At 34.8% G+C, this 72,089-nt stretch overlaps 3 protein-coding genes across 3 annotated transcripts; 1 reads left to right on the forward strand and 2 right to left on the reverse strand.

Moving 5' to 3' along the window:
* The first annotated feature begins 21,636 nt into the window (after positions 1 to 21,636).
* On the forward strand, positions 21,637 to 22,800 carry LOC113302176 (transcription factor bHLH148-like). The gene is made up of 2 exons (XM_026551029.1): positions 21,637 to 21,789; positions 21,886 to 22,800. The coding sequence occupies exon 2, from the start codon at positions 21,910 to 21,912 to the stop codon at positions 22,687 to 22,689; it is 780 nt and encodes a 259-aa protein (XP_026406814.1). The 5' UTR covers positions 21,637 to 21,789; positions 21,886 to 21,909; the 3' UTR covers positions 22,690 to 22,800.
* Positions 22,801 to 26,808: 4,008 nt separating this feature from the next.
* On the reverse strand, positions 26,809 to 29,382 carry LOC113301526 (calmodulin-binding transcription activator 6-like). The gene is made up of 7 exons (XM_026550299.1): positions 29,314 to 29,382; positions 28,887 to 29,007; positions 28,732 to 28,796; positions 28,562 to 28,633; positions 27,813 to 28,477; positions 27,320 to 27,570; positions 26,809 to 27,148 (listed from the first exon to the last, which is right to left on the reverse strand). The coding sequence occupies exons 2-5, from the start codon at positions 29,002 to 29,004 to the stop codon at positions 28,127 to 28,129; spliced, it is 606 nt and encodes a 201-aa protein (XP_026406084.1). The 5' UTR covers positions 29,005 to 29,007; positions 29,314 to 29,382; the 3' UTR covers positions 26,809 to 27,148; positions 27,320 to 27,570; positions 27,813 to 28,126.
* A 23,566-nt stretch (positions 29,383 to 52,948) lies between these two features.
* On the reverse strand, positions 52,949 to 54,204 carry LOC113301158. Its single transcript, XM_026549925.1, has 2 exons — positions 53,937 to 54,204; positions 52,949 to 53,835 (listed from the first exon to the last, which is right to left on the reverse strand). The coding sequence occupies exons 1-2, from the start codon at positions 53,994 to 53,996 to the stop codon at positions 53,218 to 53,220; spliced, it is 678 nt and encodes a 225-aa protein (XP_026405710.1). The 5' UTR covers positions 53,997 to 54,204; the 3' UTR covers positions 52,949 to 53,217.
* Between the last annotated feature and the right edge of the window lie 17,885 nt (positions 54,205 to 72,089).

Consider the following 72,089-nt stretch of genomic DNA (forward strand, 5'->3'; position numbering starts at 1 on the left):
GAAGCCATGCCAAACTAACTTTACCTTGATAGTTCGTATATCCTAATTTTGTTCTTTTTGTTATTGAGGTTTTAGTAATTTCTTTCAGGAACGAGATAGATAGAAATCGCAAAGTTGTCTTCGTCTCAGACTTTGTAATTCCTCAAGATAGATATCTGGAAAATTCTTAATTGATTAGTTCACGATTGTTCTTGACATGTAGTTAAGAATTCAGGCTTCCCATCTAACTGAGTGTAAGTGTTCCGAATTTGTGAGGTTTGATAGCTTTGTCTATTACAAATAGATTTCTATCCTTGATCTATTTGATTTAAAGGGAAATCAAATATGCTTATCTGTTAGAGGCAGATTCGTGTCAAAAGTATTCACTTAGGCTGAAGAAACTCTTAGGATGTAAAGGACACCATCTAAGAGAATCAATTGCGTAGAGCCCTGCGAGGTTCAAGAGACGTAAGGAGGACGACTAATGTTAGATTGCTTGGAGTGAATTTTGTTTCAACTATATTCCAGTATGAAGTATGTTAGTTTCTGTAACGGCTTAATATCGTTTGTTTTCAAATCTGGACGAGGTCCTAGGGTTTGTTTGCAGTTGCAGTTTCCTCGTTCTGGTGTCTAATTTGTTTTCCTTTTCCACATTTTATTGTTTATCTTTATAATAGGAATAATACGAGTAGTACGTATTCAATTCTAGTAGATAATTCCATATTAATTTTAACCGATTACGAGACTTGTTCTTGTAGAATTCGTATCTTGATAGATAGATAACAAGTTTTAAACTTAACAGAATTCCGATTTAATTATTTGGATACGATTAGATTGATTTTGGATATTGATTTTTTAGATAGTGTAAGTACTCTTATTAACAATCAGGTTCATCGACTCCTGAGTCTAGACTTTCTGATTGAGAAGAGATAAAGATATAAACTCTACATACATATTGTCAAGGATCATTAAGTTGGTCTACTTGCAATTGTATTAGGTTTTGTCCATACAGTTTATCGAACAAAAAAGTTGGTGGTGTACTTGGTATCCTATCCTTTTCAAAGGGCCCTTAAGTCGTCACATGTTGCGATTATTATCATTCTTGATCTTTGTGAAGTCACATCATAACTTACTTTTCCTTCCATCACAGACTAAATGATTATTTCAACATTCACTGTCATTTTAGATACAGTCCAGTTGGCAATATGAAGGGTCATTATTAAAATTCTAAAGAAAGCACATTATTTCAACTCCAACGATCACAAATGTTGTAGAGCAATCCATTTGGCGACTTGAAGCGTCAGTACTAAAATTCCAAAGAGAACACATTGTTTCAAAAAAAAAAAAAAAATCACAAACATTTGGTAACTTAAATCACGTATAACTTTTCATGTACCCCATTGTAAATTCCCTTATTTGTTACGAGTTTGGGTGTATTTATCATAAGAATATGTTATAAGTTATAGACGTTTTCTAATAATGAGATGTAGTTATCTAGTTCAGTGTATGTTATGTGATGATGCCATGTATCAACTATTTTTGTTTCAAATTAATCATTTGGAAATTTCCTAAGGAACGGTGCATACTATGTATGGTTATTGGGAAAATTTTAAATTAATTACGTGAGAAAATTAATTGTTTGGCGATAGGTAAACATACTTGTATGTTTTACCAAAGTCAGTCTGAATTCCGCAGACTGTAGAGGTTCGCAAAATCTTCACATATGAGTTCGACAGTAGGTAGGTTTGCAAATCCATATCATCTTACTTCCGCGAATTGCCAAAATTTTCAAGCCGTTGCGTCCTGACCTTCGTGAACTGTCTTAGGCTTGCAAACCTTTTGCCCTGACTTCGCGAACTTTCGGAGGTTTGCAAACCTGTCAAGTTACAGTATTATTAGAAGTCACGAACTACTCTACATATTTATGTTCGATTTTGCTACAATTATCATAAACACTTCTGAGACAATTTTTTTTCATAAAATCATCATGTGCTTGTGGATCATTGATTAGTATTGAGTTTTATTGAACAGAACTCCGTGCTTGTAAGTTCAAAGGCTACTCGGCCGCTATGAACATTATTGTGCACGGTTATAGAACCATGGACCATAGTGCATATTCTTCGGTGTAATTTCAAGGAAGACATCTCACATGCTTACATGAATTCCTAATAAGAATTTCATTTATATTGAGAAAGTGTTTGCTTGAATTCCAAGCAAACCTAACTTGAGTTCAAAGCTACCAGGAGCCTTAAAAATCTATAAATAGAGAGACTCCAACAATAATATTTCCTAATCGTTGGAACTCCAGTGTCCTAGTTGCTAAGATAGAGTCGTCCTCTATAACTTAGGTTTCCTCTGAGAAACATAATTAGGTTACGACTATGAAGACTTTACTTAGAGATTTTGCTAAGTATTATGAGCCATTTGTTGTGACTAAAATAATTGAAACCTTAGCCGATAAGTTTTAGTTACCATCTGAAACACGTACTCATTTCTGTGTTTCATGTTCTTCTCAGCTCAAGAACCATATAGGTTTTAATTCCTTCTCCTACACTTTCATTGGTTGATCATGAAGGTCAGATTATTGTGCCACCTAATGCAATTATAATCAGGAGAAATAAAGAAATGACCACTCAGTCCCACAACTCCTAATTCGTTGGTGTTACTAAAGTCTAGATAATACCACATGAGAGGATGTTTCTAACATTTTGGCTCGTTATCCAAATTTTTATCCTTGAGGACAAGGATCTTTTCAGAGGGTAGAAATGTCATATGCCTATTCTTTGTACCCTCAACCATTGTGAGTTTGAGTATGTTTATTGTAGTAAATGGGTTATTAGTTATAGCTGTAGGCTAATAACTAGATGCAATTATCTAGTTTGGTATGTGTTGTCCATGATTCCATGTGACGGCTCTTGAGTGAGTGAAAATAGGATTTTAGGTGAGATATTTAACTGTAAGAATACTCCTTATTTTGAAGATAGTTGATAAAATTTGAGGTTGTGTCCCATTAAAACCAGAATTTACGCTTTTCTTTATCTTCAAGTTGGGTGATTGATTGTATTGGTTCAGTACATATCTTATCCATATTCCTCAAAACATATGGATACCAAATTTATTTGTAACATTATGAATACACATACTAAGAGCTTCTCCAAGGAAATGCACGTGAAGATAAATGTCTAAATCCACGTAAGATATACATTCATTTTCTCTAAAATTCTTCTCCAACCCTAACTTCTTTGATAAACGTATAGATGATGTGGCTTAATTTTGAGTTGACATCCTCAAGATAAATGTTTAAAACTAGACATTCACCTTGAAGATGCCAGCATTTACTTAATTAAATTAACATTAATATATTTGATAACTATTTTTAGGTCTAATCAAAACTAATTATTATTGAAATAAAACCTATATTAATTAAAAGAATATGCCAAATACAATACCGTTGGAGATCGATTTTTTTTTTGTCACTAATTTTTAGGAAAATGAGAAGAGGATATATTTTTTGTGTTTCCACATAAGAAACACATAAAATGATCGTTGGAGAAGCTCTAAACACCGAAACTACCAAAATCTGTCGTTTTACATTTCCAAAATCCGAGAAATATAGATGCCAACAAAGAATGACATAAAGCGATGAAAAAGCAAGTATTTCAGTCTCTCGTAGGTTATTATGGGAAATATTAAGTTGTTTATTTAATTACAACTGATTCATATGGCTAACTAAAATTTAGCAACATGTTCATTTAAAGGAATTGGATGTTGGGTAACCCATTCCTAGGAAATGCACCCAATTCCTTGAACTGAATGACGCAAATGAACTCTATGTTATTAAGAATTTTAATTCCTAGGAATCCAGTTCCCTTCAAAATAATAGATTCCCGTTGCATTGCGTCCAATAGTGCAATGTAATTGGATTCCGGGATAAAAACAAAGGTAATTGAATTACCTCAATAGAACATGAATTTTTAGGATTTGAAACGAATTCCTTGGAATCTAACAATTGGATTACCCCGTAATTGGATTCTTAGGTGTCCAATTCTCCCAACCGAACGAGGTGTACCAGATGAGTCTTCAGAGGATTAAAAAAATACTATCAAGGTCATTGATAATGAATATATATATATATATATATATATATACCCACTACCCTCTTTTGTAAAATTTTGCGCATAATTCTTTTTCTTTTGTAATACTGGGTATTGAACTCCTTACCATTACTATGTGACTATACCCTAATTGCTGATATCTCCTCATATATCATGTATATATCACATTTATATAGTATTTTCTATGCGATGTTGTATTTTAAAGTCGTATTCATATAATCCAATTTTGAGCACCGGGTTAGTATTTCGAAAACGGATTATACGCATACATATGTCATTCTGAATTACTCCTAAATTACTTGTTAGAGCATTGCTCGGTCGAACTGACAAGTGTTGCTATCTCAAGCTCGTTGTCAAATTTAGTTTCCAAAACTATATCTTGTTTCTAGTCTACAATTAGTTAAGTCTCGGATTAGCATAGAAGTGTAGTTGAGAAACGGGCATCGCGACAGTCATCGTTGCGTTTGAAGGCGAAGATCAACCGAATCTTTTGGAGAACTTCTTCAACAAAAGGTAAGTGAATACTGAACCACCTATTTGTGAAGTTGTATTCATCTTTTTATATATGAGACGATGTCGCATAACTAATTAGAGTATCATGCATATACACGAATTTTGAGTCCAGTTTATCATAGTAATTAGTTCTCGAAATATAATGACTAAGCTTAATGAGCAATTATTCATACTTGATGAATTTCGGTTAAGGACAATTTATTGTTCGCAATCAAAATCATGATACAAGTTTTATTATTCGAAATCCTGGAACACTGATATGTGCCATTGATGTTATTCAGGAATGTTTCGAATCGATATAAAGAGAAATACAGAACTATTGTAGATTCAGATATAAGACAGTGTTATCAGTTTTACAAACTGGGAAACTGTTACAAGTCTGAAGCCATATCACATGTACTCGTACACGTAGAACAGTAGCTATATGTCGACAAGCAGATTTTTGGTATGCATATCCTTATGCACATCTTGTAAAAATATTTTAACTCGTGAACCGGATCGGTGAGCATACCTGTATGCAAACCGAAAAGGAATTACGGTCACGGAACCGGTTTGGTATCCATACCGGTACATGTACCAGAAACGTTCTGTGTTCCAGAAATCGATTTGTGTATCCATACCGGTACACATACCAAAATAATTTTGTGGACTCCGGAACCGGTTATAATCTTAAGGTACACATACCGGTATGCATACCCAAATAGTTCTGTGAACTCCAGAACTTGGTTGTGCTTAATAGTATCCAAACCGGTACATGTACTGCGACTGACCTGACTCACGAACGGCTACGGTATTTTTACTTTGTATAACTACTAATCATGTCGATTATTTTCAAATGCTATAAAGTTATTTCTACAAAATAATTAGCATTTGATCGAATCTCTAAAAACACTATAGACTTGTGTGATCACATGCTTGTGACTCCTGGTTAAAGTCTTAAGTGTTTATAAAAATGAATAATAAGCTTATACGTTCAGATCGGCTAGTTTCGGCTAACCACCTTGAACATAATATTTATACACGGTTCGGTTAAGGTTTCACCTAACTAGAGTGTATATCTTGTTTATGTAAATCAGGTTTAAGGATTTATCTAACGGTGGATATTGATTGCTTGGTTCCAAAGCTGTCTTAGCTTAAACCTAAAGTAACCTATGCTTTGAATGTCTATAAAAGGGGAACTTCAAGAAATTAGGATCTTTGAATCTCGACACTACTTTCTTTGGTGTGTTCTAGTTGTATCTAAAGTCATCCTCTTCCTAAAACCCTTTTAGGGTTTATAGACTACAAAGACTTCATTGGGATTGGTGAATCCATGTACAACTATTGTTTATCTTGATAGCTCGAGTATCCTGATCTTGTTCGATTGTTGAGCTGCTCACTTGAACAAGATAGATAGAAATCATCAAAGTTCTCTTCGTTTCGGAATTTGTTGATTCCACAAGTTTTATACTTTAATAATCTAGGCTGTACTTTGGGTTGCATAAGTCTGGATTTTGAGGTTAGCTAGACTTTGTCTATTGCTATTAATTTCCATCACCTTGATCAAACCTTTTGATCATAAAGGAAATCACATATAGGCCTATTTGTGGGACGCAGATTGGTTTAAAGTCTTCAATTGAGTTGAAGTAACTCTTAATTGGTGTGACGTTAGCTAAGGGAATCAATTGCGTGGAGTCCTGCTGGGATTCAAGAGGCGTAAGGAACACGACTGTAACTGAATTTATGAGAGGGTTTAATTTAACCTCAACTAAATTTCAGTGCGAAGTTAACTGGTAGTTGTTAGAGCATTTCTCGGTCGAACTCGCATGCGTTTCTATCTCAAGCATGTTTGTCAATGTTAGTGATCAAAACTATAAGTCTTGATTTCTAGTCTATTATAGCCAAATCTCGGACTAGGATAGAAAGTATAGTTGAGCTCAATTACTTCATGGCGATCCATCATACAAGTAGAATAACTACTCAAGGAACCGGATGAACTTCTCGACAAAAAGGTATGTGAAGACTTGAACTTATCTGTCACTCAAAAGTCTATCTACTCTATCTCATACTCTTTGATACAAGAAGTCGTATTCTATATATATAGACTTGGATTATACACATTTGGTATTTCGAGCCGAGTATACCTCTCCTATCTATATCTCGAAATATGAGTTGGTAAGATTTTCGCTTCGATCAAGTTTATCTTTACCATGTGACGAAAGTCATGATATGTTTCAATCATCTTGAAAATTTATTTGACGAGAAATGGTGTAACAACTATATAATGTCCTCTAAGAATGTTTCAATGATTGAAATGAGAGTTTAGATTACATAACCAATGGTAGACATAAGCATTGTTGTGGAAACACATTTATGTATAAGTCCTATTCCTTGAGTCAAAGTTTGCGAACTTTGTTGATCAAGAGAACCGGAAGAATGGCGTGAGCCAAGTCCACGAACTGCCGAAGTTCTCAAACCCGAGAATTTCTGTTGGAGTTGAAAAACTATGTGCGTGAAGCTAAGTCCGCGAACCCAGTCCGCGAAACGGCGAAGTTATCACTCCCGAGAATTTCTGCTGGAGTTTGTAAACTCTGCCCGATAACTTAAGTCCGCGAACCTAGTCTGCGAACTTGAGAAGGTTATATATCTGAAGATGATTTCTAAACTTCAACTTAAAAAGACTAAGGAATGCAATTTGCAAACCGTGGCTATAAAAGTTCATGAACCGATTCAAGTGAATCAAATCATCTTTGCTTCAATTGTGTCTTGTGTAGTACATGAGATTTCCTTGCAATTGAACAACTCTCTAACTAGTTCATCTTGAAGTCATTTGAACTAGTTATGGTGAAGAAGAACATGGTTGATATGAAATACTCATATGTCTAACCTTTTGGTTAATTATTGTTGAACCAACAAGTGCATACGTTTGGGTACGGTTAACAAACCTAGAAGCGTGCATTGTCAAGTGTGTGTAACAAGCTAAGTTTCCGAGCTAACGGTTGAGAAATATTAGCTTGAATCTAAATCAAGTTTTCATCTAACGGTGAATATTGAATGCTTTGTTACTAATCTAACATTGATTGCAAACCCTGATTTGAAAGACTATATAAAGGAGACATCTAGTATTGTGCAAAACTAATCCCCACACCTCACGTGTGATACTAGTTTGCATACTAGAGTCGTTCTCTTTTAACCTTTGGTTTTCTTCTTCTAAAACCAGGTTAACGACTTAAAGACTTTATTGGGATTGTGAAGCCAGACCGATACTACTTTTATCGTAGTTGTGTGATCTGATATTGCATATTCTATCGTACGAGTACAATCAGATTGATTGGATTGAGATTGATATCTCCGATAGGCAAGATATAAAAAGTAATCACAAACATCTTCGTCTCTTTGTTTGTGATTCCGCAACATCTTGTTTCGCTACCATACGGTTAAGATTGTTATGAGGTGATTGATAACTCTAGACTGTTCTTCGGGACTATAAGACCGGATTATCAATTGGTTCATGTTCACCTTGATTATTATCAAAAGACGGAATAAAACCTTTAGGTTTATCTGTGGGAGACAGATTGATCCTTTGATAGACTTGTCTGTGTGAGTCAGATTTGTTTATTGTCAAAGCCTGCGATTTTGGGTAGTAGCTCTTAGTTGTGGGTGAGATCAGCTAAGGGAATCAAGTGCGCAGTATCCTGCTGGGATCAGAGGCGTAGGAGCATAACTGTACCTTGGATCAGTGGGAGATTGATTGGGGTTCAACTACAGTCCAGTCCGAAGTTAGCTTGGAGTAGGCTAGTGTCTGTAGCGGCTTAATAGAGTGTGTGTTCAATCTGGACTAGGTCCCGGGGTTTTTCTTCATTTGCGGTTTCCTCGTTAACAAAATTTCTGGTGTCTGTGTTATTTCAACTTCCGCATTATATTGTTTTATCTTTATAATTGAAATAATACAGGTTATGCGTTAGATCATCAATTAGAGTAATCCAACCTTTGGTTGTTGATTGTCATTGATTGATCCTTGGATATTGGTCTTTGGTACCATCCAAGTTATTCCTTGCATTTGATTAGAACTTGCAATTCCTGCTTGAGTAAATCAAATCAAGAAGAGAGATATAAACTCGTTGATATACTTTTAATTGATTGAGTCTTGTTGATTCTCTTAAAAGTATATTCGAGTTACTCCATACAGATTGCTAAACGAAATATTGGGTGGTGTTGTTAGACCCCCGCTTTTTCAGTAGTATGCTAGTTTCTGTAGCGGCTTAATACAGTTTGGTGTTCAATCTGGACTAGGTCCCGGAGTTTTTCTGCATTTGCGGTTTCCTCGTTAACAAAACTTATGGTATCTATGTTATTTCCTTTTCCCTATTATATTTTTTTATCTTTATAATTGAAATATCACAGGTCATGTGTTAATCAATCATAATAGATATTGAAAAAGCGGGGGTCTAACAACCACAACCAATATTTCGTTAGGCAATCTGTATGGACTAACTCCAATATAATTCCAAGAGAACCAACTAGACAGTCAGACTCAATCAAGGAAAATATATCCAAGATTATGTCTTTATTTCTCAATGTAATCAGCAAATCAAATAGACCGTGAGCCTGATTATTATGATAAACAACTTGAACGCTACCAAAGACTAATGTTCAAATGTCAGTCAATTTAATTGAACAACCAAAGGTTGGATTTACCAATTGATTGAATTACACACAACCTTTGATATTTCATTTATATAAACAAATATAATGCAGAAAATAAATAACACAGAAACCAGAAGTTTTGTTAACGAGGCAAATACAGAAAGACCCCGCGATCTAGTCCAGTTTTGAACATCACACTATATTAAGCCGCTATAGACTCTAGCCTACTATAAGTTAAATTCGAATTGGAATGTAGTTGAGCCCTAACCAATCTCACACTGATTAAGGTACAGTCGCGTTCCTTACGTCTCTGATTCCCAGCAGGACTCTACGCACTTGATTCCCTTAGCTGATCTCACCCACAACTAAGAGTTGCTACGAACCAAAGTCGAAGACTTGATAAACAAATATGTCTCCCACAGAAAAGTCTATTCTGATAGATAAATCTGTCTCCCACAGAAATATCTATGAAGTTTTTGTTCTATATTTTGATTAATCAAGGTGAACAGGAACCAACTGATAGTCCGGTCTTATATTCTTGAAGAACAGCCTAGAAATATCAAACACCTCACAATAACTTAACTATATGGTAGTAGAACAAGTTATTGTGGAATCACAAAGAATGATACGAAGAGCTTTGTGATTACGTTATATATATTACCTATCGGAGGTAAATCTCGAGCAAATCTTAGAGAAGATAATACTCAATACGATAGAACAAGTAAAATCAGAATACGCAACTACAGAGGAAATAGTTGGGTCTGGCTTCAAAATCCCAATGAAGTCTTCAAGTCGTTAACCTATAACGGTTTTAGGAAAAAACCATGTTAAAGGAGAATAGATTCTAGTCGCAACTAGTATCACATAAAAGGTGTGGGGATTAGGTTTCCCAGTTGGTAGAGTTCTTCCTTATATAGTCTTCAAATCAGGGTTTGATAACTTTGGAACAAAGAAATCAATATTCGTCGTTAGATGAAAACATGATTTAAGATTCAATCTAATATATTTCCACCGTTATATGGTCTTAGCTTGTTACACACAAATGAAATATACCTTCATTTAGATATGGGTAACCGTACCTAAACGTGTATATTGAGTTGGCTCAATAGCAGTTAACCAAAGTTATTCATATGAACACTTTTGTCTTAAACATGTTCATCTTAACACTTCTAGATCAAATGGTCATCAAATGAATAATTATGTTACTCATAGAGTTGTTCAATTGTTTAGAAGTATACAAGACACAATTGAATCAAAATCAGATTGATTCAAAAGAATCAGTTCATGAAAATTTTAGCCACGGTTTGCAAAGATTGCATTCCTTAATATTTAAAATACATCTGTTCATGAGTATGAAATCATACTTTTCTGTTTTTAGAACTTGAATCATTTAAGTTAGCAAACAGGTATGCAAACTTAAGTTCCAGACATTATCCTTAAACCAACAATTTGCAAACAGGTACGTAAACTTTCTCTCCGGACCGAACTCAGTTGAAACAGTAACTTGGTTCCCGGACTTCGACAGTTAAATCAGTTTGCGAACGGGTATGCAAACTTAAGTACCCTGACTTAATTAGTTGAATCAGTTTGCGAATGGGTATGCAAACTTAACTTCCGGTCGTGAATTCTATCAAAACAGTTCGCACACTTAGTACACAAATCTTAATGTATCCAGACATGGGTTAATCGTTCTAAACTCCCATTTCAATCATTGAAACATTCTTAGAAGACGACAATAGTTGTCTCACACAAACTATTAGCTTATAAGAAATTTTCAAGTGATTGAATGATCAATACGAAACATTCCGCGTCTACATCAAATGACTGTCTCGCACAAATCATGTAAGATGTTACAAGGAGATTTTCACATGATCATCTTTTGACTTTCGTCAAGAATAATGATGAACGTGGTTAAAGCAAAAATATTTCCAACACATATTTCGAGAAATATATAAGCGAGTTAAACTCAGATCGAAATATCATATGTGTATAATATAAAGTCTATATATCTATACGACTTAGTCTCAATAGAAGATAGAATAGAATATACTTCTGAGTGATAGATGAGTTCAAGTCTCCACATACCTTTTGTTGATGAAGTTCCTCCAAGCTCCCCTCAGTAGATATTCGTCTTCAATCGATGAACGCCGTGAAGTCCAAAGCTCAACTACATATTCTATCATAATCCGAGACATAGCTATAAGTAGACTAGAAATCAAGATATATAGTGTTGACAACTAAACTTGACAAACAAGATTGAGATAGCAACGATTGCGAGTTCGACCTAGCATTGATCTAACAGATATATCCAACCTTTTATGTTGGATACGACTTGATTGATTATTTGGGAAATTGATCTTTGGAATTACCCAAGTACCATCACCCGGAAATCAGGTTCACGGACCTGTGTCTGTAAACGTTCTGATTTGAGAGATAAATATATAACTCTAAATATTCTTTATCTATTGATATTCATTAAGTTGAACTCTCGAAATTATATTTGAGTTTGTCCATAAAGATTGCCTAAGAAAGAAAATGTTGGTGGTGTATTTTGGTACCCCCGCGTTTTCAATTGGTACCAGAGCAGGCAAACACGTCTGTGCTTAAAGAAATATGACTATATGGACAAGAGTGCAATATCGATAAACATACCTCCAATATTTGATATCACAAATTACTTATGGTGGAAAATTGCTATGCGTTCCTTTTTACTAGCCCGTGAATTTGAGACATGGAAACTTGTAGTTATTAGACACAATATGCCGACAGTTGTTGTAGACGGAACTACTGTTGCGAAGCCACTAGGACGATATAGTAAAACCGAGATAAGTGCTGCAAAGCATAATTCTTACGGTTTAAACACTATTATCCACGCCATAAGCCCAGATCTTTAGCACCATGTGACTTCGTGCACTAAGTCTAAAGATGCTTGTGATATCTTCGAAACCGTATTCGAAGGAGATACCTCAGAGAAATAAGCTAGGCTTTAAAACCTAAATTTTGACTGGAAAAATATTCGTATGGCTGATGAAGATTCGTTTGATGGGTTTAATCAAAAAGTGTCTGAAATTGTTAATGCATGTTTTATATTAGGGAAAACATTCCTCGAAAGGACATTGTGATGAAAATTCTCCGATCTTTACCAGCAAGATACGAGTCTAAGTAACATGCCATCATGCAAGGAAATAACCTTGAAACTCTTTCCAGGAATACTCTTGTTGGAAAGTTGAATATCTTTGATCATGAATTGCAATCCAAAGCCAGAAAGAATATTGCGTTCAAGGCACTGAAAAACACTAAAACTCTTAAAAGTGAAAGTGTTGACAACTCTGTGGACAATTTTATTGAGTCTAGTTTTTTAGATGAAGATCTTGATAACTCAGTTTCATTGATCACAAGAAAGTTTAGAGAACTTCTTAGGAAGAGAAATAAACGGTTCACTAGAGAAAATCCTCCAACGTAAGCTAAGACACATAATCTTATTTCTGTTAAAAACAGAGACTCTAACGATACTGACAATGAGGATATGCCACAGTGCTTCAAGTGTAAAGGGTTCGGTCACTTTTCCAATGAGTGTCCAAATCGAAGAAAATACACTGGCAACAAGAGTTTGGCTGCAACGCCTGATGAAACTTCTGATCATTATGATTCCTAAGAGGATGAAGGCTCAAGTGTAGAACTCTTGGGAGAAATTGTCAATTTTGAAGAATGTAGCAATACTCATATTAATCTTGATAATTTAATTGATAACTATTCATCAAAATCATTGGAGGATGTTATGTATTTTTTGTATACTAATGGAAATTCTCTTAATGTTTCATGTATCATATGCTTAACTGCTAACATTGCCCCTGAATCAATCTCCAAAATACATGTCCTTATTGTACCATTGAGGGTCACAGACTCACACAATGTTTCAAGTAAAAACATAAACTAAGGTATGTATGTCAAGAAATTGCAACGGAGGGCAAGTCGTTTGGAAAATGTGCTTAAACTTGTTCAAAATTCCAATCCCGAGGCATGCAAAGTTAACTCTTCTTCTTATAAAAGACCGATTGATTCAAACGTTAAGGTAAAATCTCAAATAAAGAAAAGATTCCGGGTTAAATGTCTCGTAAAGAAGGATATTGCATATTCCGTGCAGGAACCTAGTGGTGAGCACTCTGTTGCTCACCTCAGCACACTTTAATTGTGTTGAAATGTGCATCTTATCTCATGTTCCCTTAAGAGATACAATAACTGTGCACATCAGGGCTTTGGATCAAAATTGAATATTATTACTTGGATCATCTAAATCTATGTCAAGTAATGGTATTGAAAATTTTGATATACGAAACTTAAAGAAGAATAAAAGTGACATTTTTTATTTTTTTTTAGGTTTTATGTATTCTCTAGTACGCGAACTTATAAAGTTCCGAAATCCTGTATGGTAAATATCTTCTACCTCAAGACTCATATCTCTTTCACAAGAAGCCTTGCTTGTCGAGTAATATATTTGTGTTTTTCACAAATCTATTTTATTCTCACGAATAATGGAGACTCCAAGCGCAACATCTTCTTGTGAAACCTATGCTCCAATGGTTGTTGATACTCACCTAACTAAAAAGGAGGTGCAGGCACTAAGGAAGATTCTACAAAAATCTGTTAAACTACAAGAAGCACTTGTCAACCAACAACCTATCAGGTTTGCAGAAACTAACTCTTTCATTCATGAACTGTATGTTCCTATGCCTGTAATTGATAAGGAGTTTGGAGATGATAAAGAATTTTTCAAAGATTTTAAATACTAGGAAACTTCTTGTGAGAATTTTTTCTTACTTTTGAGAAGGATAACTAGGGTTAGGTATAGAAAAAATTGTGATTGCACAAGCTATTTCAAACGTTTTTCATCTTGCATGTTTTAAGTTTATTTATTTAAATTCTAGAGTTGTTGAAATATGAACTTGCAATATGTAATCATTATTGGTTTAGATATTGCAAAAGTCTTATGAAATTTTTGTGCCTTTGCATTTTTCGTAAATCAAGCTGATATTTCATATATGCTCAGAAATTAAATCTGTTATGTTTTTATAAACTGAAAATCGAACAAACTCTTTGAGAATTTTATTGCAGTATTGATCTACTTGTTATCACACTTTTGTGTTATTACTGCAACATACACTCCGTAAGATTTTCTTATGTTGAGTCAAACTGATTAAAATTATCTCTTTGTCCGTAACTGGCATTGAGATTAATTTAATTCGATATTGAAGATACAAATCCATGTGATTTGTCAATGTCCAACAAAATCCTTCTTTTTCATAAAGCAAGGTCACTCATGTTGTTCTCTTGGGAATGGCATAAAATGGGGAAGAGTTCTTAAGTGAAATTGTGCTTTGCTATATCTTTGTGGGATGTGTGGCTGTGGAATTTGAAGGGGATGCTTGTATCTTAAATATTCTAGATGAGTATTGGCTTACTATGTAAAATCATCTAGATAAAGTTGATACATAAACACCTTGGAATCCTGAAGTATCTTTTGGTTGCTTTCATTACGATCCCACGATTTTCGTACCTTTGCCAATTTTATTGACAAAAAGGGGGAGAATTATTTAGTAGTTTCTCACTACATACATATGGTTTACCGATCATTATGTATAGGGGAGTGAATCAATAATCTATGGGTTTCACCTATTATGCAAAATATATAAGTATTGATTAAGGAGGAGAAACATATCACCGTAATAGGTATTCAAAGTTGGGATACAATTAAACTTTGAAGAAGATAATAATATTATGTTTTTGTATAACGACGATTGAGAATATTTGTTTTCGAAGTTGTTATCTCTAAGGATCTTCAACAACAACGATGCTGAGTTAAACACGTTCAGAATCATTGCAACCTGAAGAAACGAAGAATTCAAGGAGTTGAAGAAATCAAAGAAATCAAGCATGATGGATTCGAGGAGTTTTCAAAGCATTATTTTATTATCCATATGTATTGATAGTTTTGTTACTAAAATTGACAAACGGGGAACTTATTAGAGCATTGCTCGGTCGAAATCACAAGTATTGCTATCTCAAGATTGTTGTAAATAATTTACTTGTCAAAACTATATCTTGATTTCTAGTCTACAATTAGTTAAGTTTAGGATTAGGATAAAAGTGTAATTGAGAAACGGACATCTCGGCAGTCATCATTGCGTTCTACCGTTTGTTGGCGAAGATCATCGAAGCTTTCAGAGAACTTCTTCAACAAAAGGTAAGTGAAGACTGAACCACCTATTTCTCAAGTTATATTCATCTTTTTATCTATGAGAGGATGTCGCATAAATAATTAGAGTATCATGCGTGCACAAGAATTTCGAGTCAAGTTTATCTTGGTAATTAGTTCTCGAAATACATACTTGATGAATTCCGGTTAAGGAAAATGTATTGTTTGCAATCAAAATCAAGATTCAAATTTTATCATTTGAAAATAGCATGGAACAGTGATATGTGTCATTGATGTTATTCGGGAATGTTTCAAATCGATTTAGAGAGAAATATAGAACTACTGTAGATTCAGATATAAGACGGTGTTATTGGCCTTACAAACTGGGAAAATTGTTATAAGTCTGAAGCCGTATTACATGTACTCGTACAAGTAGCGGAGCAGGTATATGTCGACAAGCAGATTTTTGGTACGCATATCCTTATGCACATCTTGTAAAAATCTGTTAACTCGTGAATCGGATCGGTAAGCATACCGTGTGCAAACCGAAAAGGAACTGTGGTCACGGAACCAGTATGGTGTCCATACTGTTACACGTACTAGAAAAGTTATGCGTCCTAGAAGTCGGTTTGTGTATCCATACCGGTATGTATACCAAAATAGTTTTGTGAACTTCGGAACCGGTTATAGTCTTAAGGTATACATACCAGTACACATACCTAAATAGTTTTCTGAACTCCAGAACTTGGTTGTGCTTAATAGTATACAAACCGGTACATGTACTATGACTGACCTGACTTATGAACGACTATGGTATTTGTACTTTGTACAACTACTAACCATGTCGATTATTTTCAAATGTAATGAAGTTATTTCTATGAAATAATTAACATTTGATCAAATCTATAAAAACATTATAGACTTGTTTTATCACATGATTGTGACTCATGGTTAAAGTCTTAAGTGTTTATGAAAATGAATATTAAACTTATAAGTTCAAATTGGCTAGTTTCGGCTAACCACCCTGAACACAGTCTTTATACAAGGTTCGGTTACGGTTTCACCTAACTAGAGTGTATATCATGTTTATGTAAATCGGACTCAAAGATTCATCTAACGGTGGATATTGATTGCTTGGTTCTAATGTTATCTTAGCTTAAACCTAAAGCAACCTATGCTTTGAATTTCTATAACAGGCAACTTCAAACAACTATGATCTTTGAATCCTTGAACACAGTCTTTATACAAGGTTCGGTTACGTTTTCACCTAACCAGAGTGTATATCATGTTTATGTAAATCGGACTCAAAGATTCATCTAACAGTGGATATTGATTGCTTGGTTCTAAAGTTATCTTAGCTTAAACCTAAAGCAACCTATGCTTTGAATTTCTATAACGGGCAACTTCAAACAACTATGATCTTTGAATCCTGACACTACTTTCCTTGGTATGTCCTAGTTTTAACTAGAGTCGTCCTCTTCCTAAAACCCTTTTAGGGTTTAACGACTACAAAGACTTCATTGGGATTCGTGGAGCCAGGTCCAGCTATTGTTTATCTTGATAGCTCGAGTATCCTGATATCGTTCGATTGATGAGCTGCTCACTTGAACAAGATAGATAGAAATCATCAAAATTCTCTTCGTCCCAGAATTTGTTGATTCCACAATTTTTATACTTGTGAGGTGAATAATAATCTCGGCTATACTTCAGGTTGCATAAGTCCGGATTTTGAGGTTAGCTAGACTTTGTCTATTGCTATCGATTTCCATCGCTTTGATCAAACTTTTTGATCGTAAAGGAAATCACATATAGGGTTATCTGTGGGAGGAAGGTTGGTTTAAAGTCTTCAATTGAGTTGAAGCAACTCTTAGTTGGTGTGACGTCAGCTAAGGGAATCAATTTCGCGGAGTCCAGATGGGGTTCAACAGGCGTAAAGAACGCGACTGTAACTGAATTGCTGGGAAGGTTTAATTCGGTCTCAACTACATTCCAGTGCAAAGTAAATTGGTAGTAGGCTAGTGTCTGTAGTGGCTTAATACAGTTTGGTGTTCAATCTGGACTAGGTCTTGGGGTTTTTCTGTATTTTCGATTTTCTTGTTATCAAAACTTCTGGTGTCTGTGTTATTTCTTTTTCCGCATTTATTTTTTATCTTCATAATTGAAATATTACAGGTTTTGCGTTAATCAATCATAGTAGATATATCCGACCTTATTTGTTGGATATGACTTGATTGATTACTTGGAAAATTGATCCTTGAAATCAGGTTCACGGACTTGTGTCTGTAAACGTTCTAATTTGAGAGATATATAACTCTAAATATTCTTTCTTAATTGCGATTCATTAAGTTTACTCTCGTAATTATATCTGATTTTTCCATAAATATTTCCAAAGAAAAAGTTGGTGGTGTATTCTGGTAACCCCGCGTTTTCATCACTAATCTTTGACCGAATTTTACTTTTACAAATCCGTATAATATTTGTACGTTTACTGTTTCGTATATTTACCGAATTTCGAGTTTCTAACTTGGCCCAAAACCAAAACCTTTACACTAAACAGGGATTCCAAATAAACCGTTGTAGAAACTCTCCCGAAACCTTTTTTTTTTTTAAATAACCTCAAAATAGAGATACTGAACCCGACGGTTACCAAACTAAATTCCATACAACCCAGTAGAAAAGTTTTATGTGGAACTGATGGTGTTGATTGGATTTTAAAAAACTCAAATACTTCTTTTGGTAGAGCAATCTAGAAGGGTATTATGAAATGCAGAGATATATTCACAAGCAATATCAAATTCAAGGTAAATAAAGGTACTAAAGTGAGGTTCTGGCAAGATAATTGGTTACTTCCTTCTCCTTTATCTTATGTCTTCCCAAATTTATTTGCTCTTTCTAGAAAGAAAAATTGTATGGTGTCATATTGAAGTTGCAGGAAACTTTGTTGGGATCTTGGTTTACCCAGTAGACTTAATTCAAAGGTCAAAACTAAGATGTCATGGTTGATGAATGAGCTTAATTGTTTTATTTTTCATCTAGAAGAAGAGGATATTATGGAATGGTCTCTTACTCCTAAGAAGGTTTTCTCTGTCAGATCAGCATATGACAAGCCTGCTAGTACAGATTTTGGTATCACTGCTTCCAATATTTTTAATTTTATGTGGCAGCTGAAAGCACCACCAAAAATTGGTTTCTTTTTGTGGACTCTAGCTCATTCTAGATTGCCTACAAGAGACATGTTGAGAAGAAGGGGAATAACTGATGTGTCTCCAACATGCTTATTTTGCAGTGAACATGAAATTGCAGATCATGTCTTTCTGCACTGTGAATTTGCTCAGAAAATTTGGGTTCACTTTATTGAGAAGCTGAAATGGTACTTTACAATGTCTCCTAGTGTAAATTCTATTCTACTGGCATGGCCTTTGTCCTTGGAAGATAAAACACAGTCACAGATTTGGAGCCTCATCCCTGCAGTCACTTTATGGAGCTTATGGAAAGAAACAAACTCAAGAACTTTTGAAGGAAAACAACACAATACTGCCACTGTCATTAATAAAGCTCGGTATGAAACGTTCTTATCGAGCCTGATTTTTAAAGAGTTTGAGAGTCTCTTTTTTAATGATGTTATTGCCAATTAACCTAGAGCTTATTTCAACCCCTTAATTCCAGTCTCGTTAGAGATAACTATCTTAGATTGGGGGGTGTTTTTTTTGCTCTTCTCAGTAAGGCTAGTACCTTGTTGCTAGTCCTTGTTCTCTGTTTCTTCCGGATGGTACAAATCTTATGTAGTCTCTTTTTTTTTTTAATCTTTTGTTTACCGATGAAAATAAAATAAAGTTTTATGCGAAATGCCGTTTTGAAGTAGTTTCCCTGAACGGTTTGCTTATGATTTTTATACAACAAAACCTGTCGACATTAAGTATGCTAATCTACTCTTGAGCAACGGGAAACACGCATCATTTACTAGGCCGTTGTAACATGGAACTCATTAGAAGAGATGAAAAGAAAAATGTGACGAAAGGTCCCATTTGTAACATGAGGCTTCATTCATTCAAATCCAGCAGCACCACCGCCCCAACCAACTTTCCTCAACCGTCCCTACCTTTTTATCTTTTTCATTGTGATAGAAGAAACCAGATAATACAACAAAAACAACTAACAACATTACCAAAATAACCTTCTCTCACGCGACAAAACATTTGCTCTTTGTTTAACTCTTCTTTGCTTTTCTTATCTGTGGAATGTACTGAAAAAACACTCGATGTTATTTTCACACCCCCCATGTTGTTTCGACAAAAATGGTTCGTAAAGTGGGTTTTGTCATTTCAACCAAACCAAAGAATTGCCATTAGATTTTACTGTTTCTCCCTTTTCATGCATTAATGTAGAAGAGGAGATAAAAATTTAAAAGATTAAGCTGAATGAAAGTGAAAAGGATTTTTCTTTTTTACCATAGAGGTAAATTTTGTGTTTTTACCTTTTCTTGCTCTACACATTATTCTTCTGGTTCTACTGTATGGTTCCACATACAAATGGATATAAGAGAAATGCGAATCATATTTGGGAAATGCTATCATGTGCAAAATCCTTGGCATGTAATGAGATCGTGAGCAGGTGAGTAGATTTTGCATGTGACTGCTATGGATTTGCAACATGTTACTCTGTCCATAGAGGAATTCTTTCAACAGAGTAACATGCTAGAACACCCAAATAACATACTACTAATTTAGTATACTTAGATCTCATGTGTGATCCCATTACTGCATTTTACTTGGATACAATTCTTAAACTGATGGTTTGTCATTAATGTTGTTAATATAGGCATGTAACAGTAAATAGCACAGTAGGAGTAGGTTGCTAAGAAAGGCAGTAATTTTATCTCTTTCGAAGTAAACAAAGGCATCTTACAAAAATGACTCTGTTTGTTAGTCTAGGATTTATGGCTTTCACATTATGGCCGTCACAAGTTCGGTCCATAAGTTGGCCAAAAAGGGTGTGGTTCACAAGTTGGTTTCTTAGGAGGGAAATTTGCAAGTCACACAAGAAAAGCAAAAAAAATAGTTTTGCACTGTAAATGTTTTCTTTTTTTGTGAAACTATTGCGTGTATCTTATATTTTCGATTTTGTATTTTTTTTCTTTTCTAGAAACATGTTGTAGTGGTTTTTGGTTTGTACGTTTCCCATAACAACCATAAGTCCTGGTGTTTTCACAAATCTGAAATGACGCGTATTATGAATACAAACCTAGTCTTTTTCGCAAATCAAAAAAATTTCGTAAATTTTCTCAAGCAATTATAAGTCATAGTAAAAACGAAAATTCATTTGTCCAAATATTTTTAAATCACGGTTCAAATGGACGAGTAAAAAATAGTTTGGGTGAATGGTCAAAAAAAATAATAATAAGGATGAAACTGGTTTTATCCTAGCTTAAATTTAAAAAATATCAAGAATGAAACTGAATACATCCTGTGTAAATTAAAAATAAGAAAAAAATATTTGAAAATGGGCACGATGAAACTGGTTACATCCTGCCTATTTTTACATTTTTGTCCATTTAAACAGTATCAAAAATCTAATTATCCATTTCACCCAGAAATTATTGATTTTGATCTTTTTAACCAATTTTGTGAAACGAAAAATAGCGTGATGCAAGAATTTATGTCTTTTTACGAATTCGTTATATGTTTTCCTACTTTTTCGATTTTTCTTTTTATCTTTTAAATTTTAAATCCTACTTTTCTTTTTTCTTCATTTCGATTTTCCTTTTGCCAACATCTAATGGATCCTAGTTTTGTATGTTCACCCTTGACAACCCCAGTACTCGGAGCTTTCAAGAATCCAGCATGGCACGTATCGTGAATGAAGTGCTATAAGACCTAGTCTTTCTGCGAACAGAAACATTACCACATGGCTTGTGTTTATGGAACATCTTCAAGTTCTGCGTTAATAAAATATGGGGCAGATATATTTTGCATTGGGCTGTAAGTTTTTTGTCTTTTAAGCATAACACCCTATAATTGATGCATATCATTCTCCAAAACCAATTTGCATTTTGCAGAAGAAGATGAGGTAAAAACGTTAATATAACAATAGTAAAAGAAAATGAATTAGGAAAACAGAACCTGGGCCGGTGTGTGTACGAAATACTCTCGTCTCTCACACACACGTGGTGTCGTGTTATTGCTTTAAAGCTTCGGACCCTCCGACTTCCCTCCAACCATTTCTCTCTTCTCTTCTCTCTCTCTCCTTCAAACTCTCCTCCATTCCTCTTTCTATCTCTCTCCCCAAAATCCTCTGAATCCTCAATCTCAAATCTCTCCATCTTAGTAGTCACTCTCACTCTTATTCTCCTCCTCTCCATACCAGGTAAACACTCAATCTCCTTTCTTCTTATTCAAACAATTTTCATTTTTGGATTCCGAATTTTTGATTCATAGGATTTCTTATTGATTGATTTTACAGGAAAGATTCAAAAATTCATCTGAAATGACATCTTCATCGGTGATTATGAATTTAGATTCAACAACAAATTCATCATCACCAGAATCATCAAGAAAGAAGCGAAAAAGGAAAAACCTAAATTCATCATCATCAATTTCTCTATACAATCAGAAACAATTAATCCAAACAAACAAATGGAAATCAGAATCAAAACAACGGATCTACTCAACTAAACTTCTCGAAGCTCTTCATCGTGTTCGTAACACTTCTTCTTCTTCATCATCGTCATCTCTGCCACGGGGAGGCAGAGCTGTTCGTGAAGCGGCTGATCGAGCTTTAGCATTTGAAGCAAAAGGAAAAACAAGGTGGAGCCGGGCGATACTTACAAGCCGGATTAAATTGAAATTAAAGAAAGTTAATAAACCTAGATTAGTAGTTGGTAATGAGAATTCAAAGAAGAAACAGGCGATTAAAGTGCCGGCGAGAGTGAATACTAAAGTACCGGTTTTACAGAAGAAAGTTCGTGTTCTTGGACGGTTAGTGCCGGGTTGTAGAAAGGTATCGTTCCCGGATTTACTTGAAGAAGCTACCGATTATATTGCCGCTATGGAAATGCAAGTTAAAGCTATGACTGCTCTGGCTGAGCTTTTATCTGGACTAGGGTCCACCAACTCCACCTCCACCTCCTCCTCAGCCACCACCACCACCACCACCAATAACAGCAACAATCAGGTCTCCTACCGCCAGCCAGCAATTAGTCTAGCTGGCTCCGAGTCTTTTGATGTCATGCCAGGTGTTGTTCTTGGCAACCCTCCTCCTATTTAGATTTTTGTTTTTTCTTTTTATTTATTTTTTTGTTAAATTTTTTAATTGAAAATTTTAATCCCAATGTACTTATTGTATACTACATCTTTTCATGTTTTTTCTTTTTGTTTTGAATCATTTCTCACCGCTCTTGTGTTACCGGGGAACAGTAGATAACACCCTAAACACAGAATCGCTAACCTATCCATATTAGGCAGAGGTAACCAAGAATGGTAAACTCAGAATAACTTAGACTACTTTGTTACCTATATGTATTTCAGTTTTTTCGTGTCAATCCATGATGCATAGAGTGATTCTCAGGTACTGGAATAAGGGGATCAGAAGAAACTCTCAATTTTGTCAAATGTTAGGCAATGCAATCAGTGGGTCTGTCTATAGAAACAAATATTTTATAGATGAGACCACAATTGAGTGATTGGTGATATAACAACCATTAGATTAAATGATCTGAGCTGTCATTTGTTTTTTGGATCCATAGAAGACTGTTTTTGCTTTGTCCAATCTAAGGGTTCTGAATCAGATAGGGCTAGTGGAGGTGGGGCATATAAGCCATAGATAGGTTCGAGGAGAGGAGGGGGATAGTGGTTGTGGGACCAGAAGAGGAATCAGTACCACATGGTGGGGCCCACGCTAATTCTAATTTTCAGTAGTTGTTTTTCTTCTTAAGTGGGTTTATGATCTGTACTCTTTCTATTAAAGTAGTAATTTAGCTTACTTAATTAATCGCTTTTTTAAGTTTAGTTTCTTCTTTAAAGCTAGAGTTATTAGCATCCATCCATGTGAGGGGAAGTAAAGTGTTTTAGCTAAAGTATCAATTAATTAATCTAATCTTCAACTAACCTTATCATCTAGGTGTATTCATTACACTAGTTAGATGTGAGTTGTGACATTTTTTGTTGTTTCTTGTAAGGCAAGTGTGGTATTAGAATATCAACAAATTTTGATACGGAGGGGGAATTTCAAGTTTCGACAAGTGTGGAATCGTCCATCGTAGATATTAGAACATATGAACATATTAAACTAACTTGTTAGTTAGTTCAATATAAGGTAGAGTTTGTTGATCTATTAAGAAAACCGAGTAATCGTTTGGAAGCGAAAAGAATGGGATGAATATATATTTTGCTTTCAACTTCTAAGCTATGCCGAGCCGTTGATTTACTAATTTAATCTCAACTTCTATGATGTATAATTGGGATTAGTGACTTGAACACGTAATTAAGGCTAGTCTAGTACATTGCAGATGGGCAATTTCTTAGTGTTGTAGGGTCCACTTTTTTTTTTCCTTCTTGAAACGTTAAAGTGAATAGAAAATGCGAGCTGAATCCACATGCATGAATCCAAAACAAAATGGGATCGAAGAATGGGATAGTAATATGGAAAGATTTGTTTCTCAGATTCACCATGTGAAAAAACCCAAGGGATCTACAAAATAATAAGTGTTTTCACATGGGGCGCCATTAAGTATACTCATCCCACCACCACCCACGCACATTTTGGTGTTCCTCGTTAGTTGAGTTTGCTGTTCTTCTGCTTGAATGAGAGGAAATTTAATGGAGGTATTGGTATTGGATTTTGATTCTGGATTGATTCATAATGGTGGATCGTGGTTTTGCAGATGTAGTACGTTCCAGCAGCTGCTTATGCAGTTACCAAATTAAATGTCTAATTTTGAACACAAAACTATCTCGACACATCCATATCTCCAGTCCTCTGCATTTGTGTATTACACGTGAAAAGTCATGTACATTTAGTTGAAACAGTTTCCAAGTGCAGAAAATACAGTGACCACATCTCTTCTTGAAATCATAGGCTACGGCTGTATGCCATAGAGGCCGTAGAGGCATAGATACTATTCAAAAAGTAACAGTTGGAGAGGTAATAAAACAGTGGTCTTTAAGTCTGTGACCAGCAGCTAGAGAGGCAGTAGTTTGTGTTGCTGTTGTTGCTGCTGCTGCATATAAAACACACAAGTACTACTACTAGTAGCTAGTCGGTGGCAACAATAAATCCATAATGTTATGGGGAGGTACTGAGCCATCATCTAAAGCTAAATGTCGCTTTACACGGCCGTGTGCGTACAAATGTTAATGAAAGCCATGCCTCATCTCTGATTGTATATATATGCTATCGTTGTTGTTGTCTTCGTCATCCTCTCGTCAATATATGTAGGTGGTGCGAATAATTGATGAAAACTACTGTAAAGTTGGGAAGCTAAGGACCAGATGACAATAATCCATCTTTTTTGTTAATTCTTCTACTTCATGGACCACAAGGTAATACTACGAATACGATGTACTGTACGCATATGCATACGCGTTAACAGGCCTTTCGCCAGCGAATTTATACAGCAGACACAGCTTGCAAGATAGGTCGTGCAACTCTTATGATATATACCGATCCATGATCATTTAATAATATGCACCGTTTGCAGAACCCATTATTCCTTCCTGCCATCTAGAATGGTTTGCACGACCCTTGGCAGTATATATATTGGTTAATGGTTATATAAAACTAAGTTACCAAGTTTTCACTAATTATAATGTAACTGCTTCTGATCATTTCTTTTAGTCTCATGAATAATTATTTACCAGTGAATTGGGATGCTGAAAAATTTCGAATTCAAATTGGATTATTACCGTATAACAATTTTATCATCCTACATAAAATGATAGGATATAAAAATTGTCCAAACTTCCGCATCACCGGTGCACAAATATCAAACTGATAAATGGAACTGAAAATCTGCAGTCCTAAGCAAACTGAAAATTGTATGTAGAATAATAGGAGATTAGATTTAGCTCAGTAGAGACCAACCATATAGGAACGTAGGTGGCAATCTTATCCTGCTGTATGTGTAATGTATGGTCTAATACTACCGATTACGAAGAAGTACTGCAACTGCATATCTACATGCAACTTGTATGTCGAAAAGTTAGGTTTGAAATTTTGCGCATGACAAACTGAATACAAGTGTGAAAAGAGAAAACAAAAGAAAACAAAACAACAAGTCTTTTATCTGCTGCTGTCCACTTCTTAAATTTGTTTGTGTTTCCCACTTTAGAGCTCAGCTAGTGATGATCACTTATTAGATGTCTAATTTTACTTCCATCTTTTCCTGCCGCAGCTAACTAGTTACAGGGAACCCTATCAATCCTCCACTTGGTCTCTCGCTATGATTGTTGAAAATTCAACACTCACACTCACACTCATTTAGTGAACTTACTGAAATTATCAAATTGCATACATAAAGAAAACGGTCGTGACGAGTTTCGATCTCAGATTACTGATATCATCATCTAATGACTTTATCACTATATAATGATCGAATTGGGATGCACATGGGCCTAAGTAACCTTCTTTTGAGTTTTATGCTCCGTTCCCCCAATTATGCTCAAAAATAGTTTCCAAGCAATGGAGACAAATTAGCAGTAAACAAAATGGAGAGTAGTAGGGTTTGAATTTTCAAAGTGTGGTGCGTGGTGTAGACTCACACTGTAGTGTAATGTCTACATTATGATACAATATGCACATGGCATGAGGAGTAATCATTAAAAAGCATGTGGCCACATCATCATTCACATGTACAGCGTGGATTCGTGACAGTTATGTTTTTTGGGTGAACAGAAGTGCATTCCACATATTCTCCATCTACATTTTTTTTTCTTTGTTTTCACCAACTACTTGAAGAGGATATTTACACAGCCTTGTAATGTTACTAGGTACTTATGTAAATGAGATCTTGGATACCTAGACATTGCCACGTCAAAATTCTTGGAATAATTCTTGATTTTGATGTGTTGTTCAATTGGGAGATTTTTCAATGGCCTGGGAACTTTCTTGTTATTGGTCCCATGGGCTTGGATAAGTATCATGATGGGTTTGGACTTGTTAGTAATTTTTTTCTTGAACAAGTGACTGTAAAGTTTTGCAAGATAGTTCTGATTGCTCAACCAATGCCTTATTTTAGCAATAGGGTGTGAAAGCAACATGCTGGAAATCAATTATAAGCTACGACCGGAGAGCAAGGTGAAATGTTAAAGACTATCCATGCTATAGTATCAAATAACAATAAGTAAATCATCACATATAATTGCAGTTGGATGCACTGCCTATAGATAGTGTCATGTCATGTTATGCTTGTTTGTCAAAACAGTCTTTGTCCAAGAACCCAGCTGACCCATGTATTCTTTGGCCAGGCTTCAGCTACTAGTTATATCCACAATGTCACTACGCCATTCATTAGTCCCACCAACTGGGAAGACAGATTCCTTACTAGTAGTGTTATCTTCTGTGTACAACTAAAATGAAATTTACAGCTTGTAATGGGGTACTCTATTCTGTGTGATACCCCCCCATTCTAGAGACAGATGTCAATCCTTGGATACGCTTCAACTGTGGTAGCTTCTATTGACTGGTTTCCAGCATAATGTTTTCTTGCCCTGAAGCCTCGGAAAGCAGCCTAAATTTGAAAACCAACACATTGGCTTAGTAAACAATATCATCCTGGTAACATGTGGTGACTAAAAGCATATTTATCAGAGGCAAACCGACTCCATAACTTAAAGATAGTACACCACCTTAACGACAGAAAAAAAAATGAAACAAGATGCTATAAGGGAAGAGTCCTTACTTGAATTTTAACAGCCTGGCCATACAAAGAAGTATCTTCGAACCTCCTCTTCCCTGATTCACAATTACCACCCATCTTAGAGCGCTTTAAGTACTCCTCAGTGATGTTAGCAAGATGAGCTGCTAGTTTGCGATGACCATTTCTCGATGCGACTTCAACAACAGTCAATCCATCGGGGAAATCTATAGTTTGCAAAGTGACTATTGTTGGATTTGCACCCAATGTCTATAAGAAGCTGAGCCGTTTGATTCCTGCGCCAAAAGATCATTATGCAACAATGTTAGAATAAGATAACGGCACTCTGTTGATTGCAAAAGGGTGATGTTAGCTTTCAGTCTGTTGGTACAAAGAAGTTCCGTCAAAACTGGAGCTGCGGTTTAGCGCTAAGCACTAAAAACCAATGTGCCCCCATCAACAAGCCCACCAGAATCAAGTGCTCATTACTATGTATTTAGCATTGAAAATCGGAAAACGGGTGTATAACTTTAAATACCTGTTGAAGAACGCAGCCCAGTGAAGAGCTGTCCAGCCTGCTACATCTGCGAAATCCAAGGACAGTCTACCTCTTCCCAATTCACAATACATCCGAATGAGCCACCTGTAACCCAAGATAGCCAGCATATGGATCACTCCTAAACCTTGAAAATTGCGGGTACCTTTTACACATCCCTCTTGCAGTCTCTCAGAAATCCATTCCCTTAGCTTTTGCTCCAAAAGGAACCTCAAGTACAAACTTTCTCCACGAACCAATGGGAACCCATGATTTTGGATTAAGTGGACGAAGGTGGCAGTTTTGGTGCAGTCGCATCAACTCAATATGCACTTGAGCAGAAGTGCATCACCAGGAGAATGAGGGATACATGACGGCATATCAAAAATTTTAGATTTAGAGAAGAGCAGGTGAGCAAGACATAGTTGTTGGCGAAACCCCACAACAGTAGAGAACAGCTCCTGATTAGTTGGAGTTGAGATATAGTCAAATTTCAGGATCTGGCTAATGGGTGTCCTGCCATCGAGACTCAAATAAACATTTACTGTTCCAGGTACATGAAACATTGCTGTACAAGAGAACACCCACTCTCCAAGGCATAAAGCACGGTGACTTTTACTCCAGTCAAAATTCTGCTGCTTATCAAGGAAGCGACCAGCTATTGCAATCTGCAAACAAAATGCATGGTTCATGTAAGTAGTATTTCCAAATAAAACTGTTGAAAGAAAAAGTAAGAAGAGATAAACACACACCTCTCTTCCGAATGTTGAAGCAGTATTATTGGTGATACCGGTGATGCAAAAGATTTGCTTATATCGTTCATCCTGCGCACCACAACCAAGCGATAAATCAACATTTAAACTGTGTGTAACTTGAAGTTTGAAAACAAAACAGAATTTTAGTTAAGAGACTTAGAACTTACAGTTAAGGAATCGGCCTCAGTTACATCAATTAGTTTCGGCACATAATGAAAGGGTTTGATACCTTCTGTTAGATATAAGAAATACAATAGGATTAATGTTGGTGACAATGTTCAAGGCAACCATAATACCACCAAAAAAAAACTAAAAAACTTACGTCTCTTATGCTCCTCCTGCATTTCAATAGTCCGCATATCGTTATAAATTTTAATCTCGTTTGCTTCCACAGCCTTCATCGCTTCCCTTTCCTCTCTATCAATAATTCTACCTTCCATTTTCTGTTTTGACAAGAAAAACGTAATAATTCGAATCAGACTAACGGTGGAATCAAAATAAAAAGTTGTATAAACAAGATTATGATTATATGATTATATTGCTTTTAGGGTTTGGGGTTAAAGAACTTTATTGATTACAAACTTGTTTTATGCGCGGAAAATTTAAAAATAATAATCAAATACAGAGTGGTAACAAACTAAAATAAAAGGGAACCAAATCAAGTAATTAATCGTGAAACTAGATAATCATCAACTGATTAATTGTGAAACTCCCGGAATGAGTGGAAAAATTAATAATAAGGGATTTACCTAACAGTTCTGCTCGATCGAGACTGTGGATCAAGGTGATTTTACCACCTGTAGGTAAGAGAGAATTCTTTTATTAGATGACTGCTACAGCAGTGCGGGACGACCAAACTCAGGGAGCCTGTTTTTGTGACGCAATTTGTTACAGATTTTGCAACGAAATTTGTAACAGCTAGTGTATAACATTTATAAGCGTTATATTTGTCTAACACTTATATTGTAACAATTTTGTGGCATTTCAGTAACAGTTTTAAATCTGATGGCTGAATTTTGTTGGCAACCAACGATCAAGATTAAAATTAAAAGTTTAGGTGACGGTTTTTTGACCATTTGCATGCCTAATTAGTCGTCAATCGGGTCGACTTCCAACCGTTTTCATTGCTCCTAACCATAGTCAGGGACGATAACTCTCCGACTGTTGATTCAATTTCGAGAAAAAATGACTAATACCCATTCAATTGGATCGATTAAAAATGAAAAAAAAGCGTTGCAAGCGATGCATTTTTAGCCCATATTGACATTATAGAAGGGACTCTCTTCGGTCGTCCTGATGAGTGGTGATGTGACGGGGTTCGTGACAACCATGGTAAGGGTGCACCTATTGACCATTGGATATTATCTCATCAATACATGCGCATCTCGATACATATTTAAAAAATAAAAAGATATTTTATTTTATTTTAATTATATTCCCACATTTTACTTTATTTACATTTTAGACCGTTTATTTTTATTTTTGCGTCTTTTCTAAACCTTGATGTGAGTTCCTGTTTCTTTTAGATCTGATTGTGGTCGATCATAATGCCTTTGAAGGGATGAATTTCATACGAGAGAAACGTCTAATATTGGTACTGTATATCTTACTCCTTAGATATTAATCAATCAGGTTTATCCTTTTGATCCTTTTGTTCATAAGAAGATCACTGAACTAATAACATCTATTACTGCATTCTGAGTTAACTCAGTTTTTATTAACTTTGTATTATTTGTGGATTACGTCGAGGAAGAAATCATTGGCAACTATGAAATCAAAAAATCTATTACTCGGAGGAACATGAATATTACTATGACAAAATAAATAAGCGGAGTTAATAACAAAATCTTTCTTATAAAAAAAATTCAATACACCTGTTCTGTTCAATTGTGATGGACGTGACCTTGTTTACTACTTATGATATGTATTAATATCCCAAGTATTAATTTTCCAAAGAAGTGGATGAACTTACAAAATCAACTGATCAAATCAATACTGAAACAGGAGATTACCCACGGGAGGAAGGAATTTCACGACGGGCTAAAATATCTTGATTGGATAGAAGGATTAGAGTGCAAATAAAATAAAACACAGGGGTATAGTAAACTAAAAAAAATTAAAATTAAAATATTTTATTTTTAGTTAGATATCTAGTAATGCATGTATTGATGATATTATATCCAATGGTCGATAGGTACACCTTTACGGTAGTGTCATGAAGGTGACCTCGTCACAACATGACTCATTCTTTTATACTAAAGATTTGCTTGAATTTGAAGCTATTCCCTCAGTTTCTTCAAAAAAGGAAAAAAATAGTCCGGCTTGCTAGTTTCCATAAATTGAAAATCAAACATTACGGATTTACCAATTATGAGCTTACCAATGTACTCATGTGGGAACCATTTTTTCCCGAAAAATGTTAGGATTACTGGGATCATTATGAGTCTTAGTCTCGACTCAAATCCCGTCACAAATAATACATGGGATCCACATTCACTGATTTATTAACCCCGATGTAGAGAGGGCTTTCATAACCATCCGATCCCCTATGTGGAGATTCTGCGGGAGGCAAAATCGGTAGGTGTGGCATTCCTATTTTTTTTCTTCTCTTAATAGAAAAACAGGACCACTTCTCTGTACCTTTTTTTCTCTAACATCAAATAAATGAGATCAAAAACAAAGATTTTTATCAGAGAGAAAGCAAAAAGCAATTTTGAGGAGTGCAAAAATCGTGACCGACTCGCTAACTAAGCTTTTTTGTATAATGAGTCGAGTTTTGTTCTTTCCCAGACCATAATGCCCTTCATTCTAACTGCATATTAACCCAAGGTCTAGTTATAAACAATGTAATAATATCACGGTTATTCATCTTCCTTTATGATCATCGACCAAATACACCCATAAACCCTAAAACTAAATGTCACTTACGGATCATATATCGTAATACCATCAAGACACTCCTCTATATAAGATGATGTTCTTCCACCAATAAGGGGTTCTTTTTTCTTTTTGATAAATCTCATAAAGTTTTATTCATGATAAAATAGAGATTACATGGACTTCACGAACATCAAGATCAAAGACCTCATAAGGTTTTATTAATGATAAAACAAAAATTACGTGGACTTCAAGATCAAAGATCAAATAAGGGTTCCAACTATAGCTTCTACAAGTTTAATATCAGCATGTATTTTTAGGATTTCACCTTGCTTTGCATGTAACTCTTCCATGTGCAGCTCAAATACCTCTGTAAAGAAACAATGGGATTAGTGAGGAATTCTGACCACATTGCGGGACAAAGTTCATGGTTCAATTCACCACAACAGACGTTGCTTCCTCTATTTCACTCCATAAATATCTCTCGATTCCAGAAAGGTTATGCGACATGCATCTAGAAGAATTTCTGAAGAAAAGAAATAAAAAACGAGAGAACTTGTTTCATCATGTTTTTTCAAAGGGAAATAGGAATGACGGAGTTCTGATTTCTAAACTTTTAACTTTTTTTTTACCTTAAGTTAGGTTAGATTGGGATTCGTTGTGAGCATGTGAAGAGAGTGTCTGTAACTAAAGGTATTGTTGTATGAGTCAATATTCCATATACAAAACGGCCAGTTAGCTAGTCGGTTACGATTTTCACACTCCTCGAATCACTTTTTGTTCTCCCTCTAACAACAATCAAGACAAATTAGAAAAAAAATATGAAACAGTGACTATAATGATTAGTTTTCATAATCTTTGAGCAAATCAGACAAACCTATTTATTAGTAACGGAAGGAGTAAATTTTTTTTGGTGACATGTTACTTTTATAACGAACTCACAATTAGAGGATAGGACTGCAAATGGGGATGCAAAGGTTATATGCACGGGGTATCCGATAAAAGATGTTTTAAAGATACGAAACTGTTAAGTTACTTTTTCCATAACCTAAAACTTATCTCCCAATTTCATCATTGATTCCTTTTTTTTTTCTCCATCAACTATCTCATACCATTTTATCGTCGTAGTGTTTCTAATTTTTTTTTTTTTGTTGATTAATAACGTTTACAAATATGACTCGAAAGAAACAATTTTGTTTCCAAGACCTGATTCCGAAATCGCGAAGCGGCTCAAACGGAATGCAAGGAAAAAACTCAAAGAGAAGTTACATCAAATTGCTCAAGAAGAAAAAGATACCGGCAATCGAACTCTCAGTCATATGGCTCCAACAAGAAGGCAAGTGATCCCCATTTTATGTGTTAAGCGTTTTGATTGATTCGAACTTGATTGATTAGGTTAGAATCATATAACAAATTGGAACTGTAGTTGCGGAGTTACATTCGACATTAAAATTAACATTAATACGATGTCGGATGTTATCGCCGGTATTGTTTCCAGCTGAATATTGTTCCTTTTTTTTTTGAAGATCGTACATTTTATTACATGTGGACAGTCGGTATAGATTTATAGATAAATGCCATGCCTCCTAAGTCACTTATTTGTTTATTGTGAAAATATTAATTATCGGCATTATTGTTAACTTTTATATCAATGTCGACTGTTAAGAAAGTATGTCGGTATTGTTCATAATTTGCATTGTTCGGCAACATGTGTGGGAAAATCCTAACACAATCAAAAGTAGGTCAACCGTTAGACCCTTGTATAAGATTGTATATGGAGTTTATCCCTTTCTCTTCCACAATCGATATGTATAGACAAGAGTTTTATGTACCTTATTGTGTATAAAATTTCTTGGATGATCTCAAAGACTAATATCCAAGATCAATCTAGTATGTACCCGGATTGTGCAAGATCTGAATTTGAACAAGCACGAGAGTTGTAATCTATCTTTCAAGATATGAAATCAACAAGAATGAATTAATCTTGTATAATCTTAACATTAAGGAATTAGACTATGTAGATGTATTACTTACTACTTGTGATATTCCTATTATGTATATGTATTACAAATCCACTTAGTATTTTCCTTTTATTCTTGTTTTGCTAATCCAAATAACATATCAATTACACATCACTCTGTGGAAACGATCATTACTACGCTATATTACTAGTTAACTAGTGGAAAATATCTTGATTAAACTGTTTCACTTAAGACATGCATCACCAACTTCCATAATCACACAAACCCTACAGTATACGTGATATCGGAAATCAGTTTTTCCATAGGGATCGGTACTACTATGGATCCCCAATAGGTAGGGATCGGTTCTACTAAAGATCCCCAATAGGAACCGGACCACCAATCTAATTGATTTATTTCAACTGCAAAACAAGTTTTGTATGTCTACTTCCTTAAACTCATGTAATTAAACATAGTTTTCTAGGCATGAAATCAATGCTAAGTTCATTAAACAATCTAGTAAAAAGTTACAAAGATAGTGTCAATGTCGCTGTTAGAGCATTGCTCGGTCGAACTCACAAGTGTTGCCATCTCAAGATTATTGTCAAATTTAGTTGATTAAAACTATATCTTGTTTTCTAGTCTACATTTAGTCAGGTCCCGGATTAGGATATAAGTGTGTAGTTGAGTACCAGATATCACTGTGTTCTATCGTTTGAAGGCGAAGATCAACTGAAAACATTTGGAGAACTTCATCGAAAAAAGTAAGTGAAGACTGAACCAAACCATTACTCAAGTTTTCACCTTTCTATCTACGAGACTAAGTCGCATGACTAAGTGGAATTTTACGTGCACAATAGAAATTTCGAGTCAAGTTTATCTTGTTAGTTATTCCCGAAATATGAATGACTAAACTTAAGAACATTTGTTCAAAACTTGATGAATTTGGTTAAGAATAATTTATTTTTTATGACGCAAATCATGATTCAAGTTAATTATTTGAAAATAGCTTGGAATAGTGATATGTGTCATTGATGTTATTCAGGAATGTTTCAAATCGATTATTGTAGAGATATAGAGCTACTGTAAATCTGGATACAGGACAAGACACATACCAGTTCACGTACTGGCGCAACTATTATATGTCTAGAAACCTTGTACACACACCGGCATAGCTATAGTTCGGCGAATACTTTGGTACACATGCCCGACATGGATACCAAAAAGATCTGTTGACTCGTGAACTCAAGAAGGTACACATACCTAGTATGGATACCAAAAAGATCCGTCGACTCCTAAATTGTGTTTGTCTTAATGGTACATATACCAGATATACGTACCATGAAAAAATAATTCACAAACTGGAAGTAAGTACACGCATTTACCAAGTCGAATATTTTCAAATGCATCAGAAATATTTCTATGAGATAATTAGTATTTGAACAACTCTCTAGAACACATCTAGACATATTTTATCACATTATAACCTATGGTTGTAACTCAAGATTAAAGTCTAAAAGTTTTATATGAAAATGCCTAAGCTTATAGTTCGTATGGCTAGTTTCGGCTAACCTTTCATGAAAAAGTCATTATACATGGTTCAATTGCGGTTCATCCTAACCAGAGTGTATATTTTATTGTGTTTATGTCAAGTCAAAGATTCATCTAACAGTGGATATTGATTGCTTGATTCCAAAGCTATCTTAGCTTAAATCTAAAGCAACTTTTTTTTTTATCTTGAAAGTCTATAAAAGAAGAACCTCAAGCAACTGGGATTTTTGAATCCCTGAAACTTTTCTTGTGTGTCCTAGTTGTAAACTAGAGAGTCCTCTCTTTTAAATTTTTTTAGGTTTAGCGACTAAAAATACTTCGCTTAGGGATTCGTGAAGCCGAGTCCGACTATCTTTATCTTGATAGTTCGTGTATCGTAATCTTGCTACTGATTTTTGAGTCTCACTCCGATCAATCAAGATAAATATAAATTGCAAAGTTCTTCATCTCAGATTTTGTGATTCCACGAGTATATTCCTTTATAACGATTCTTTATTGAAATCGGAGTAGGTTTTACTTGTGAGGTGAATAATAATCTAGGATGCGCTTCGGGAGACGTAAGTGCCGAATTTTGAGGTTTGATAGACCTATTCTACTGCAAACTATTTCCTATCTCACCTTAATATAACGATCATAACAGAATCACACATAGGCTTATCTTTGGGAGGCGGATTGGTTTAAAGTCTTCAATTAATTTGAAGCAACTCTTAGCATGTAAAAGACGTCAGCTAAGGGGATCAGTTACGCAGAGTCTTGAGAAATTCAAGAGGCGTGAGGAGTGCGACTGTAACTGAATCACTGTGACGGTGGATTCAGTCTCAACTACATTTTAGTCTGAAGTATTAATAGTAGGCTAGAGTCTGTAGCGACTTAATACAATTTGGTGTTCAAATCTGGACTAGGTCGGGTTTCTTTTGTATTTGTAGTTTCCTCATTAAAAAAATTTCTGGTATCTGTGTTATTTCTTTTTCGTATTATATATTATTTATTTATATAATTTAAATGTCACAGGTTGTACGTAAAATCAATCAAAGTAGATACGTCCATCTTAATTGCTGGATACAACTCGCTTGATCTTGGATATTGATCTTTGGAATCGTGCAAGTACTATCACGGTATAATCAGATTCACGGACTTGTCTCCGTTCACAAATTGATTGTGAGAGAACATAGATATAAACTCTTAATATAATTTCTGATTGAGATTCATTAAGTTGTAACTCTCGGAATTATATTTGAGTTTAGCCCATACAGGTTTCCCAAGAAAATGTTGGTGGTGTATTTTGGTACCCACGAATTTTCAGTCGTAATTACGAAGTTCAAAAGATAAGCGTTATGCTTAGTAATTCAATATAATAAGTTATGAAACAACTTCTATATTCTTCCTTGACACTTTGACCCTAATAAGACGATAAAGTCTCTAATACTAGAATTTCATATATATGACTTGGCATGTTATGTTTTCAATCTAAACGACTTGAAAGTATCAAAGATAGAAATGCAAACAAGTCAAGTATAAGGATGATGTGTTTTGTTGATGTCGATATGTATTCAAATTTTTAGGTCTTCAAAGTAATACTTGTATGTATCAACGTTTCTAGACGTCATAGTCTAACCTAGCGAAGTTGACTCTAGTAATCTAATCAAGCGACTTTGAGTTTTGAAACTAGATAAAATATGACAACCAACATTGACATACCAAGGCTTAACGGGTTCAACCTCTAACATAAATGTTTTCCAATTAATACTCATATGAATTCCTATCAATGCCAGACACTAAAAAAAATGACCCATTTACAAAATATCTCTTTTTACAATCAGTAGCCAGTAGCATAAACTTTGAAAGACATTTTAAAAATAGACAACCAATGAAAAAATATTTTGAAAACTTACTAAAAGTATTTATTAAGTAAACCCACGTTACAAAATATGTATTACCAACTTTAATTAATGTGTTTGGTGTTTAGCAATGGTAAGGAACTCTTCTGTCATCCATAGTTGGATTAATGTTTTTATCCTAATAATGTTATCGCGAATAATGAATAATATGAAAAAATCGTTTTAAATTTGGTTCAAGATGATCATAGCTTAATTTCAAAACCTTCATAATGTTTTCGTCACATTCCTTATGATCTCATATCATATTGTTGCTTATTGATCGCCAAAATGGCAAAATCTCTCAACTCTTTTGCATTCCTTATGATCTCATATCATATTGTTGCTTATTGATCGCCAAAATGGCAAAATCCCTCAGCTCTTTTTCACCAAGGAGTTTTAATGCTAGTGGCATCCTCCACATTTTTTGGTGATCCTTTTCCAATTTCAATGAGGCATGTAGGCTTTTGTACTTCTTTGAAACCGAATGCAATTTTCTCAAGTAGTTTTCAGGAATCCTTATTATATAATCTGAAAAAGTTGTAGTTGGATAAATAACTCTCCGTTGAACCTGAAGAAATTGGTTCGCTTCTTTGAGTGATTAGTATGATCTTTCTTCCTTGGGCATTATGTGTAAAAAAAATATTAAACATATCTTCCTTAGTTTCTTCACAATGACATCCATGCTTAAAGATTCCTTACACATGACTTTAGATAAGGAATCCATAAGCTAATTAAGAATCCACTATTGACTAGAGTGTTGGGAAACACAAGTCCACATTTTTGCGTTATATGATAAATACAAATACAAAATTTATCATAGCCTATTTATTACATTAACTTCAATTAGATTAATTTTTTTAATATGCATGTATAACAAAAAAAATTGTCCAATAAACTGCAATAAAAAATAATAAATTAAATTTTACACATTTTTACATAATAAAGGAGTGTACAATTTACATGCATCTACGATATGGATTTTACAGATTGTATATTTAAGAAATAAAATAAAGTATGATATATTTTTAATTTATATGCATAAAATAAAAGAATGTTTAACCATATCATATAATTTATATGCATCTATGATATAGGTTTTATAGATTGTATATTTAAGAAATAAAATAAAGTATGATATATTTTTAATTTTTTTGTAAGTCTTCCAAATTCTTACATATTTGCAAAACTTTCACAAAGGCAAATACGTACACAAAAGTCAGTAAAAGTCTTGAAAATAGGTAACTATGCAAAGCCTTTGAATTTTCAAGTTTACGACGAGTAACACAAACTTTAGAAGACCTTTTTACAATCAATAACCAGTAGCATAAGATTTGAAAGAGATTTTAAATGTAAACAACCAATAACACAATATTTTGGAATCCATTAAAGCCTTTAGAGATCACCAAAAGTATCCATTGTGTAAACCTATGTTATAGAATATTTATTACCAACTTCAGTTTATGTGTTTATTTAACAATGATAAGGAACCCCTCTGCCATCCACAATTGAATTAATTATTCTTTTCGTAATAACTTGAAGATTTGTACATAGTGCAAAAAGGTGCTACGCGATCGTCATAAGATTTCACAATTCTATCACATTTACCCTGAAAAAAACTTAACCAAGATAACTTCAAAAAATATTTTTTACGGTATAGTTCAGATAGTAAAAAGAAACTTTAGATTGAATCTAATTGGAAGTAAAAATTTGGATCTGTTTTTTTTCCAAGAACAGTCATTAAGATTACTATGAAATCCACATGTACAAACTACATTACTAATACTTTGGTTAGTATTTCACCTAACAAATGACAAATGAAATTGCAGAACTTCTAATTAACAATGGTGAATAGATGTTCACATAAGGAAAAATGAATAAATATTATACTATTATGTGAAACACTAACACAAAAAAAAAATTCAACGCTATCATAAAAATGACTCGTAATTAGTGCAATGAGTTTTAAAAAACTTAAGAAGTGTAAATTTAGAATATAAAGAATGTATGTTAGAGCACTGCTCGGTCGAACTCGCAAAAGTTGCTATCTCAATCTTGCTTGTCAAGTTTAGTTGATCAAAACTATAATCTTGATTTCTAGTCTACTTATAGCCATGTCTCAGATTAGGATAAAATGTGTAACTGAGCTTTAGACTTCACGACGTTCATCGATTGAAGATGAATATCTACTGAGGAGATCTTGGAGGAACTTCAATAACAAAAGGTATGTGGAGACTAAAACTCATATATCACTAAAGAGATGGTTGTGGCGCGAGCACGAGGCGGTAGATAATCATCCTGAGATCTTCAGGTCCAGTGGCATCAATATGATCCTTCGTTTTCTTGATCAGAAGTTTATACTATTCTATCTCCTAATGAGACTAAGTCATATAACTATATAGACTTTTATATTATACATATTTGATATTTCGAGCTGAGTTTAACTCGGTTATCTATTTCTTGAAATATGTGTTGGAAGCTTTTTGTTTTGGCTACGTTCATCATATTCTTGACGAGTTTAGTTGAAAATAATTTATTAATTAGAAACTAAATAATAAGTCAAAAAATGATCGTGTAGAAATTGCCTTGAAACATCTTACATGATTTGTGTGAGAGAATCATTTGATGTCGACTCAGAAAGTTTTGTATTGATCATTCGATCACTTGAAATTACTTGAAGATAATAGTTTGTGTGAGACAACTATTGTCGTCTTCAAAGGATGTTTCAATGATTGAAATGGGAGTTTAGAACAATTAACCTTTGTCTGGATACAGCACAGTATGCTTACCTAGTATGCAAACTTTTTTGGTATGATTCAGGTCCGGGAACCTTGTTTGCGTACCTAGTATGCGAACGGTTTTAACTGTTAAAGTCCGGGAACCTTGTTTGCATACTAGTATGCGAACAGTTCTACCCGAGTTAGGTCTAGGACTGCTGTTTGCATACCTGTTTGCAAACGGCTGGACAATACCAAAGTCCGGAAGCTATACCTCTATAAGATTTTCTAAGCATATATCAAAAAAATCACCATAAACACTAAAATCATCCATAAATACCTCAACTATACGTTTTACGTAGTCAAAAAATATAGTAACCTTACATCTCTTGATACGTATTGATCTCTGTACCTTGGTAGCTATTACTATAAAGGAGGAATTTAGAATAATAATAGACGAGAAACTTAGAAAACAGAACACAAGTAGTAATTCGAAGAAAATATCTTCTCTAGATTATGAACAAGAAAACAATTACAATTCTCTCTTTGTTACGCTCACAATCTCTCTGACAGTGGATCAACCTTAAATTGTTTGCTAGCTTGCACAACTATTGTTCAAAGCTTCTCCTAGGTTTTATGTTCCTAGTATATGTGTCCTTATCCATTAGCCGAAGCCCTTTATTTATAGCCTTCATCGTACTCAGCCGACCAAGGACTTCTTTTAGGAATATATTCCTAAACTAAGAGTATCCTAAAACAAAACTCTTCCTTGATGAAACTAAAAGCATGAACAAGGAGAAACTGTTACCATTTGAAGCAAAAGAGTTAAGGAAAGATATTACCGTGTTGCATGAGCATGGGATACCTCCCAAGAAGTGCTAAGTTTAAAGTCTTCAGCCATACTTAGGAAAGGATTAGTCAACTCGAACCATAAAGTAACAGTCGAAATAACTGTGGGTCTTCAAAACTAAATAGAACTGACCAAAGGAAACTGCAATGAACCAAGAAAGTGAACAAGACTAGCATTCCCTTACTTAGTTTCCTGGTTAAGAAATTTATATCTAATTGTAGTTCAGGTTCAGGTTCTATGAAAGGGTCTAAATATAAAATTTTCATTGGCTGCGTTTCTTCATAGGTGGGATCCGAATCATTAGGTCCTAGAGTCTGGAAAAACTCAAATATGATCTTAGAAGCGCACAATAATAACCTAAATAACTGAGGATCTTCTAAGTCAATAAGATTTGACTTACATAATTGACCACAATGAGAGTAGTAGTCATTCTTAAGCAAATGTGTCGATTCTAATTTCCTAAAGCATTTAGGTTTAGTCTCACAACTTAATATTCGACACATTTGGAATATAAACGTTCCCACAGTTGGAAGAAAACTATTTGGTGGGAAAACAAAGTCAATCTGGGGATCATAGCCTGGGCAAACCACATCAACCAGAGGATGGGTTTCTAACGACTGAACTTCTTCCTGGACAGCATTAGGTTCGGGAAAACGAGTATGAAGGTAATCTTGTAAAATTGTCGAGGCAGAGATATCAAGTCCTAAGTGAAGGGACTTTTTGAGAGTTAAAGGTAAGGCACTAGGAAGGTGATAATCACCCTCAAACTTAGAGTTTTCAGTGTCTCTAGATAGACTAGTTACAATCTCCCTAATTTCTGGATCATTAGATTCTTGAAAATGGTCAATTGATTCTTCTAATTTATTATCAGGTAGTGCATCTTTACTCATCTCTACGGGTATATCTTCTTCATCTAATACTATTGTTTCTAAGTCGCTAGACTCTAAAACAGCATTTTCGGAATAAACCCGTTCCTCTAAACCACTATCGGCTTCGTAATCAAAAGGAAAAACTACATCGTCTAAAACGGTGGTATCCCTAATCAAATCCTCGTCCTTTTGAATAGGTGAATAATCATAAAAATTATTTGGATTTGAACTAGAAATAATATAATCATTATAAAGCTCAATTGGATTAATAGATTCCTGATCACTATGCCTACATATTTCAGATTCTTCATTACTATTATCCTCATCATCATAATAGTACAAAGATGATTGAACCTTATCTAAATAAGTAGTGTCTTTTATTCTAGCCTCATCCTCTAAATTAGGCAAACATTCACTATTGATATCAATGGTAGAATTAGAAACCCTATTTTGGAAATTTAGATTATTTCGAGCAGCATTAGCCAACTGTTCATTTTCTGCCTTTAGACGTGCCTGAATTTCACTGAGCATAACACTTATACGTTTACCACTCTCGTTTATCATCTTAGGATATCGTGTACACTCTTCTTTTGAACTATTCATTGCAACTAAACGTTTATACGTCCTTTCAATCCGTTGTTGGGTCTCTTCTAGAGATGTAACAGGTTCAGAAATATCATAATCAGGACTAGTTTCCTAAAACGAGTAACCAGTACTACAGTGTTCCTGATTTTCTTACTCGTAAGACCAATTCGCGTGTGGATAGTAATTAGGCTCACCATGTTATGAACCATAACCTTGAAAAGGTTGGCGTTCCCAACTACTATTCCCACCATGGTCATAAAAATGATGATGTCTATATTCAAATTCAGATCGATACTCATTGTATTGGCTTCTGTCATACCAGTTCGACATTCTTAATTGCAAGGGAATTCTACACAATCACAAACAAGGCTGATTCGACCAAATCAAACCTACTGATTTCTAGCAAACAAAAAGCATGATGGCTCCACTTAGATTGTTTCTAGACCAGATTCTAATCCTTCGAAAGGGAATTCGTTACAATTTAAGCAAACCCCTCTGGAATCAATCCGAGTTAAAGTAAGTTGAATCGAGGCGAGGGAAGCTCAGTGGAGATTTGATACCCAAAGCCTCACCGGTACAAGGCGGCGCAGTCACGCATTCAACTTACAGAAACCATTAAGAACTTTGAAGTATGCTTAAAAGAGTAACCAATATTTTTCGAATGACTTTCATGTTAAGCTCGTTACCCTATAGGTCTCTTTCTAGTCAAAATTTTAGGCTTAGGTTCGCGTTTGGTTTCGTTTTCCTAAGGCGGGCAAGAAGGGAACGGTGATGAAATCCGAACCCTTATCTTATATGGCCAGTTCTTGCCCTTTACTAGGAATTTAAAGCAGCCGGTTCAGTCCTCAACATATAATCACCTTAAGGCATACAGTAAACCCGCTGACAGGAGATTTGCGGGTGTTTAGAAGTTTACCTCCCGTACCAGAATGACGAAGAACCGATGTAGTCGACTCGGGCCACTGATTCCGGTGTCAGTGTGCGAACCCGAGGGGCCGAGACGATATTGTAATCATCGTCCTGCAAACAGTTTATATTTAATTTTTTTTTTATATAACCCTTCCGTAGGGTTTAAAGTTAAAATAAATTGTCCAAAGTCCAGTCCAATGAAAAGAAATACAAAAAATAATAATAATAATTACAAAAATAAAAATAAAAATGGAAAGTCTCTTAAAAAAAATAAAAAATTAAAAAATAAATCTCTTTTTTTTTCTCTCTCTTTTTTCTTTATTTTTTTGCTTTGTCTTTTTTCCTTCTCTTTTAGCTTTAAGCTTTGATTCCAAGGTCTGTAGTATCCAACTTCAAACCTGTAATACAAAGACACAATCAAAGAGACGTAAAAAGAACAAATGGAATAATAAAATAATAATAAAAAAATAATAAAAACCTAAAAATTCTACCTAAGCACAAATCCGCGTCGGCGGCGCCAAAATTTGATGGAATTTTCAAAATGATAATTTTTTTTGTGGTTGTAGTAAATAGGATTCGTTTCAGACTTGTGAAGGAAATGGAATTTTTAGATTTAAAAAAATATATATATACAAAAATATTAACAATGGGCGAGAGGTACTGGGACTAAGGATTTGGCCGAATTCACTACACAGGGTTCATTCATAAATTCTTTGACAATTTAAAACTCAATAAAATTAACATGGACTCTGATTTTGCCAAGATAGATTCTCAAAACATCGATTATAAGTCCTAAGCATGATGTATCAAAACACCTAAGCTAAGCATACAGCATCAAATTAAATAACAACCAATTAATTCAAATCATATTTCAATTTTAAATTAATGCAAAAGTCATAAAAAAGAATAAAATAAATTTACCCGTGTACGAAATTCACCCTCCTCCGTCGTCCCAGTGTTGGGTTTAGCTCATCATGATAAAAACACGCTCAAAATATTTATTTATTGCTCAAATGGTGTTTACAATGAAGAGAAGAAGAGAAAATGGTGTAAACAGCTAATGTACGACCCACAGGAAGCGTCACAAAAGAACGATAAAAGATAAGTGCTATTGTCGCTGTGGTTCTAAGACCCACACCTACGACCCACGCCTGTGAGTTTGTTTCACTGTTGGTAAACGACTGTCCCTGCGAGTCTGTTCTTCGTGCTCTTGGTGTTCTTCATCATCAGCAGGAGCAGAAACAGTGTTTCATCAACTCTTGATTTCTCGCTCCTGAGCTCTCCTACCGACCCCAAACTCTCGACACCCTTCCTTGTACCTGGAGAAACTTATTTATACTCAACAGGGCCCTCAAATCTCTCCATAACTTCAAAATATTTCCCATGACTCGGCAGTAAAGAGAAAATATTCTCGGATTGTTTTCTTTCCTTTCTTGCCTACTCACGCTGTCAACCAGTGTTTACACGCTCCAAACATGCTCCCAGATCATCAAGGAATGTGTCAAGACGTTGCAAACACATGCCATCTTCCATACAACATCGACACAATCCCGAGTATCTTTTCTCAACCACGTATTCCCTGATTTCTTTAAACCGAGAATCAAGCCCAACTGGATCGATTCCAACAACCAAAATAGCTTCCCATATCCATATCACCTCTACCCAACAAGAATCAGAGGTTTAGTATACCTCTAACCCTTCCAAATATCCGATTGAAATCTGCCAGGGAAGAAAAAAATTTCCCGCCAAAACTGAAATTTGAATTTGAGAAGAAGGACACCCCTTATCCAGTGGTCGTCCCTTATCCGCTGCTGGAGTCCGAATAACACATGTCCCTTGGGGTGTCTTTAGTAATTTTTCTGGGGGTGTTTCCAACATTTTTTCTGGGTTCCTCTGGTGCATTTCTGGGGTGCTTCCGGTGCATTTCTGCGGTGCCTTTAGTACTTTGTCCTAGGGTGTAAAACACTACTTTTCGAGCCCATTTCGCCGCAAGGACTTATTTCTATAAAATTTCCTACAAAGACATAAAATAACACAATAAATACAAAATCGAGCACTAACAATACATACAAATGAGACATATTAGACACAAAAATGCGTCTATCAGTGGTTACCAAACAGATTCTTCATTTGCCGTTTGGGATACGATCCAAAAGACTTACTATTCACGTGTGTGACTCTAGAAGTCGAAGGCGCATGGATACTAACAAAACTAAGTAGCTAGGGGTAGTATGCTTGGTCTCAACTATATGGAGTTGGTAATAGATTTTGTATAGAGGCTTAATTATGAGAGTATTGAAAATTAGACTAGGTTCCGTGGTTTTTCTGCATTTACGGTTTCCTCGTTAACAAAATCTTGTTGTGCCATTTACTTTACTATTTCTCAATTATATTTGGTTTATATAATTTAAAGTAAATTTCCCTTGTACGTTAATTCCATAACACTTGATATTGATCCTATAAAGTTTCGGTTTAATACTTTACCTATTATCAAGCGCACACTTTGTTGTCGTATCGTCTCGATCTTGTATCCATAGGCGATCACACAAAGTGTGAACCTAATCTATTGTATTGTTTCGACTTTGTCCATAGACGATCACATTCGGCAAAGGACTTATAGGTGGATAATTAAAAGATTGTGGTGTATTTAGGGTACCCTCATATTATCAAAATATAGAGATATCTTGATCTATCAAATCCAGGGTTTATGAAAATCACCTAATACAGGTTTCGTAACTATCAAAGAAGATATCTTTCCTATGCTTTACGATCTCAAGTTAAAGTCTTCTAGAATCTCATTCTTGTTAGTGAAGAACAAAGATGTGGAAAACAACCTTATGCAACACACATAACTTTCCTATGGATAATTTGTGTAGTTACATGTGTTAGAGCACTGCTCGGTCGAACTCGCAAGCGTTACTATCTCAAGCTTGTTTGTCAACTTTAGTTGCCAAAACTATAAGTCTTGATTTCTAGTTTACTTATAGCTAAGTATCGGATTAGGATAGAAAGTGTAGTTGAGCATTAAACTTCACTCGTTCATCGATTGAAGACGAAGAACTACTAAGAGGATCTTATGGAACTTCATCAACAAAAGGTATGTGGAGACTTGAACTCATCTATCACTCAAAAGTCTATCTACTTTATCTCCTATTTGAGACAAAAGTCGTATAGCTATATAGACTTCAATTATACAAATTTTATATTTCGAGCTAAGTTTAACTCGCTTACATATTTATCGAAATATGTGTTGGTAAACTTTTGCTTTAACCAAGTTCATCTTATATTCTTGAAGAAAGTCAAAAGATGATCAGTGAAAATCGCATGGTAACATCTAACATGATTTGTATGAGACGGTCATTTGATGTAGACTCGAAATGTTTCGTATTGGTCGTTTGATCACTTGAAAATTGCTTCGAAGCTAATAGTTTGTATGAGACAAATATTGTCGTCTTCCGGGAATGTTTCAATGGTTTAAATTAGGGCTGCACATGGGACGTGACGGTACGGGTTTTTTCCTAACTCAGTACCTGTACCTCCCTATGGCCGGTACCTGTACCTTGTACTTGTACCTGTACCCGTGTATTACGGGACGGGATGGGACTTGTACCTGTTTAACTCGGTACGGGACGAGACGGGACCGGTTCTTTACCTGTACCATGTGTTAAAAAAAATCCACTTTTTCCTAATAAGCTAGAAACTGAACGCATTGCAAGAATTTGAATTCACATTTTACCTCAAAAACATTGGAAAGCTTGCGAAGAAATAAATTGCGTAAGACAAGCATCCGACTTTGTACATTGACGCCCGATCGACAAACTCATAGTATAGGAACTGCACATATTTTGAAAAAGAAACACTAAAATTAGTTAGCTGGAGACAACGAAGGCATTGCAAAGCTACATTAACAAAATACTAATATTCACAAGAAACAAAGTAACAACGGTAAAAGGATACTTAAGCAACCACGTACACTGGCGATGGCTACAGTCTCGAGATATGCTATGAAATAAGAAAGAGCTAGAATCCAAACAGGCTCAGTAACCCGTCGAATTGAGTCTGGTAGGTCAGCAATAGAATGTCGTAGTCGGCGAAGCGTCATAATTGACACCACATGGTAAAACAAGAAGCAAACGTGAGTGAGGAGGAAAGTTGTGTGCGTTACCTGAGACATGATCTTGAATATCAATCAATACAAGAAAAGTTTAATTAACTAGAAGACATGCATATATTCTACACCAAAGTTCATGCATAAGGATCATAATTTGTAGCCTGCGTTATTCATCTTCCATGAAGGAAAGGTATATGAAGCTCCCAAAACAGTCAAAAAGTAGTGTTGCACCTAAAAGAAGTATGAATAAGAATCCTCGGTACTACTGGACGGGAATAGCCTAGAACCGTTACTTGTACCTACTCTAGGCACGATACCAGTTTTTGGTACTTGTACCTGTCCCATCTGACCGCGGTTCGGGACGGTACCGGTACGGTCCCATGGGACGGGACGGTTCTTGTGCATCCCCAGTTTAAATTAGAGTTTAGAACAATTGGATATAATAATAGTATGTGTACTTGCATATGTGTGATCCAAATCAGGGAACCATGGTATGCATACCCGTATGCGTACTGATTGGTTTAGTAGAGGTCCGGGAACTAAGTACGCATACCGGTACGCGTACTGGCGTGAGGTTCAAGTTCCGGGACTTTACTGAGTTTGGTGGTATGTGTACCCGTTCGCATACTGGCGAACCCAAACTTAGTCCGGTCACTAAGGTATGTGTACCCGTTTGCGTACTTGGGTGAATTATGTTCTAAAATCGGTTTGTTCATGAACTAATACATTTATATAATAAGGAATGCAATCTTTTGCAAACCGTGGCTATAATGTTCATGACTTGATTCGAGTGAATCAAAATCGATTTTGCTTCAATTTTGTCTTGTATACTTCTATGAGAATATAAACAATTGAACAACTCTAGAACTAGTTTCATTTGAGTCATTTGAACTTGTTATGGTTAAGATGAATGAGGTTGATATGAAAGTGTTCATATGGCTAACTTCGGTTAACTATTGTTGAGACAAAAAAGGTGTACACGTTTAGGTACAGTAATTCATATCTATATGAAGTCACTTTTCATTTGTGTGTAACAATCTAAGTTCAATTTGACAGTTGAAAGATATTAGCATGAGTGTAATCAGGTTTTCATCTAACGGTGAATATTGAATGTTCTGTTACCAAGGTAACATTGATTGCAAACCCTGATTTGAAGACTATATAAAGGAGAACTCTAGTAACTGGGAAACCTAATCCCCATAACTCCCGTGTGATAATAGTTGCGACTAGAGTCAATTCTCCTTTAACCTTAGGTTTTCCCAAAACTCTGTATGTTAACGACTTGAAGACTTCATTGGGATTGTGAAACCAGACCCCAACTATTTTCTCTGTAGTTGCGTGTTCTGATCTTGTTGTTTTCTATGATGATTGAGTACTATCTTCTCTAAGATTTGCTCGAGATTTAATCTCCGATAGGCAACATAAAAAGTAGTCACAAATATCTTCGTCTCATCGTTTGTGATTCCACAATATCTTGTTTCGCTAACATACGATTAAGATTATTGTGAGGTGATTGATATTTATAGGCTATTCTTCGGGAATATAAGTCTGGTATATCAATTGGTTCATGTTCACCTTGATTTATCAAAAAAACGGAACAAAACTCATAAGTTTATCTATGGGAGACAGATTTATCTATTCAATAGACTATTCTGTGTGAGACAGATTGGTTTATCAAGTCTACGACTTTGGATCGTAATAACTCTTAGTTGTGGGTGAGATCAGCTAAGGGAATCAAGTGCGTAGAGTCATGTTGGGATTCTGAGACGTAAGGAGCGTAACTATACTTTGATCAGTGTAACTTGGAGTAGGCTAGTGTCTGTAGCGGCTTAATACAATGTGGTGTTCAAATCTGGACTAGGTCCCGGAGTTTTTCTGCATCTGCGATTTTCTCATTAACAAAACTTCTGGTGTATGTGTTATTTATATTCCGCATTGTATTTGTTTATATAATTAAAATATCATAGGTTGTGCGTAAGTTCAATCAATTGTGAATCCAACATTTAGTTGTTGATTAAATTGATTCACACTTTGATATTGGTTTTTGATACCGTCCAAGTTATTTCTTGTATTCAATAGGGTTGCAAATTCCTATTTTTTTGATTGCAGATTGAATTGAGATATAACTCTTTGATATACTTTTCTTAAGATTGAGTCTAACTGTCTAGTTGATTCTCTTGAAAGTATATTGGAGTTAGTCCATACAGATTGCTATGAGAAATATTGGGTGTGGTTGTTAGACCCCCGTTTTTTTCAACATGAAACATTTGTTTATAGTGAATTATCAAGCCTAGGTTGCTTAAAAACAAAACCAACTTGTCTAGGAAAGGAAACACCAAGTACTTGCCTAAAATAGAACTTTACTCACGTATTTACGGTTTCAGTTCGCGAACTATTTATAGAATTTCGTGTACAATTTTCTTCTCACGTAATCAACCTTTAGCTAACATGTTTCAGATTTAATAAATCACTTATAACTTATTCGTTATAACTCGGAACAAAGTGATTCTTGGTTCGTTGGTTTCGTATATTCATTCGATATAATATGGATACATTTTCAAGGTCAATGGTTTTTAACACTAAATTCTTAGTATCAAAACTCCTCGCGTACAAAAATATATTTACCGTTATAGAAATGGTTCGAAAAAGTGAGTACTTTGTTTCGGTCGATAAAGAGGTAGAATAAACAAGAGAATATTTGTGACTAACCTTTAATGAAGTTCTCCATAGATTTATTTGTGAGGATTCGAGAATAGTTTTTATTCCATGTTCTACTTCTTAAACCTAATCTAGTCTGAAACTTACTTTAGTATACTAAATCAAGAATGCGTTTTGTAATCTAAATTTGACAAGTGACTGACATGCCAACGCCAGTGGGTTCATCCGAACAATGTTGTAACACTTACCCTGGAAGTCTTATATTAGTTTTCATAAAATAGATTCATATGCAAGTGTTATAATTAAAGAAATGGGCTTTGAAAAAATACTAGATGATAATGATTTTTTCGGTTAACCATAACCGACCAGTTACAAACCTACCGTATCGGTTCGATTTGAATCGAACTGAATTTGACCAATGGTATGTTTTAGAATCATAAAAACCTAGCTCATTTGTTTGAGTTCTGGTTTAGTAAAAAACCGAGTATAATTATGCCATACAGCTTTAGGTATCTATGATTGACAAAGAGTCAGAGGTTCTTTCTAGGTTGGACAATATAGATTGAAAAACGAGAAGGTACCAAGTTGAATGCCAAGTTTTTCGTTCAAACACGGACAAGGAATATCTTTGGATAATCTCAAAATGAAAATTTTAAATCATAAGGATTGATTGACGTACAACCTGATTATTTAGTTATAAAAATCAACATTATAATATGGAAGTGAAAGTAAAGTAAAACACCCGATATTTTGTTGACGAGGAAACTGCAAAGCAGACAGGACCTCGTCCATTTTTTAACACACATTTTATGAAGCCGATACAAACACTAAACTACTATAATTACTTTAGTCTGGATTGTAATTGAGATAGAAAAAACCCTTCAAGCTACTATTTTGCATTTGTTCACCTACATCTCTTGATTAATGCTGGAAGCTATACCGTTGATTTCTTCTATATGATGTCCTCTAAAGGCCTAAGAGTTCTCCACAGTTCTTCATGAAGACTAATACTATCCAGCCTCTAACATGATGCGTGGTGATTTCCTTTTTGATTCGTAATCAAAGATAGAAATATAATCCTCGATTTATACAAGTTTAAATCACATTATTAGGGTTTATTCTTCAAAACTTATAGAGATACCTAAGTATCTATCTATACAAGAATCACAGACTAGAATATAATCTAAGATGAATTATTGTGGAAACTTACAAACAGGTTTCAATTGATAAGTGTTGTACTCAGTTGTGTTTGAAGTTCCCTTGAATCTGGATTTGATCAGTAATTCTTGAATGACCTTAACTATAGTATAAGATAAAGACCTTATAATATACAAATAGATTAAATACAGATACATGTTGGGAATCTATCTTTCTTAGAGTATATGTGAATATGTGCTTCACGAATCCTAAGTGAAGTCTTTCAAAGTCATACTTTAGATCTCAAAGATCCTTAGGTTTTAGAGGAAAAACTTCGCAATGAGATGCACAAGCGTGAATGAATTAAGTTTTAAGTGTTGCTGATGTTTTCGATTTATAATAGTCGATCAAGGATGGGTTACTTATAATGTAAGAAATGAATTTCTTGCAACCCAACTTAATCCTGAATTGCTTGTCGTTTCCTAAGGTGTGGAAAATCTATATCTTTAATAGGAACTAGACTTGGATTGAGGTCTTTTCCATAGTTTGAAGTAGTAGTCATCATTTAGCTCAAGTAAAGTCTATGAAAAGAATTACTACCAAAGATAATTTTAAACTATTAAGAGAAAAGAAGTATACTTTCCATGAAAAATGAATTAACCAAGTAATATTATTCGTAAGTGTGTGAATAGTTTGTGAATGTCAATTTTTTTTTTGATAATATGGAAGTCTGGTGGACCCTGGGACAGAAATTTCAATAAGTGTGTGAAGAGATACAAATTTTCAATTTTATCCTACACATTTGCACCCAAAATGTGTGAATGTATAGGATAAAATTGAAATTCTGTATCTCTAATTAAATCAAAAAATTTGTGAATGTCAGAAAAATATTGTTTGACCCTAGGATAGAATTTCCCTAGATCCGATTATATTTGCAAGAGATACGCTCATTATAATTGAGCATGATAAAAGCGCGATCTGAAATAAGTATTTTTAATCTGAAATGAATTAAAGTATATTTCTTTTCGATCAACAACAAAAGCAAACAATCTTGTATTCTTCAAAGAACACGTGGATTTAGTGAATTTGGTAGATTGTAGGAAATGATCCTACTGTTAGTAGCTGATTCAAAAAATGGTCTCACTATTACAAACACTTTATAAAATGGTTATAAAACAGTTGGAAAGAGAGTTAAGTGGTGACTCACAGTTAAATAGATCAATTAAATTTCCTATTTATCCCTCCAAATGTAATTTTGAACTTTACCTTCATTAGTGTTGTTTGACGGTGATGTTTTTTTGGTAGTGGTGATGCGACCACTTATATAGCATTCAGGATAGTCACATGGCATTCATCCAAAGGGTTCATTATTTCCCCTCCAGGCTCCAGCGAAGCTTCTTACACTTCCACCACTATCACCACCACCTCCACCAATTTAGTTAAATAAACCGGATATATCAAAATTGGGTATATCAAAAAAGGGTATTTTGGGGAATATAACCCCATTTTATTCAAAAGTGTTCAATCGGATAAAAAAAATATCACTGTACAAAACAAATTAAAAAATATGACCATTTTTTAATTGGCCCGTGAATTTACCTCCAAACACAGGAAATGTCCATCAAATTGTTTGCATTAAGAAATATTGGAAACAGTCTATTAATCAAACAACCGCCCTCAACATTTCTTTCTGTTTGAGCCAAAACTCTTCCCAAAACCGAGAATAAGCAGCATAATACATAGACTCGCCATGTGCAGACGAAAATGCATCTGAAGCCACATTGTTACTAGAATACGGAATGTAAGCTGATATTCTGTCCATTCTTTTCTAACAAAAAGGCACTTGCACTGATTGATAAGTTTTCACAGCCCGGATTAAACCGCTGTCTTACAAAGTACGAAGTAATACGTACATGTCCGCGGTCCTGGACGTGGTCCTGTAATTTTCCGGAATCAGTCACGGACCTGATTGATCTGCCTTTACCCCCTTGGAATCCACTGATGACTGATCTATTCAAACGTAAAAACCAATTGACTACCGGCTGCTTCTCCCCAAAAATCCTTGATCCTTTCCAAACCTTGAACGTTGTTTCGTCCTATCAAGTGAAAGTAAACGAAAGACAAAACAACACCCGCCATCTTGGAAATAATTGCGTTGAGATTCAATAAACAAAAAGAGATTATCGGTAGATGGTAGTAATAGTAACGCAAACCGTCCTCCTCCTGCTAGTCATGACAGTATTGCAAAATACACATCCAAACAACAACCATGTATACCTCCAAGATTACAAAGACATTAAATTACAGGATTTATTTATTTACTCGAAACAGTTCATGACAGAACATTCATCAACAATCCAGTCAATCAATTGAAAAAATTTACATCAAGGGAGAACTGAACATGTATCAAAAAAGGAAGGCCTTGGTACGGCTGTGGCAAACACATGAACATCAAATAACTTCTTTCTTCTTCTTTTTCATGACATATATACAATGGAGCAAGAACAAAAAAAATCGAACAAGCAAACCACAAGAAAAGACTCAAAAAAAAAAATCATTTTCGAAGGATGTATTCTTCGCCGGATTGGTGATCGATATATCTGACCCACCGGCTAGGACTTGCTTTTGTCGATGAATTTGGATTACTACTTGCTGCTACATGTGCAATATCAACTCCCTTTCCTACAGGAAGATAGGCTGTCCGCACCACACGCGAACCGCAGCTAAGAACATTTCTCCATCTAAATACCCCAAAATTACTTCTTGAAGTAACGTTCTTACAGATTAAAACTGCACCTCTTTGGCTCAACTTAGCAAACCTAAGTATCTTTGAGAAGTCTTTGCATCTACAGTCAACCACCATGAAATCTACACCTACTAATCCATTCATCAACTGTTCTGCTTCTCCAACAATAATCTCTGGAAATGGAGTCGATGCTGAAACGCCTAATACCTTTTGCATGGCTTCAGTATACTCTATTCTAGTCTGTTCGTCTGGTACAATACAGACGTGTCGCGCACTTGTATGACGGCTGGCTATTGATAAACCAACACTAGTTGAAATCCCACCACCAGGTCCAGGATACCATGTTTCTACTATGAATTGCGGTTTCCATCCACCTGCCATGGCTGATATTAGCTCTGCTACACTCGATTCTTGAATATTTTCACACTGCACAACATGAAAAAAACTTTATTACGAATAGATTTAAGAAAAGGTATACCAAAATAGAATTAAAAGCAATATGGTTTTTGAATATATAAATTACTTACAGATTTAACAGTATCAATATAAGAAATTGAAGCTGTGTCAGGGCACCAAATCAACTTCATCTTGTTTCTTCTTAGTTCTTGGTTTTCTTCTTCTACTACTAAACTAGTAATACTAGTTAATAAATGGTGTGGGTTATCCTTTGGGTTTCTATATTTTGATCCCTTATATATATTGAAGGAGAAAAGGTCAAGTATAACAAAATGGATGAAGCCTGTTTATGTAAATAGTTGACATTAGCCACCAGAATCCAACGTGTGGATTTGTATGGGGTTTACAGAAAAATGATGAAAAAGCAACTAATTTGAAATAATAATCATCGCAGGCCGCATATTAAACATAAACAACACCTGGTCTATCCATCTAACTAATCCTGGAAATTAGTATTTAATAGCCGACAAGTTCATCAAACTGAATTTTTCTTATGCCTTTTGCTTTCTTTTGGAATTTTCCTAACGCCCTAAAATCTGTGTTGCAATGATAAGATCCACGACTGATGCTATTGGACCATTCTTTTGCAGCGTTATGAGGTCTGGGGCCATGTCTATACGCGGAATTGTGAAACATAAATGGAAATAAATGGTCCATTGAGTTCACATAATAGGTATGGAAAAAACATAAGGAACCGCCATGAATAATCACCGACTAGGTAGGTATATAAATGATAAAAAAGATGGTAGAGTAAAAGAAACCAAACATTATTCCCCTGAAAATTGCACCCACAGCCCCAGGTTTTGTTCTTTTGGAATTTTGAATGATTAGAGTTCCTTATTCTGCTAAGAATAAATGAACTCTAGTCACTGGCAGAATAATCCATATGCCATCAACAAAAGTTGGCGCAGAAACTTCTATAATATATACTCAATGACGACTTATGCTTCTTTAGAAAGTCGAAGTCTGAAGCAGAACTAATTTTGCTTCACAGAAAATTTACTTTTCGACTTCTAATAGTTGTTCTGAAATTTAACACCCAAATTGATTTTTGATTTTTTGACTTCTAGAAATAGAAAAACTATTTCTGGTCAAACGGGCTATAAGAATAGCTCAACCTGCTAGGAGTCTGATTCTCATAATTGAAGTTAGAATTCTCAGTGTTCTCGGGTTTCATAACCTGTCTCTATCGCTAGGCTGCCAAAACGAAAAAATCCTCATAAGTAGAGCTCTGAATCGATAAATCAACACCCTTGCATTTGGTACCCATTGTCAATCTTGGTAATTATATGCTTTCGCACATCTATAATTTGACGTATGCAATGACTCAGCAAGTGAAAAGGCAAAAGAGAAAAAGAAAAAATTGTAAGGCTAGCCGGTTTCCAGAATCCATACACGATGATACATGCACAGTATAAAAAATTCCGAACAGTAAGTCCAAAATCAATTTTCTTTCAACTGGGTTGCAAAAGAGGGGCGCAATACCAGAGGGCAGAGGACTTCAAATGTTCAAATATCCATCTACTCCGCTATTATTATATTCTAGCGCCTACAAGAAGTCAATATATTGAACGAATCATATTTAGTAGTTGAATTTGAATAACACGATCTCCCCCTCCTTTAACTTGTTAACTAAGAATAGTCGGAATATGAGCATCAACCAACTACACATATACTATTATTACTACGAGTATGCCATGAAACAATCAAAGAGCTGATGAGTGAGGTATGCGTTACGCGTACTCACTCTTGGAGCAATTTGGCATTTTCAACCATGACATCAAGTGTTGTTTCTTCTACAATTAAGTGTGAAAATCGAATTAAATTTAAGCAAGTTGTGAAGCTCGTGCATTACTAAACTCGTTTGTTGTCAATAAGTCAATCTTGCTGTATGTCTTATCTTATTCGTGCACCAATTAATTTTTCTGGGAAACGTATCACATGCTTCCGTGCACATAGAACCTAGCTAGAAATTACAGTACAAAACAAGATTAGACTTGCAAGCAAGTTGCCATTTTGGGTTGTACTTTGAATGTAGGAAGTAAAACCTGTAATGGAGCTGAGATTATCTGTACTCTACCGCTGTATGTACGTATTTCGCAAACTTGACTACACTTCTTAATCATCAATTACTACCTAATTGCTGTTAATTAATTATTAGAATTAAAAATTAAAACTAAAGATAATTTTCATTTTATAATTTTATGATATGTGCTCATACTAATCAATTTATAGTGATACCATTGCTCTCATCTCATCCGTGATATGTGCGTATATATGAAAACCCTACACTTGCAAGTTGAGACAGAAAAGCGGAATAAAGTAAAGTGAAAGGATCCTTTTTAGTTTAACTATAAACCAAACATGTCCACTACAAAACGAGTCATGATCCTAGTTAGCAATTCGGGATTCGGCAAACGTACGGAACGGCAAACGTACGAGTATTATACGGTTTTGTAAAATCCAGATTCGGTCCAAAATTCGGTCAACGGGACGTTATTCGTCATTAATTCGGAACGGCATACGTACGTGTATAATTCGATTTATAAATGTGAGTTCGGCTCTGAAAATTCGGTATTTATATATAACAAATAATTTGTATTTATAAGGTCATAGACCAATTTTTATGCATATGTGTGAGTTATTTAAGGAAAAAATAAACTCAATATGATGATATTAATAATATATACAACATTAGTTATCCAAAAGGACGTCGTATGGTGGTTTAGATGCTTGGTTAGTGAGTTTGAGATCTCTCTCACCTTCACTTTCAAATCTCTTCAGTCGTTTTTGTTTCATAAAAATTACAACACGTCTAATATTCGGTCGTGTATGTTCGGGAGGCAGTAAAGCCCAAAAAGTGGAGTCTTTGAAAAGTAAAAGCTAAAGTGGAGTCTTTATGACGAATTAAGCGGACGTATAATTCGGGATACGTAAAATTCGTGAACGATTCGCGAATAATCCGGGAATGCCACATAATACGCGACTTGGGTTCGGAGTTGCAAACGTACGCGAATAAGACGGTAAAATTCGTGATACGGAAAAATTCGCGAATGATTCGCGAATCATTCGCGAACTTACTAACTAGGGTGTGGAATCGTCCATCGTAGATATTAGAACATATGAACATATTAAACTAACTTGTTAGTTAGTTCAATATAAGGTAGAGTTTGTTGATCTATTACGAATTTCAATATAAGGTTTAATTCATTGGACGCTTTCCCGAGAGATTAAGGGGAAAAATAAAATTCCTGCAGTTCATTGATTTTCTCCTTTCGCCAGTTCTCACTTCTCAGTCTTTGTGCGAGCCTTTGCTAGATAGATCATCCAAGCATGAATATGCTGGTATTAGGCTGATAAGAACAGATTATTTTCTTTATCGATAAAAAAAAATGGTAACGAGAATATTAGTATCTTCGAGATGAAAGGGACAAGGATAACAAATTAAAATTAAAAAATCCGTTTAAAAACAACGAAGGACGCTTAACCGTACATTCATCGCCGGCAACCTACAATTTGTCTGCAAAATAAATAAAAACAAAGCATGTTTTGGTTCACAGGACACTGATTGCTCTAGCTTACCTACTTGATACCCATTTGGTACGGTATATTCAACGGTTTAATTTACTTTTATTGGTCGTCAGATACATCTTAGATATTTTTTGTTGAAGCGTAGATACATCTTAGATATTATTCAATTTAATGTATTTTTAACTTAAATACGGCAAATTTAAGAACAGGAAAAGGACAAGTTCTTCTGCTGCACACGTAACTCGTGATGGCACTGATGGGGTGGTGTTTTGATTAACATTTTTATTATTATTTTGGAAGTTAATTTTTCTAGCCACATCTAATTTAACCGACAGTCAACAGCATCGTAATTTAACCGATTGATATCTAAGACATGAACTAACAGGGCCTGGTGAACTTAGTTACAGTGTTTAAAAGCTCTCTTAGTCTCTTCCCTGGAGACGGCTTCCCTAGAGTGTTCAAGCCAAGAAATCCCAAACTCCAACTTTAACTCGAGCAAGATCATATCCAGTTCATATACTAGTTCAACTGTTACCACATCACTAATACCGAGTCAGCTCCATACTTTCCATTGCATATATCTAAAAACCGATTCATTCAGACTACCACCGTTAATTGAGACACTTTGGTTATGTTTTGGATATTGTTACTACTAGTTGGGTCATTGTTACCTTAATTGCACTAGGCAATCTAAATTTAAAAAATCTCTGGTTCATGTTATCTACATGTATTGAGGAACATTGGGTTGGATTTGACCCAGTCATCGTTTTGTGCTTTGACATATTTTGGTTTTGTCATTAACATCAGTTTGACCCTATATATTTGGTCATTTCCTTTGCGAGAGAAAGAGAGGGTTTTCTGAAATTGTTTTTAGATCTGAAAGGATAGATTTGATAGGCAAGAATTGATGGAGATACTACAACATGCATGACTGTTATATAATCATGAACAGTTTTCGTAAAGTTCCCGACTACCTAAACGGGCTCTCTCTATATATATTTTGAGGTTTTCTTCTTTTTCAAAAAAAAAAAGAAAAAAGAAAAAGAAATCCCAAGCTTTGTTTCTGCTTTTTTTCCTCCCAATATGTCGTCTTTAAGTTTTGAAATAGAGAACTACTTCACTTAGTACATAAGGTGGCTAAAGAACCTGGGTCTGGGGAATCAGTTTTTTTTTTTCCTTCTCCCGAGCTTCTTTCTAATGTGGAAAAACTTATGTTTTTTTTATAAGACCGGTCGTAAATTTGAGCCAATTCCCTGATGTAAACTTCACTATACAAAATAAATAACATTTTTTTATTTGTATAAAAAGAAAAAGCTAACAGAACGGCCCAAAGTTGAACTCTGAGATGATGTCCCTATAGAAATTCTCACATGAAAATTTTCCTTTAGGAACATAGCGTCATAATTTTTTTTATTATTACTGTTAATCATCTTCTTAGTATTGTAATCAACCTCCATTTCAAAAAAAAACAATTTGCTAAGCGAGTTATAAGTAGAAATAGTAATGATAATATAATTGATTTAGAACCGATTATAGCCACTTATGCAAAATACTTGATGTCCAAAAATATCATTATAGCAATGTAAAAGGATTTTTTTATAGAAATGATAATATAGAGACTCAGAATAATAGAAGATGTAACATATAAAAATATAGCTGTTGAAGTTTGCCAAAAGTTCACACATCTGTAAAGGGAGATTCTGACAACTGGTTGGTTGCAGCAAAAGAAGTCCCTGGTATCCAGTAGTCTGTCCAAATGTTAATTGTCTCCCCATTTCCAACCTCTCAATCAAAGTAGTTTGCATGGGTTTGTTTTATACCAGTCATTACCCTTTTCAAGATCCACCTATCTCGTTGCTTTGGTTTAGTATTTATAATTTAGTTGAAAGACACCTGGAAAAGACGTCACTATTTTATAAGTATTGGTTTACTTGCAAAGTTCATAATCTTTTCTTTCCAACGATTAACCTATTTTTTATAATTTCAACAATTGGTTCGAAATATTTTATTTTTGATATGTTGGTAAAAAGAGGTGATCCTAGTTAGATATATGTAATCCATAGGTATAGTCTTTGAAATTACGAGGGTGTCAAATACACCACAATCTTTTTGATATCAAGATTTTGAGACACACCTTGTACAATCCTACAGAAACAATAACGGCCGAAAGATTATTTCAACAAGGTGTAGTTGGTAATAGTCATAGTTTGAAACGAACTAATTATGGTATTTTTACCAAGTTGATTAACGTATAACTTTATTTATTTTAGTTATAATGTAATGTGGAAGTAAATTAAACAACATAGACACAAAATATTTTGTTAACGATAAAAACTGTCTGACAAAAAAAAAAACCTCGGACCTAGTCCAATTTTGAATTCTCTAAGAATTAAGCCTCTATACAAATGGAGTAGTGTAACTTCGCATAGTTGAACACTCATTTGTTAGTCAGTATCCATGTGCCTACAACCAATCTCAAAGCAAGTGAATCCTAAGACAAAGTTCACTATCTTGAGTCGTTTCACTGCTATGAAGACTTCTGCTCTTAAGCTCTTTTGATCGTACCTTGATACAACAAATGACTAGATTTATTTCAGTAACCAACTCACTTATTGATAACTCAAATCAATCTTTAGATCAGTGACAAAGTAGAGTAAAGGATCTTTAATTTATATCAATAAACTCCTTTGGTCTAGAGATCAAACCAAGATAATGATTATCGAAATAATCAATCTTGATGAACAAGATCTATCCAAACAAATTAATGTAACTAGATAGTTTGTTTCAGCTTCTCAATCCTTATTCTATAAAGATAAACTGCTTCTGGATCACATAGAATCAAATATTGAAAAAGTAACACAAATATAAGGACCAAAAAGAAAAGTCTCTAGTCTTCATTTATATTCTTCAAATTAACCCCTGCAAACAACCTTCATTCCACTATTAATCAAAAACATAGAACGGGGTATGATAACGTTGATTGGTCAAAAGCTTAATCCCACAGATTTGGAATTACACAGACATGTGAATCTTCAAACAAACTTGATTGTCCTAATATCATAATGGAATGTAAACTAAAAGCATCAAACCAAATTTGTGTAAATTGCTATAGAAAAATTTTGGTCGAATTTGTATACATGTAAGAAAAAGTTTCAAACTTCTGGTTTATCAATCGACAGCCTATTTATCAAGGTAATCATTCAAACACGGAGCTGTAAGTCATGAGAATTACAAACCACCCAATTTTTGAAAATTGTGTGGTCTGGTCTAAGTCAACATGAAAACCAAAGAGAACATTAAATAATTCTCATAGTATACCTGCTAGGTTTTCACCGTACATGTTGATTGAGGTGGGGATAGCTTCCCCACACCCGTCCCAACAGAAGCTCCAGTTAGCAATTTCAACATATAACTAAGGCACAATTATCATCCAATAGATTAAAATTTCATTGAAACTCATGTAATTAACAATTGTCACGACTTAGTTTTTGTTATATAACGTTAGTGAGACATTAAGGTATCGGAAAATAATAATAAGTTCAAATATAAACACTTCTTTCTATTTATAGATAAATTTATTTCCATCTTTATACATCTCGACCAACATTGGCATGACGGTATCCCTTTCTATATTCTCGTCCACTTCATTATTATGTTTAACCAGAATGTGCAACATTGTCATGTCATTGTCGCTCTTTATACTTTCGTATTTTCACCTGTTTACCAGGGCTTTCTTAGATGGTGTTTGGAGTTTTTATTTTATAGGAATATATACAGATTATTTGTCCACTTTAATTGTTTTCTTTCATGTCTATATCATACACATATTTATGTTTATTTTTCATTAGATTTCGGGTCATCGAATATTACACGGTTTTTGAAATAATGTTGACATGTAGTTATCTTTATGTTTTTGTTTAGTAGATATGTTTCTTTTAAGCAGTCATAATCAAAAAAATTATGCGCAGATAGCCTTTCATAGACAAACTTTACTATCTTCGAAATAATCCTGAAGAACATTGATTTTCAAGTTTCATTTAATATTACTTCTGTGTACTCTGCTTGGTTTTGCTGTAATTTAAATACATCATTGAGGACGTTGTGTTATAAACAATATTCTTTTAAAATGATAGTGTTTACCTTATATTTTATGTTGTGTATGCCATAATTTTTCTCACTCTAATGTTATCCACGATTGTCTCCTCAACTTATCATATTGTTGTGTTAACACCATTACCATTGCTCTTACCATCATGTATAATCACTCAAGGGCGAATCCATAGTGGGGCCAGTGGGGTCACCGGCCCCCATAGTTTTTTTGAAAAATGTAAAGTCAGTATGTAGTTTTCACTCAAAAATACGTTGTGCCTCCACATTTTCTATGAGTTATGCGTATAAATTGACATTTTTGAAATTGATTTCAGCTAAAACTATCCGAAAGTTAAGGATTGCAATCCATATCTTATGGTAGACAAAGTGATTTAGTTAGGTTTATACTTCATGCATATATATGAATGATTCATACGAAGAATAATAAAATTGATCCATATGTTTTCATAAATTCGATCCATATCTTTTCATAAATTCTATAACACCGGCTTCCAATTCTGTTGCCAACACCAAGTCAATTTGGTTCTCTCTGAATGCAGTCACCACTTTTCTATTTTTTCCAAACAACAAAGCTTAAGAGCAAAACAACTTCTCTCCAGCTCATTTACTCTCTGACCAATTTCAATTAATTAGCTTATTAGCATTTTCAAATTTTCTCATGGTCATCCAAATCCAATTGGGAGCAAATTTCATGTTCCCTCCTTTTTGAACTCTTACAAATGTGATTGATTTAGTCCTTATGTGCACAACAACTCCTTATTGGAAAATTGAAAAAGGTGCCGCCTACGATTGTTCATTTGCTGATCTCAAGATTGATTTTGCATCGACGATCAAATTTGCCCATTTTTGTGCATTACAGGTAGTGGTAACTTCTGGTTTATGTGTATTACCTACAAAAATGACAAAACAATGAAATTTAGTAGTTTATTCTCCAAAGACTTACTCAAATTTTTCATTTTTTATTCTTAAATTACTTGATTTTTGTACCGATTGATGAAATTGGGATAACTATAATGGCGGTTTATCGTATTTGGAATTACGTTTTAGTTATGATCTTTGTAATTAAATTATGCCCCCATTAAACTTTTGTTCTGGATTCGCCACTGCAATCACTTGAAATATGTAGTTTCTACAAAGTATTTTTTAGATTGTAATACAAATCTATCTTATTTTATTAGTGTCTTCACTATTGCGCATCCATTGCATCATGGCCTACCTCCCATACAGACTTGTTTTACCTTACATGTTGGACATTCCATATAGTACCACTGAGATCTCGGTCGAACTCTAATAATGGCTCCTTTATGAAAGTTACACATTGCACTGCGTGTAATAATTTTTTTCTTAAAAATAGCGTGAAAAGGAATTCAAATTGAATCAATTATTAAATCTCATTATATTTTTCATATTATGTAAAAGTTTGAGTGTTTCGCGGAGTGTTGTACGATTCTCAAATGTCAATTATTCTTTTATTTGGTTTGGAATTTCCGAACACTAAGTTTCAGCTTCATCATCAACTTCATATACCTAACTTATCGCGATAGTTGTGTAGGACATAAGTAAGTTCTATCCACGTATAAAATTGACACCAATTACCATTTGCTTATTATATTAACAACTAGGATCGAACTCACATAATTAAAAGTTTTTACACATTAAATTGTCATCTAATGTTTGATAATAAAGTGTCGGAATATAAGAAACTATCTCCAAAATAGTACGTAAAAAATAATCTTCATCTAAAATATCTATTCTGAAAGGACGGGGATACCAAGTACACCACAATCTTTTGGATATCAACTTATAAGTTAGATACCTTGTGTGATTGTCTATGGACAAAGAAGTCGAGGCAATGCAACAACAAGATAATCACTTGATAATAGTTACAATACAAGACCGATTTACTATAGTTTTGATATCAAATGATTTGGATTAACGTACATTACTTTTAATTATAACTAAGACAATTATTATAATTTTGGAAACTAAAAGTAAAAACACAACAAGATTTTGTTAACGAGGAAACCGCAAATGCAGAAAAATCTCGGGACATAGTCCTGTTTTGAATACTCTCATGATTAAGCCGTTATACAAAGACACTACCAACTTCGTGTAGTTGACACCAAGTAAACTACCCATAATTACCTAGCTTCCTCAGTATCCCTACGCCTACAACCAATCTGGCCAACGCACGTGAATCCTAAGATAGAGTCCACTATCTTAAGTTGCTTCAGTCTCTCTGAAGACTTTAAGCACTCAACCCTTTTGATCGTTTTCCGAACAATAATGACTAATTTGTTTGGTAACTACTCTTCTTATCTCAATAAATCAATCATAGATATATGTGTTGAGTGTGACAAACACTTTTATGTTTAAAATCAATTAAACTCCTTTCTCAGGTTTTAGATCTTCAAGATCTGGATTAAACAAGTTTACTAGATCGAGTCAAACACAACCACCAGATTCGGATACTGAAGAGTACCACCAATGACAGATTATCGATCTAAATACATATTTTTAATAATAAGTCTATCAAAAGATAAACTAGATCTAGTCGGATCCCAGCCGATCGAGTTTATTTACAAATCAAATCACGAAGATACAAAACCAATAAGAAATTTTTTATTGTCTTAAATATTCAAAGTCTTATATACCTGCACAATAACAAACTTGATTCCTGACTTATGATCGATCACGCACAGAATGAAGTATGTTAACAATGGATGATAACGAGTCAATGTTAAACTCTTGATCCAGTTTGAGTGACTTTATGTCAGAATAGAAGGCTCCCAATTATAATCAAACTAGGTGCAAATCAAGAGATAACCACCGTTAGTCAATCAAATCAATAATCGAAAACTAAAATAACAATGAAATTCTAGTTTCCCACCAACGGTACTAGTAGACGCTTCTTAATCCCAAATAAGTCTTTAAACTAGCGGACGTAAGAGATTTCACTCATTAGGTTACTCTCCACTCCAAGATAGTACTACGAGAATACTATTAGTCGGCTACACCTGAAACAACAAAGATGAAGTTTTCCTGGCTCATGATGAGTTTGTAAGACGTATAAGGTAGTTTGGACACCAAGGAATTTCCATAACCGAAGATATTCAAAAGATATGCAATAAAGCACTTAAATTCGGTTTTTTTAATTCCAACCAATATCCAACTGTATAACTGAGATCTCAATGGACAACTCAATATTATATAGCAATTAACTAATATATATTTCCAGAGATATGTTTTGATTGCTGGTATAACAGAACATATTAACTTCGAAAATCTCAAAAAGGTTTTCTACTATTTTAGGTTTGGGATCTCACCTTGAGTATCAAGGAATATCTTTGAACAATTAAGAAATAAGATTTCACCACATGTTCAAATTACTCATTATGTTGACATCTTGAACTTTCCTATTTTGCAAATCCTATTTCCAAATTACACAAACCCTAAAGTGTATGGACTTATAGAAATCGGTTTTGCCTATCGGGACCGGTTCTACCATGATACCTAAATCAAGTTAGGATTGGTTCTACCTTGACTCCCAATATAGGTAGGGATCTGGTCTACTTGACTCCCAACATAAGATAGGATCGGTTATACCTTGATTCCTTATATAGGTTAGGATCGGTACATACTTAAGATCTTCAATGAAAACCGAGACTATCAACCCTTTTGATTTCCTTTCGACTACGAAACAAGTTCGTACGTCAAATTCCTTAAACTCATGTAATTAAACATAGGTTTCTAGGTATCAAATCAAGCCTATGTTCACCACACAATCTAGTAACGAGTTAAAAATATTATGTCAATGTCGTAATTACGAAGTCCAAAAGATAAGCATTATACCTCGTAATTCAATATACCAATATAAAGCACTTATCACTATTGATATATTGTTCCTTGAAACTTTTATCACAATATGATGATCAAGTCTATTATACTAGAGTTTCACATATATAACTTCGCATGTTATGTTTTCACTCAGAAATGACTTGAAAGCTTACGATATAGAAATGGAAAAAAGTCAAGTCATGTACTATTAACCTCAAATGGAAGGATGATGTTATCGTCGTTGTTGATACATCTTCAGGTCTTCAGAGTAATACTTGTACGTCTCAACATTTGTAGACTTCCTAGTCTAACCTAACGAAGTTGACTCTAGTAATCTAATCAAGGGACTTATGAGTTTCGGTACTAAAATATGACAACCAACCTTGGCATACCAACGCTTGGTGGGTTCAACTGAGGAATGATATAACATATTATATGTCATTATGCTCGCCTCCGTCAGTCATTTCATAAGGGTTTTCAACCCAATATGTACTTTTCATCTCCACTTTCATCTTTTTCTTCGTATCTATCTTCATATTGTGCTCCATCAAGTATTAGGTTTTTTAACCTCACTCCATTACCATTTTTATCTCGACTAATGATGGCATGCCATCGTCGCACTCTATGCTCTAGTATTTTCTCTTGTTTATCAAGTCTATCTTAGACGATGTATAAAACGATTCTTTGTAAAAAATATTATTATTTGTGTAGCTTGACTTCTGGGTTATTAGCATGAGTCCTGTGATTTTTCTCTTTTGTGGCTACCTATATCTTACACAGTATTTGTGTTTGCATTCTGTGTTGTGTTCTGGATCCTCGAAATCCTTATTCAAATTGATATATTTGTAACATTATTGGTTATTTAGTTACCTTAACCTTTTGCATAATCACAATCAAATAGTTCGAACGCAAAGAGACTTAGACAATACAATGCTTTCCTTCATTTATGAATTTAAAGATCGGTCAATCATTTTTTTTTTTAGTGAATATTTTTTTTTTCTCCAATGAGTGCGCATATTTGAAGAAGTCAATGAGTTGAGTTAAAGGGTGTGTTGAATGAATACAAACCCATGATTCAAATACTTAGAGCATCTCCAATGATGAATGTATATTTATCCTATGTGGAGACCTAAAAAAAGTATATTTAATAACATAAGATACGATTTTTTTTTTAAATTTGATAAGTTATATTTTAATACATTTGTCACTTATTTTTAGAAAAAATTAAATCATATAATCTCAATTAAAACAATAACAAACCTTTGGCATGGGTATGGATGAGAGTTTCTGAAAACTCATACTACTCCCAATAGAGCGTGCACAACGATCAGTCGAGCCAGTTTTTAGGTAATTTCAAAATTGTAGCAGAGTCAACATTAACCATCTCGGTTTAAAATCGATCTGAGTCGGCTCCGTCAGTTTTCGATTTTCAGACAGTTTTCTATCTCACAACTCGGGTTCTTACTTAAGATCAAATACACAATTGTGCTTCACAAGATCCATAAACACATACACAACTTCGATTCCTAATCACAATACAAATAATTGTTATAAGGGACAGAAGTAATTGAGCTTAAACTTCAACTCAAGTTCCCCATATCTACACCAAAAACCAGATATCCTGCTCCTGCATAATCTCCGCATTTTTGCATCTTCTACCGCTGCCTTCATAAACCCTCTATTTTATCTCCTCAAAGAAACCTAATGCAAATGTTCATCGTGCAATTAGGAAACACAGTAAAATTAAAATAATAAAAACAAAATTTAAGAACCCTAAATCAACACGAGATAAATCTCCTTAAAGAACCTCAATTTCATCTCCTAATAAAATCTCAAATTCATCTCCTCAAGAAACCCAACATAGAGATTCATCAATACAATTAGTAAAAAAAATTAAATTTTTTTTTGAAGAACCCTAAAATTTAGAAATAGTTTTCAAATCGTGTAAATAATTAATTAATCTTCAATTACTCGAAATGTGGTGGTGTGGCAGGTGGTGGTGCTGGTGGTGTGGCAGGTACAGGTGATGGTGGTGTTGCAGGTATTATAGGTGTATGTTGAAAATGTGTTGTTGGTGTACATTGAAAAGGAGAAAAGAGAAGAAGAAGTAATCAAAGAAGAAGGAGATGATGATTGTGGTGGTCTTGGAGGGTGATGCTGATGAGTAGGGATGTCAATGGATATCCGTTATCCGTTAGCGAGTCCGAATATCCGGAATCCGTTATCTTAACATCCGAAATATCGGTAATCGGATATCTGTATCTGATAACATAACGAATATTTTCATTCTAACGTAACGGTACCGGTTGAGGCTATTTCCGTTAGCCTTATTTCCGATATCCGATAACGTGTGTTTAGCACGTGTAAATTCCTATACCTAAGTTAATATACTTCTAGAATCACTTCTTAAATTGTTCTTCAGTCAACACAAAAGAGAGAAAAGAAGAGAAGAAAAACTCACCCCTCGTCTCCTTGATGAGTGCTAAAAAGTGCATATTTTTATATATTTTTCTTGGCATTTAGCTCATCTTTTGTGCTCTAATTCTCCATTTTAACCCATATTCTGTATTTTCATTGTTTTCAAGAATAAATATTTTTATTAATTAATTTTGCATTTTTTGGTACCAAATAAAGTTAGGATGAATAGCGGAGCGGAAAAGAGCAGAAAAGTAGTGAAAAGCCGGGAGGAATTACGCAAGGAAGCCGCGAAGAATGTTGTGCACGAGATCAAAAGGATAGAAATGGGCTTGAAGAGGAAGAATTGTTCTTAAAGAAGATATGGGCTTGGCATACCCAAGGCCCAAAACCCTCACCCAAATCCATTTCCTATATCCATACCCGTTTCCCTTTCTAGCCGTCAGATTGGATCATCTCAGCATCCTACGGTCGCAGCATCGTCAGTACATCAAAGTCTGAAGATCCTGTCTAACACTACAGCACCTAACTCCATCTTGCGCCGTTAGTTTCGTTGTTTTTTTGCATCCAACGGTCGCTCGTAATCTGTCTCCATTTGGACGTTAGATCCGTCTCAGAAGATATCATCCCACGGCTCGTCTTTGCGAAACATCAAAAATCCTTATCCTCGCTCAACACCCTAGCACCTAGGTCTATTACACCCAAACAAACCCTAAGCTATCTTCCCATCGACCAACTCCATCTTCTTCCCCCTCTTCTTCACTGCAATAACCTCTCCATCGCCTGCTCCACCACTGCCCCGCTCAACCACCACCTCAACCACCACCATCTCCTCTCAAATAAACCAAACACCATAACCCATCTCCACTACCATCATTACCACCTATCTAGCCACCTAATTTCCCATTTTTATACACGTTTTTCTTCCAAAACCCTAACGTGTGAAAATTGGTAAATTAGGTTGAGTTAGATGGACAATTGGACGTAGCTAGAGCATCAGGAGAAGAATTGGAGGCATGGGTCGACATCTACCAGTGTCATCAGTGATTAGGTAAATTTTAATAGAAATTTTTATAAGAACCCTAATTCCATAAATTGGGGATTTTTGGGGAAATTGATTGTACGTCTAATTAGAAGCATGGGTCACGTATTAGGGTTGTTATCAGTGTGTTAGGTGAGTGAATTTTGGATTTTTGGGCAAACCCTAATTTCACTGATTTGGGGGATTTTTGGGATTTTGCTTATATGTATAAATAGATGCTGTGGGATGTTTGTATTGCATGCCTGGGCTAGCCAGTGCTTCACCCAAGAGGACTGGAATAGCCAGTGCCTCAAGGGTTAGTTCTTAGTTTAAATTATTTTGTAAATTTCAATTGTATTTGTTCACCATGTCTAGCATGTTCTAATTTACTTGCTAGGGCTTAGATTAAACTCTTGATTGCATGCTAGGATAGTTAGTATACATGTTATTATTCTTGTGATGTTTAAACTGAAGTAGGACTGATAATTAGCCATTTGAGCTAATTCACCTGTGATCAGCTGTGTTGTAAGAAGACAGCTGATGCTAGGGGTGAAGTTGTGACTGTGGTTAAGAAATCAGTCCATTTGAAGGACTGTAATGTATTGTCTTGGAATGATTTAACTGCCTTAGGATTGATGAATTGCTACTTGGGTTAACTCACTTGTGATCAGTTGTGATGTAAGAAGACAATTGATGCTAGGAGTGTAGCTAGTCAATAGTTAAGAATTCAATCCACTATAGAGATTGCCTTAGAATTGATAGTTAACTGGTTGAGCGAACAAGCCTGTGATCAGCTGTGCTATAAGAAGACAGTTGATGCTAGGGGTAAGTTAGCAAGGTTAGTTAGTAAATCACTCATTGTAGTCTTACCTGAAAGAACAAGACATAGCTTGCATAAGAACTTCCTTAGTTTAGGATCAAGATGTGGAATCAAATGCCTTAGTATCCTCCTAGTCTACCATCTGTAGCTGTAATCATCTTCACTGCCTTTGGCTCACTGCCTTTGTTTCTTTATCACTGCCTTTGTTATCTGTTAAGCTTAGAAAACAGTTTAGGAAACTTCAACTCACACCCTAGTCCCTGTGGATTCGACCCGTATTTGCACAAGCTACAACAGACCCTGTGCACTTGCAGGTATCATTTCTGTGACTCTTTTAGAGAGCCATCACTCCTTCCTTTCAATTCGTGCAAAATCATCTTCTTCTCTAACCAAATCTCTTGTGATTACTGATTAGAAAACTAGGGTTATCTTCTTCTATTTTTTTGAGTTTAATTTCAATCCTAAAAACTCAATTTTCAATTTAGGGTTTCTGAAATTAGGGTTTTCTAAACAGATTGAGATTCGTGAAATTAATCATGTCCCAAAGCGAAAGAGGAGCATCCAATCATGTTGGTTCATCAAGCAATCCCTCAGTTTCAGTTGCATCATAATTACCTTCTACATCAAACCAAGTTCAAGGTTCATGAATTAATTCAACACTTGCTGCTCTTACACCTACGATTCGTCCCAGAGATGAAGCAAAAGAATAAATAGAAGTAGATGAAGACCCAATTATATTTGGAGAAAAGAAAAAACTACGTTCAGTAAGGTTTGATGTATGGATTGACTTTTAAACGTAAGTTAGAAAGAAGAAACTGAAAAGTGGGAAGGAGGTTGGGATACTGATAGATGAATGCAAACATTTTAAGAAGAGAATGCATGCACCCAGTAACCAAGGAACTAGCCGCTTGCATCACCATGCTAAAACCTGCAAAGAAAAGCCTGAGAATAAGAAAGGACAAAGAAAGATTACTTCAATTAAAACAGGTAATGCTCAAACCAAGTTAGCTAATTGGAAGTATGATGCTGATGCTACTAGGATACTTGTTTCCAAAGTGATTGCTAAGCATGGTTATCCAATCACTATAATTGAGCATCCATATTTTAGAGAGTTTGTTAAGTCTCTAAATCCTGCTGCTAAGATTTATACTAGGAATACAGTTAGGGAAGATATCATGAAACTAACAACTGAATTTAAACTGAAATTACAAGAACAATTTTACACAATTACATCTAAGTGTAGTTTAACAACAGATATGTGGACATGTAAGCATACAAAAGATGGTTATTGTTGTCTGACAATGCATTACATAGATGATGAGTGGAAACTGGTTAAGAAAATACTAGCATACACTTTAGTGCCACCACCAAATTCTGGAGAAGTTCTAGCATCTGTAGTGAAATCAGTAGCTCTAGATTGGAACATAGATAGTAAGCTTTTTTTTGTAGCTGCTGACAATGCTAGCTCAAACAATGTTATGATGGCAAATATGAAGTCATGGCTTGATAGCAAAGATTGTCTAGTTCTTAATGGGGAATTGTTCCAAATGAGGTGTAGTGATCATGTATTGCACTTGATTGTAGGGTGTGGAATGAGAGTAGCTGCTCCATTTATAGATGCAGTTAGAGAGTGTGTGAAATATGTCAAGTCAAGTCATGATAGAATAGATAGATTTGAATATGTTATTGCCCAAGTTAAGCTTCCTGCTTCAAGGTCTGTTGGTTTAGATGTGGATACCAGGTGGAATTCCACCTATAAAATGCTTAAAGATGCAATTTTTTTGAGACAAGCTTTTGTTAGGCTAGATGATTTGGATAATGACTTCAAGATACTACCAACTTCTCAACAGTGGAAACAAGGAGTACATATATGTGAATGTTTGGAATTATTTGATGTGATTTCAACCAAATTTGTTGGCATTAAGTATCCCACAACAAATTTGTATTATAATTGGGTGCAAGAAGTTAATAGATGGATTAATATCTGGGAATTAAGTGAGCATGAGTATATCAGAGACATGGTCAAGAATATGAGGACAAAACTTAATAGCTACTGGAAAGAAAGTAACACTTTGATGGGCATTGGAGTTGTTTTAAATCCTAGGTATAAGGCTAGATGGGTGGAGTTTGTTATGAAGAGAGTATATGGTGTGCAAAACTATCAAAGTCACTATAACCAATTTGAGCTTCCACTCAATGCTCTTTACTGTGCTTATGAAACCAACGCTACAGCTCCAGATTATTTTGATAGTGGAATGAATTTAGCTGGACCAGTTAAATTTGGTTAACAATGTATTTAACTGGTCCAACTAGATGGGTGGAGTTTGTTCTGCAGCTACAACAACATCATATGAATTTGGTTATGATGATTTTATTATGGAAAGCAATGTATTTGAGGTTCAGAAGTCAGAATTGGAGACATACTTAGCAGAACCAGTTCTTCCTAAAGGCACGACCACTGGAGAAATGAGGTTTGATATCTTAAGTTGG

This window comes from Papaver somniferum, chromosome 8, assembly GCF_003573695.1.
Source record: "Papaver somniferum cultivar HN1 chromosome 8, ASM357369v1, whole genome shotgun sequence".
Lineage (NCBI taxonomy): Eukaryota > Viridiplantae > Streptophyta > Magnoliopsida > Ranunculales > Papaveraceae > Papaver > Papaver somniferum.

Coding starts and splice junctions, on each gene's coding strand:
- LOC113301158 (XM_026549925.1), bottom strand. CDS start 53,996: ATGAAGTTGATTTGGTGCCCTGACACAGCTTCAATTTCTTATATTGAT. Junction 53,836..53,936: donor ATATTGATACTGTTAAATCT/GTAAGTAATTTA, acceptor CATGTTGTGCAG/TGTGAAAATATTCAAGAATC.
- LOC113301526 (XM_026550299.1), bottom strand. CDS start 29,004: ATGGAAGGTAGAATTATTGATAGAGAGGAAAGGGAAGCGATGAAGGCT. Junction 28,797..28,886: donor GCAGGAGGAGCATAAGAGAC/GTAAGTTTTTTA, acceptor TATATCTAACAG/AAGGTATCAAACCCTTTCAT. Junction 28,478..28,561: donor CTTCAACATTCGGAAGAGAG/GTGTGTGTTTAT, acceptor TTTTGTTTGCAG/ATTGCAATAGCTGGTCGCTT.
- LOC113302176 (XM_026551029.1), top strand. CDS start 21,910: ATGACATCTTCATCGGTGATTATGAATTTAGATTCAACAACAAATTCA.